Source organism: Mesocricetus auratus, unplaced genomic scaffold (genome assembly GCF_017639785.1).
Source record: "Mesocricetus auratus isolate SY011 unplaced genomic scaffold, BCM_Maur_2.0 Super-Scaffold_100025, whole genome shotgun sequence".
Classification (NCBI taxonomy): domain Eukaryota; kingdom Metazoa; phylum Chordata; class Mammalia; order Rodentia; family Cricetidae; genus Mesocricetus; species Mesocricetus auratus.
The window spans coordinates 23,957,530-24,029,618 of record NW_024429206.1 but is presented as its reverse complement, the minus strand read 5'-3'; the positions used below and the strand labels follow the sequence as shown (position 1 = coordinate 24,029,618).

Here is a 72,089-nt window from a genome sequence, read left to right as displayed (position 1 = left end):
GAGCCACCTGAGATCTGGGGACTGCACATTGGGAACCCACCCCGGTGATACAGCCCACCCAGAGACTGCCATGGCCCCAGTACTAGTCCCAACTCCACCCATGGGAAGAGGAGACCCATTGGAGTATTGGACCTGCTTGTACCTCCAGAAGGGAATCTTGGACCCATACCACCAGGAGAGGAAGAGACTCCTTCTGTACCCACCTGAAGAAGGGATGGGAAGAAGACAATATAAAAATAATCTACACCAGCAAGACCTGAACATCAACGCAGATGAAGCAGAAGAGAATGACCTTAAGAACAACTTCATGAAAATGATAGAGGCCCTCAAAGAGGAGATGAAAAAATCCTTTAAAGAGATGGAAGAAAAAAACAAACAAAAAGTACAAGAAATCAACAAATCTCTTAAAGAAAGCCAAGAACAAACAATCAAACTGACGAAGGAAACAGTTTAAGACCTGAAAACTGAAATAGAGACATTAAAGAAGACACAAACTGGGGGAACGCTGGAAATAGAAAGCTGGGTAAATGATCAGGAACTACAGATGCAAGCATAACCAGCAGAATAAAAGAGATGGAAGAGAGAATCTCGGGCATTGAAGGTAACACTAGGAGAAACAGGTTCATCGACCAAAGAAAATCTCAAGTCCACCAAATCCCTAACACAAAATATACAGGAAATATGGGTCACCGTGAAAAGACCAAACCTAAGAATAATAGGTATAGAAGAAGGTGAAGAAACCCACCTCAAAGGTGTAGAAAACATATTCAACAAAATCATAGAAGAAAACTTTCCCAACCTAAAGAAAGACATGCCAATGAAAGTACAAGCAGCTTTCAGGATACCAAATAGAGTGGACCACAAAAAAGTCCCCTTGCCACATAATAATCAAAACACAAAACATACAGAATAAAGAATATTAAGAGCAGCTAAGGGAAAATGTCAAGTAACATATAAAGGCAAACCTGTTAGAATTACATCTGACTTCTCCATGGAAACTCTGAAAGCCAGAAGGTCATGGACAGATATTCTAACAACACTAAGAGACCACAGATGCCAACCCAGACTACTATACCCAGCAAAGCTTTCAATCACTATAGATGGAGAAAACAAGATATTCCATGACAAAATCAGATTTAAACAATACATATCCACTAATCCATCCCTACAGAAAGTTCTGGAAGGAAAACTCAAACCTAAGGAAGTTAACTACAACCAGAAAAACATAGGTAATATGTAATCCCACTTTACCAATAGCCAAAAGAAAAAAAAGTGGAAATCCACACACAATTCCACCACAAAATCAAAAACAAACAAGAATGAACAATCATTGGTCATTAATATCCCTCAATATTAATGGCCTTAACTCACACATAAAAAGACACAGGCTAACAGAATGAATAAGAAGATAGAACCCATCCTTCTCCTGCATACAAGAAACACCTCAACTTCAAAGACAGACGATACCTCAGAGTTAAGGGTTGGGAAAAGATTTTTCAATTAAATGGACCCAGGAAACAAGTTGGGGTAGCAATCCTAATGTATAACAAATTAGATTTTAAACTAAAATCAATCAAAAGAGATGAAGGATGTCATTTCATATTCATCACAGGAGAAATCCATCGGGATGAAGTTTCAGTTCTGAACATCTATGCTTCAAATACAAAGGTACACATATTCATGAAAGAATCATTACTAAAGCTCAAATCATAATAAGACCTCACACACTTATAGTGGGAGAATTCAACACCCCACTCTCACCACTAGACAGGACCACCAGACAGAACCTTAACAAAGAAACAAAGGAACTAATAGAAGTTATGACCCAATTGGGTTTAACAAACATCTATAGAACATTCCATCCAAACGCAAAAGAATATACCTTCTTAGAGCCACATGGAACCTTCTCTAAAACAGACCATATACTTGGCAACATAGCAAACCTCAACAGGTACAAAAAATTGGAATAACCCCCTGTATCCTATCAGACTACCATGCTTTAAAGTTAGAATTCAAAACAACACAAATTGCAGAAACCCTACAAACTTATGGAAATTGAACAATGTGCAAATGCATCATTCCTGGGTCAAGGAAGAAATAAAAAAAATTAAAGACTTCCTCAAATTCAATGAGAATGAAGACACAACATACCCAACTTATGAGACACTTTGAAAGCAGTGCTAAGAGGAAAGTTCATAGCACTAAGTGCTCATATGAAGAAACTAGAGAAGAGTTTCACTAGATAATTAACAGCACACCTGAAAGCTCTAGAACACAAAGAAGCAAACTCCCCCAGGAAGAGTAGATGCCAGAAAATAATCAAATTGAGTGCTGAAATCAATAAAGTAGAAACTAGGAAAACAATACAAAGAATCAATGTAACAAAGAGTTGGGTCTTCGAGAAAAATCAACAAAATAGACAACTTTTATCCAAGGTTACCAAACTGCAGAGAGTGGGCATGCAAATTAACAAAATCAGAAATAAAAACGGACACTGAGGAAGTGCAGAGAATCATCAGGTCATACATTGAAAACCTGTACTCCACAAAATTAGAAAATCTAAAGGAAACGGACAATTTTCTGGACATATATCACTTGCCAAAATTAAATCAAGAACAGATAAGCAGTTTAAATAGACCTATAATCCCTATGGAAATAGCAGTCATCAAAAGTCTCCCAACAACAACAACAAAAGTTCAGGGCCAGATGGTTTTAGATGGTCAGAGACGGGGGGGAGGGAACTGGGAGTGACATGTAAAAGAAGCTCGTTTCTAATTTAAATTTTATTTTTATTTATGTATTTATTTATTTATTTATTTATTTTACTTTTTGTTTTTACGAGACAGGGTTTCTCTGTATTGTTTTGGAGGCTATCGGTCCAGCCCGGCCTCGAACTCACAGAGATCCGCCTGCCTCTGCCTCCCGAGTGCTGGGATTAAAGGCGTGTGCCACCACCGCCCGGCTCTAATTTAAATTTTAAAAAAGGAAAAAATAAAACCACATGCACACTCACACCGGCACACAGACATACTGCTACTACTACTGCTGCTCAGTTATCAGTATTGTTGAAACACTGTGAATACTTCCTAAACACTTTATTACTGCTATTTCCAATTTTCTTGATGGCCAGAGGCAAACGAAGAAGGGATTTCTCCAAGAATAAGCTTTCCTGATGAGGACTGGCAGAAACACTAATACATACCTATACCAGTAAGTCATCAGGAGTTGGTTTTGTACTATAGTCATTTAGCAGAATCATTTTGTGGTAGATTCTTCCTTAGGGTCTATACGTATCTGGGCGTAGTTTTTTTTGGCCCCATTAACGATGCCAGGTGTGGGTTCCATGTTATGGAGCAGTCTTCACATCCAATCGGAAAGTGTGCAGTTACTCCCACAGCATGTGTGCTGATCTTGTCCCAGCGGCCCTCGCTTACCAGGTCAGTTATTACTGTAGTTCATAGGATTCACACTGAGTGAGAACGATGATTGCCTTCCTCCCCTGGTAGTGTGCACAGCACCATCTAGCACTATGAAGGATGGCCGGTACGGATCAAGCTTCCAGGACAGCACTAGCTTTAGGTCTTCACGCTCTATGATTCAAGAATGTGGCATCTTCAGCAATAGGGTCTTAATGTAATTTTTCTGGAGGGCAGCCAATACCATCAACAATAGCCTGTTTGGGAATCCTACGGCCAACAAGCCTAATAGAGGTAACCCACTCACAGTCCTGGGCTTTTTATTCGTTTACCTGTGATGTCTAGTAGAGGGATTGTTGCTCTATTCTAAGGTAATTCAGTTTAAACTCTTTTACACAAGTATGCATATAATTTAAGAGACTTGTGTAGTAAGTAGTTGTCCCCATATGAGTTTTTCAAAAGGTCTTTAGTGCTAGGTACTATGTTCCATGTATTCCTTCCTCTAGTGTTTCCCCACCCCATTTAAACTACCCGGTTCCAGGAGTCCCTCTTCCCTGTCTATATCACTGTGGATTCTACCTTCTTCCTGTTGAAAGCCCCCACCTTCCGATCTCAGGTCCTTTGCTAGTTTCTTGACTTTCTTATAGCCCAGATTAGTTGTTTCTCAACTGATATTGATTGAGATTAATGATCCTGTAAATAGGTGTTTAAAATAAATAAAAAAGATGAAAACATGGATGAGGGAGAGACTGCAGTGGGTTAATAAATGAGGTGTTCGGAGGCAAGTGCCTCCAAGATTATTTTAGCAATTAGCGGGAAGCGTTTTGTCACAAACAAAATAAATCTGTAATCAGAAAATAATTTGTAATCAGCTTTGCAAGTCAAATGGCTTTCCCATCAATCGAAGGCAGTCTGAGAATTAAATGATCCAGTCAAGAACGATACTTTCAGGGGATAAATGCTCAGGACAGATTGTCTGGGCAATTTGTCAATAGTTAGGTTCTGGGCTGTGTAAGAAAGCTATCTATGCCTGAGCATGCTTGCATTGCCAGGTAGCAACATTCCACCAGGGGGGACATTACAGGAAGTGTCCCCCACAACCCCGGAAGCTGTTCAAGTACACCAGGAACAGAAAACCCACTGTGATGAATGCTTCTTGGAATCCAGTAAATGTTCAAAAGAAAAACTTTGCAAGCCGGCTGTAAGGGGTTGGGGTTATGGCTCGGTGGTAGGATGTTTGCCTAGTATCCCCCAATGAGGGGTTAAGGTGTGACTCAGTTCTAGAGCACTTACCTAGAACCTTGTTTCTTGACATCACACTAGCTGATTTACCTGGAAGATGTTTTTCAAAGCCCCCTTTAATGACATTGACAGAATGATACAAAGAGTGGGAAATAAGACCTGACCCAGGGAAGACACTTCTCCAGAAGCTGAGCCCTAAGTGACCAAGACCTCAGTGGACACAGAAGTGCTATTCCCTCAAAAGTACACATGATTTTGACACATCATATGGATTACATTCCTATTCAAACCACCACAGTGTGTCAGTCACTTTCCCCTTTTCCATTTGCATATAAAATGGAAAATGCAAATCAAAGAGGACATCTGGGCTGGCGAGATGCTCAGTTGGTAAAGAACTGGCTGTGCAGACTTGGGAACCTGAGTCTGAGCTCCCAAACCCCTGTATAAGGCTGGGCATAGTGGTGTGTCTTTGTAACCCTACCCCTGGAAAGGTGGAGACAGGAGAGTTCCTAAGGATTTGTTGTCACCCAACCTAGCATAATAGACAAGCCCCAAATCGCAGTGAGAGACCCTGTCTCAAAATTCAAGATGGATGACACCTGAGGAATGATGGCTGAGGTGCTGACCTCTGACTGCTGATCTCTAGAAACAGGTACCACACTTGCATACACATATGTCACCCCACACAGACACAGACAGACTTTGACAGACTTAGACAGACAGACAGACAGACAGACACACACACACACACACACAGTGTGTAGGCTAAATCCAAGATGATTCTTTAAAAATATTTTAGATTTATTTATTTTATTTTACGTGGACGAGTGCTTTACCTGCATGTAAGTATGTATACTGTGTGGGTGCTTGGGGCCCACCAGGTCAGTAAAGGACTTTGGATCCCCTGGAATTGAAGCTCTGGATGGCTGTGAACCACTATGTGGATGCTGAGAACTGAACCCAGGTCGTCTGCAGGAGCAGCAAGTCCCCTTAACTGCTGAGCCATCTTCTCAGTCCTCCAGGCAAGAAGACTCCGGAGCCAGCTCTCCGTGGAGGCAGATGCAGGCAGCAGGCTGCTAGTCACACCTTCACTAGCACTTTCTCCCCCAGTGTCTTCAATATTTAGAATGCTTGCTTAGGCTGCACAGATCCAGGAAATAAAATAGAATTATTTTAATAAAGGAGATGCTGGGACGTGCCCCTGTGATTTAGAAAGCCCATTTCATGGTGTGTGTCGGAGCAAGAAATTATGAATTTGGAAAGTCTTTGCTCTCCAGCTGAGGCTGCTTTAATGACATTAGAATATTAAATATAATGGTCTTCCACATTCGTTATCCTCGTGTTCGTTCGGAGCCCTTGTCTTCAGCGGAAGAACCACGTCCAAGGCCGTAAATGATTAAGGCACACCAGACTGAAGACGAGGCATGGTCTTGCAGCTGGCTGTTTGTTTTGGATCTTAGTCAGTGCTCGGATCTTCCTTGCTTCCCTCATTTCATTTCCAAAGGGTTTGACTAATTCCTCCCCATCATTCACTAACTTTATTACCTCGACAGGTCTGAATTTATGTTCTACTCCAAGTCAATAAAAGGAAACTCGTTCTCTGGTGCATTAGACCCAATTCCTCTCATCTAACTCCATTTTGGTATCCACAGCCCATAACCATTCATTACAGATTTCAAAAGGAGAAGAGTTTAGAGTTTCATGTCACGGAGAAACATATGGCCCCAGTTTGACCATAACCCGCTGTAGGTGTGTATCAAGTGCTCTTACTTCACTCCACATATAAGAACAAGTACGTGCCTGTAAAGAACAAAAGCAAGAGAGGCTTGAGGGTGCAGGTGTGCAGTCCAAGAATTTTGAATGTAGAGGCAGGAGGATCAGGAACTTAAGGTTATTTGTGACTACCCACCAAGCTTCAGGTTAGCCTGGGCTACATGAAACCCTATCTTAAAAATAGCAAAAGTACCACTACCGTTAACCATCACCACCATCAACCATCACCACCATTAACCACCACCATTACTATATCACCACCACCACCAAAAACAAATATGATGAGCATAGCAACGCACACCTATCATCCAAGAACTAAGGAGGCTGAGGCAGGAGGATCATGCATTTGAGTCAACTTGGGTACATAGTGATACCTTGTCTCAAATAAACCAACCCCCCAAAAAAACCAAAAAACCCACAACCACCACTGTCACAACAGTAACAAGAAACACACGCCCCTCCAAAAGTGCCATGGTTGAATTTTGTCAACTTGACAGGAGCCTAGACATATCTGGGAAGAGGGAATCCTAATTGAGAAAACACCTCTGTAAGATTGGCTGGATGGGAAAGTGATGGGGGATGTTCTTCTATATATATATTGATGAGTAAAACACTGATTGTCCAGAAGAGGAAGGAGGAGACAAGAAGAATGCTGGGGAGAGGAAGGAAAAGAGAGGCAGACACACACACACACACACACACACACACACACACACAGAGAGAGAGAGAGAGTGAGTGAGAGAGAGAGAGAGTGAGGCCATGTAACGGAGGAAGAAGGAAGGCGTAACAGGTCCGGACTCTTCTCTGGTAAGATAAGACCACATGGAAATAATTAATAGAAATGGGTCGGTAAGAAGCCCTAGCCATCAGCCAACAGCTTATAAATCAATATAAGTCGTTGTGTATTTATTTGGGGCTAATCAGTTGAGGGACCAGGCTGGAAAGAAACTCCAGCAACAGGCAGGCCTGTGGGGCATTTTCTTATTTAGTGATTGGTACAGGAGAGTCCAGCCCACTGTGGGAGGGGCCAAACCCAGGTCCAGGATGGTGTAATAAAGCAGGATGAGGCTATGAGGAGCAAGCCAGCAAGCAGTACTCATCCATGGATTCTGTGTGCCTCACCTTGACTTCCTGTGATGGTGGACCATGATGTGGAACTGTGAGTTGAAGCCAAAATTTTCCCCCTCATGTTGCTTTTGGTCCTGGTGATTATCACAGCAGTGGAAACTCTAAGACACAAAGGTACACAAAAAAGACAAGTTTGATAACATTTCTGTAAACTGCTGGTGGGCTTAAAGATACGTCTTTATTTATTACATTTTAATAATTAATTGTTTGTGTGTGTGTGTGTGTGTGTGTGTGTTGGGTCCCAGCCCCCACGGGGGCTCTGTGAGTCACTGGTCAGTCAACAAGTCCGTCCTGTTTTCCAGTCTAAGTACATCCTGTTTTCTAGTCCTGGCTTCCTGCCCTGGCCTTGATCCTCTGACATCAACACCAGCAGGAGGAAAACAAGCTCTCTTCCACTTGGGGTTTTTCCACTGTGATGTAAACCTGTATATAAGGCTCCTCTCTCCCTACAAGAGAGAGACCTCTTAGCACTTGCAATGAAGACACACACACACACACACACACACACACACACACACACACACACTCCTGGCAATAAAGGCAGCACATGCATTCTCTTGGTACAAACAGCTGGATGTCTTGTCTTTTTTTTTCCTGATACCTTGGACTTGCTTGTGGCATGGGCACCCCATGTGTGCACACACATGTGTGCTCCTGCCTTGGCATGTGTGTAGAAATCAGAGGACAGCTCTTAGGAGCTGGTTCTCTCCGTTCACCACATGGGTCCCAGGGACTGAACTCAGGTTGTCAGACTTGGTGGCAAGCACCTTACTCTGTGAACCATTTTTCTGACTATGTTTACCACCTCCCAGAGTCTCCAGTGGCTCAGGCTGTCTACAGGCCGTGAAAGGGGCTCCAGGGATGCATCTTTCATGATTCCTCACCCAGGCTGCGGGGGTCTTTTCAGGGATGCAGCTGCTTTTGAGGCATTTCTGTTCTTGGAAGTGATCCCTCAGTCGTAGGTAACCCCACTAAGGTGGACTTGGCTGTAATCTTTTATTTGGTCTCTTGCTGGTGTGACTAGACATTTGCTTATTCCCCCCAAGAAAAGTCATGCACAGGTATGAGCAGAGGGAATCATAATGCATAATCCAGGGATGACATCCTCCAGAAGTCCCTGTCTCAAGGAGCCAAGGCCACATTTCACAAAGTGGCTGCAGAAGCTCCACCTCTTGGTGAACACTCCCTTTACACACTGGAGATGGAATGCTTAGCCACCTCATGGTCACTTTCCCCTGGAAACCCCTGTCTGCTACCTGATTGTGGTCTGAAAATCCGTTTTACCCTGTGGCCTTGTCATAAGCATCTATGTTGAAACGATGGTATCTTTGTCTACTTCTATTTTCATAAGCACTGTACTTGGGTAGTATCTGTGTTATTCTGCAGATTCCCTCACAGCTCAAGGTTCACTCTCCAAGATGATGCCACTGGTAGTTGCTATGGAACCTGTGAGGTGGAATCTAGTGGGAGGTGTCACAAAATTCCACAGGAAGTTTGCTTTTTGTGTGAGACCGGGTTTCTCTGTGTAGCCCTGGCTGTCCTGGAACTCACTCAGTAGACCAGGCTGGCCTTGAACTCATAGAGATCCTCCTGCCTCTGCCTCCTGAGTGCTGGGGCTAAAGGTGTGCGCCACCACTGCTTGGCAGAAGATTGCTTTCGAAAGTCTCTTATTCTCTGTTCCTAACTCAAGGTAAAATCACTTTTGTGTGACTGTTCAATGCTTGACCCTAAACGGGACATCCACATCCCCCGCTATAAGGCCCGAGGCACATTGCAGAAATCAGGGGCCGGGTGCAAAAAAAATGCAAGAGCTGGATAACGAGATAGGGTGCTGTAGAGAGCCAACTTAGCCATAAGCTCACAGCAGCTACCTGCCCAAGACTTCCACAAGACTGGGCCTCTGAGCGGTCTCTCACGGGTCGGGGAAGGGCTCACAAGCCTCCCTCAAGGAGCTATATGCAGTTAACAGTTGCTGGGAAAGGGAGAGATGTTTTCTTTAGTCACGTAGCCACGGGTGAGGTGTCCATGTTCCTGTGTACAACTCCTTCAAGCAATCGTAACGGAACTCACTGAGTCACCAAAGAAAAGAAGAAGACCAGTTGCGAAGAGGAGGGGGACAAGAGAGGGGCGATGGTGGTGAATCTGGCTAAAATGCGATAGGTACATATATGAAAACGTGAGACCCATTTTATGTATAAACAAGATGAGCTGACAGAAGAAAAGGCAGAGGAAGCACTTGCTGGCTTCTGGTACACACCGCCATTGACCGTTGACATTTGGTCCTTCAGTACCATGGTCAGAGAAGGACACTGGCTGTCTCTGCCTGTGTAAAGATGGCTGGGTGGTGGAGGCGCGGACTTTTAGTCCCAGCACTTGAGAGGCAGAGGCAGGTGGATCTCTGTGAGTTCGAGGCCAGCCTGGTCTACAGAGTGAATTCCAGGACAGCCTCCAAAGCTGAAACCCTGTCTGGAAAAACCAAGAGAGAGAGAGAGAGAGAGAGAGAGAGAGAGAGAGAGAGAGAGAGAGAGAGAGAGAGAGAGAGAGAGAGAGAGAGAGAGAGAGAGAGAATAGAATCTACCACTAGGTAGAGACACTCTCCTGTCTCTCCCTAAGGGTTAATCCAGTGGCACAGGTCAGGGAACCTCTCTCAGGGACCACCCCTAGAAAGGAGGGTTCACCTTAAGATAATGCACTTTCCTTCCTGGAATTCCTGCCTCCTTGGAGGTGACATCCTTAGGAGGAGAGCCACGGTGAGGTTCAGCTGGATCTGTTCACTCATCTGAGGCTCAAAGGTGTAGTATTTCTTTTTTCTTTTTTCTGTTTTTTTTCTTTTTCTGTTAAATGTTGGCAGAGCCTGCTGTGGACTTCTAATTAATGCGGGCCGCTTAGCTCTTTTTCTAAAGCCGTGCTTCTGATCATGTGGCTGCCTACTGAGGTGCCTGGTCACCAGGCCACCTAAGCTGAAGCAGTTTCTGTGTTTCTCTTCTCCAGTCTCCTCCTCCACTCCAAGCAGCTTGTTGGCCCTTGGCTCTCCCTTTTAAACTTGAATCAGTTGTCTTCAAACTTCCGTCTGTATCTGTCCTTATGCTCTTTTGTTAATGAAGCTAAGAACCCCACAAAGGGACCGCAGTTCTCTAGGCATCCTTGGTAATGTCTCTTTCTCAACTTTTAACTCTTTAATTGATAGAGAAAGGGAGCCTGTTCATGCACTTCTAGGTGACATCACTTGGATCTTGAGCCTCCAGAACTCTGAGTTGAATAGACACTGTTTTCATCATAAGTAGCCTGTCTTAGTTAGGGTTTAAAAAAAAAATTATTTATTGTGTATACAGTCTACTGCCTGCATGCAGCGGAGGGCACCAGATCTCATTCAAGGTGGTTGTGAGCCACCATGTGGTTGCTGGGAATTGAACTCAGGACCTCCGGAAGAACAGTCAGTGCTCTTAACCGCTGAGCTATCTCTCCAGCCGTTAGTTAGGGTTTTTATTGCTGTGAAGAGACACCATGACCATGGCAACTCTTATAAAGGGAAACCATTTAATGGGGCTAGCTTACATTTTCAGAGGTTCAGTCCATTATCACCACGGCAGGACATGGTGGTGTCCAGGCAGACGTGGTACTGGAGAAGTAGCTGAGAGTCCTACACCTTTCAGGCAATAGGACTTGGTCTGTGATACGGGGAGGTGTCATGAGCATATATGAGACCTCAAATCCAGCCTCCACAGTGACACACTCCCTCTAACAAGACCACATCTCCTTTAACAAAGCTATACTTCCCAATAGTGCCACTCCCTGTGAGATTATGGGGGTCAATTACATTCAAACTACCACATAGCCTATCTCAGGTATTTCATTATAGTGATGAAAAACTGAAAAAACCCCCCACAAGTTATGACCAAATCTATCTAGCTAACTAACAGTCTTACTCACGAACACTTGGTGGTTTTCCATGACTGGTGAGTGAAGTTCAGGTGTTTTGTTATAGTAATGTGAAGTTCATGTAGACTATTTAAGAAGCACATTGTATAATCCCCATGCCAACCAGGGAGCAGAAACACGACAGGAAGTGTCAGGGGGCATGGCATAGTTTTCAGAGGTCCACCCCTTGTGACTTACTTTCTCTGATCAAATCCCAAATGTGGAATCCATGGATAAAACCACTGATCAGATCAGAATTCTCATGATCTGTCTGTGGAAATTCTGTCACAGCTACATGCAGAGACAGGTGTTGCCAGCATCCCAGGCACATCTGTCTATCATCATCTGTTTGTCTGTCTGTCTATTATCTATCATCTATCTATATATCTATCTGTGTCTATCAAATCTATCTATCCATCCATCCATCTACTACCTACTTGTCTATAATCTACCTACTATTATCTACATCTCAGAGTCATCTATCTATCCATCTACTTATCTATCATCTATAATTTATCTGTCTATCATCTATCTCCTATTTATCATCTACATCTCTGGGTCTGTCTATCTATCTATCTATCTATCTCATCTATCTATCTGCCTATCATGTCTATTATCTATCATCTATCTGTATATCCGTGTCTATCATCTATCCATTCATCCATCTATCCACTACCTATTCATCATCTACATATCTACTTATCTGCCTATCATCTGTCTATTCTCTCTATCACTTATCTATGTATATACTTGTCTATCATGTATCTATTATCTATTATGTATCTATGTATCTGTCTATCCTCTAATATCATCTATGTGCATATATTTGCATCTGCCATCATTTATTTATCTGCCTAACATCTGTCTATTATCTATCATCTGTCTATGTATCTATTTGCCTATCATCTATCTAGTATCTGTGTGTCTGTCTTGTTTATCACCTAAGGATCATGTGTCTATCATGTGTCTATTGTCTCTATCATCTCTCCATCAATCATCTCTCATTATCTATCTATCTTATAAACATATGCATGTATCCATCATTTATCTACCTGTCCACACATTCGTCTTACTAATGTCCACATATACACGCTACTGAGCAGGGCAGGGTTCATACTGAGGTCTGTCTTATCACCAGCGAGTGCTTTTGCTATAACCCAGGGTTAGCAGCATTTGTCTGTAAAGGGCCCTAAAGTGAATACTTTGGTTGCTATGGTCTCAATAGCTCCGGCTCTGTGCTGCCCTAGCAGTGCCAAAACAGCTGTTCACAATACATAAGCAAACATGTATGGACATCTTCTCATAAAATATTATTTGCCCCCAAAGGCAGGAAACTATAGTCAGAAGCTGAGGATTTGACAGTCTACTTTGTCCTGTTGCCCATTTCTGGGAATGATTCTGGGCAGAAGAAAGTGTAGGGAGAGATGGAGATGCACTATGCTTTGAGAGATGAAAGGTAATTTCAAGAGACAGGAACAGATGGCGTTCATGTGAGGTATGGGGATTGAAGAATAGGTAAATGTTGAAACGTGATGGGGGATCACGTGTTATACATATAGTTGTTAAGCAAAGTTCTACCATGTGGTCCAGCCTTTTCTAGACTTTGGGAACATTCAATGGAGGAGTAAATAAAAGCACTTTTGAGATTGGGAGTTTGGGTCAGTGACAGAGTGCTTGCCTCCCAGGCACAAGGCCCTAGTTTCAACCCCAGCACTGATAAATGAACAAACCAATAAAACATTTAAAAAACCAGCCCCTCTCTTCAACACAGGTGGCAATATGGAAGAGAGAGCTCTGGAAGAAAATGGTACAAAGGGAAGATGGAATTTTTTTAAGGCTTTATTATTTATATCTGGGTTTCTGGAAGCTTCCATCCCCTCTTAGAAAAAGCTTGTCTTTCCCCTCAGTTAATCTTTGGAAACTCCCTTTCAGACCCTCCTGGAGGCACAGCACCTAGATCATTCCAGATCCAATTAAGTCAACAAGATTAATCATCACAGATGGTATTGGGAGGTTTTAGAATTTGAAGTTTGATCCTACAGGGGTGTGCCTTTAAGGGGGATGTTGGCTTTCCTCTATCTCTGTCTTGCTCTCTGGCTTCCATGAGTACCTTTCTTTGCTGTGTTTTCCTATGATGATGTTCTGCTTTGCCACAGGCTTAAGAGCATTGGGGTCCACATGACCATGGACTGAAACCTCTGTAGCTGTGAGCTAAAATAAACCCCTTCATTCCTGCTTTTTCAGTTTCAAGTGTGTGTGTGTGTGTGTGTGTGTGTGTGTGTGTGTGTGTGCGCGCGCGTGTGGAGGTCCAAGGTTGATACTGGGAATCATCCTCAGTCATTTTCGCACCTTATTCAATGAGAACATCTCTCCACCAAAGCCAGAATTCACTGATATGTCTAGTCTTGTTAGCTATATTCTTCTGGGGATGCCCTATCTCTACTTTCTAAGGCTATGACCACCCAGCATTCACTTGGATGTTGGTCATCTAAACTCTGGTCTTCATGCTTGCTCAGCAAGTGCTTTACCATTGAGCAATCTCTCCCACAACCCTTTTTCTTTTTAAGGGAATTGGAAAAGTTCCCCCTTTTTGTGTGGTATGTGTGTTTATTGGATAAACTTAAAAATCAAATAAAATCACACCATTTTTCTACATTCCCTTTATTACCTCTAACTCTTCTTATGACATAGCTACCCACTCCTCAGATTACTGGCCTCATGTGTGTATGTGTGTGTGTTGTGTTGTGTTGTGTTGTGTCTGAACATACACATACACACATGCATTTTACTGAGTCTGCTCTGTGTTTCATGTACACGATTTCAGAGCTGACCACTTGGTATTAGATAACCAATTAGGGGGGTCCTTCCTGGAAGAAGACTACCTCTCCTACTCTAAGCATCCCTTAGTTACCTGCAGTTCTTTGTCTAGGGATGGGACCCTGTGAGGTTTATCCCTTCCAAGCTCACTTGTCTATTGCTGTGGTTCTTGCTCAGGTCTTGGTTACACAGCCATATTGTTGAAGTATCATGACTGAAGCTTCTCCATCATTTCTGGAAGATGTAATCTCACACATTTGCTTGTCCTCTGGATCTTACAGCCTGAGGAGCAGGAGTCGTGCTGTAGATGTATTCTCTAGTGGTAAGGACCCCAAGATCAGTCGCTCTCCACATTTTGACCAGTTGTGGTGAAACGATCCTTGTGAGAAAGTTATCGACAAACATGTTGATCAAATCAGATCTAAAATAAACGTTGGGACAAGATGGTGTCACCTTAGTCATCTCAGTGGCTTTCTGTCATGGTCTCTGTGGCAAAGAGAAGTGATGGTTATTCTTGATTGTCAACTCAATTGCCCATGGGACACAAGCTGCTTTGTTTTACCATGTCTTTCATGCCATAATAGGTGTAACTCTGAAACCAGGAGCCAAACAAACCTTCCTTCTTTTTAAAATAATTGTCTCATGCATTGTCTCGCAGCAATGAATAGATGACTAATGGACTCCCATGCTAAAACATTAAGTTGGAGAGTATTATCCAAGGTCTTCCCTTCCCAGAGCTCCAAGGAGAGATAAGACTGATGATTGTTTATTTTATTTTATTTTTTTTTTTGGTTTTTCGAGACAGGGTTTCTCTGTGGCTTTGGAGGCTGTCCTGGAACTCGCTTGGTAGTCCAGGCTGGTCTCGAACTTACACAGATCCGCCTGCCTCTGCCTCCCGAGTGCTGGGATTAAAGGCGTGCGCCACCAACGCCCGGCGATGATTGTTTATTGAGCAAAGAATTAGTACCAAACAAATTATCTCCCATCCTACCCTACTATAGCTATTCTGTTGTGTATTCTGTTGTATTTCCTTCTGATTGAAACTCATCCTCGGGAAGGAAGATGGAAGCTCATTAAACCGAGCAAGTTTACATGTGTGGGAAAGCTGAAACTAGTAAGACACACAAGACCCATCCCCAAGTTTGTGGAAGTAGCAAACAACTGCTTGGGGTCGGCATTCTACCACATAGCTAGCTGCCTGGAAATCACACAAGGAGCCCTAGCTGTCATGAGTTGTGACACATTCTAGGGTGGGTTTCTGCTGATGTAGCGGTCTTTGAGTCATCCCTGCTCCTCTAAGTAACTCTTCACCCATGCCCCTGTTAGAAACTCCAAGACATTTATTGGTTTGTCAGGTTGGACTTTGGCAAATTCATTAACTTTGGTTTGTTGTGGGTTCTGTATCTGTGATGAATGGATGTTCTCATATTTCTGGGGAAAGTCTCACACAGTGTGTGTGTGTGTGTGTGTGTGTGTGTGTGTGTGTGTGTATCTGAGTGGGGAAGCAAGAGACCAATGTTGGGTGCCATTCCTCAGACACTGCCTGCTTTTTTTTTGAGACAGCGTCTCTCAATGAACCTGGGACATCCTAGCAAACACTGTGGATCTTCCTCTATGTCCTCCAAGTGCTAGGATTACAAACTTGGGAGGCAGAGGCAAGCAGATCTCTGTGAGCTCGAGGCCAGCCTTGTCTGCAAAGCAAGTTTCAGGCCAGCTAGGGCTGTTACACAGAGAAACCCTGTCTCAAAAACAACTTAAAAATGAACTCAGATCCTTGTGCATACAGAATATCCTAGTTAGTGCTAACCATCGGCTTGACACAACCTAGAGTCACCAGATCAGATGGGCCTGGGGGGGTGTCTTTTGAGGTTTGCCTTGATTGTTATTTGGTGTGGGAAGGTCCAGTCCATTGTGGATGGCGCCATTCCCTAGGCAAGTGGTCCTGGCTATGGAGAAATATAACTAAGCATAAGCCTGTGAGCATTCCTTTGTGGTTTCGGCTTTAGGTCCCTGCTTGAGTTCCTGTCCTGACTTCGTCAATGATGGAGTGTGACCTGGAATTTTAAGCTGAATGAGTCCTGCCCTCCATTAAGTTGCCATCATCCAGTGTTTTAGCACAGCAGTGGGAAAGAAACTAGAACACAAGGAGAGCACTTTGCCAACTCAACCATCTCTCTGGTCCCCCAGCCTCTTTCTTAAGAATTTCCTTATTGTGGACCTGGTTTTTGAGAGGCTAAATCCAGTACCTGTTCGAAAGAGTTAACACATTCCATTTGGAAAAAAGAAAGGAAGAAAGAAAAAAAAACCCTAACCATGTGGTGACAGAGAATTTGTTCTCTCCTTTGGGCATCAACTATGGGATTCCTCGCCAATTAGAAGCATCTGGTCCTCATAGGAGCTGCATCCCTGGTTGAGCTGGCAGGTACCTATGGATGTGACACTCTGTGAAGTTCTTGATAGCCCATCTGTGATGTCTCCCCTTCCTGAGACTGGGGCCCTCCCTCCTCCTTTCCAACTAGTCAGCTTTTCATTTGAAATATTTTTAAACACTTAGAACTGTGAAAGCAAGACCACCTCTAGTATCTCCTCTCCTCCCCCTTCCTGGTTCTGTCTCCTCCGGTCCCTCCTCCTCCTTCTTTTAAAATAGAGATGAGAGTGATACTCCAATTTGCTTTTTCAAATTCATCTCATCTTAATTATTTTTACATTTGTTTAGTTTTCCAGTGGGGTGTGTGTGTGTGTGTGTGTTATGCACACCACATCTATGAGGGTGCCTTCAGATGGGAGATGAAGGCACCAGACTCCCTGGAGGTGAAATTTACAGGAGGTTGTGACCTTCTTGAGGTGGGCGCTGAGATCCAAATGGGTCCTCTGCAAGAGCAGGCAGTGTTCTCAACCGCTGAGCCATCACTCCAGCCCCTAGTTTTTCCAAATTTAATCAAAAGAGGCATCCACAGCAGGCAGTAATCCATGATGGCCGTCTATTTATTGTGTCTGAGTGTACGTGTGTGCAGCAGGGCACTTGTGCCCAACGAAGAACGACTTGCAGGGATTGCTCCTTTCCTCTCTCTCTCTCTCTCTCTCTCTCTCTCTCTCTCTCTCTCTCTCTCTCTCCCTCTCCCCCCTCTGTGGCAAGCATCCTTTCTTTTGCTGAGCCAGCTGGCTGGCTGGCCTGCTGCCCATGATTTATTGAGCAGTTATACACACCGGGATCTGTGCCCAACATTTTACATGCATCACCTCACTTAACTACCAAAACAACTGTGTGAGTGTGTCAGTGCCATTAGCAGCCCATTTGCAAAGAAGGAATGCTGATTTCCAAAAGCATAGCTTCCCTAGTCCAATGTCACATGGTGTCTAAGGGGTTCAGCCAGGATCCCAACACCATTGCTGTCAGGGTTCACCACTCATACTGGCAGATCTAAAGTCTTCATTGTATATATATTATAATACATAATTATAATATATAATTACATGACATATAATTATATAATGCATTTACATAAATAAAAGAATAAATTACATGTATTTGTAAAATTTATAATATAAAGTATATGTGTATATAAAACATTATATAATATATGTATATTATATATAATATATATATATATTTGTGATCTATTCCTGCCTCTCTCTCCTACTAAGAGTCAAGTCTCTGCCCCTTGATCCCTGAATCTAGCACTTTCCTTAACTCCCAGAATACCCATTGCGCCTTTATTTTCAGGCGGGCGGGGCTGGGCTCTCTCCTGGAATTCTTCTATACCTGCTGCCCTAGTTTCTTTTCTGTTGCTGTGATAAAATGCCCTGACCAAAAGCAGAGTAAGGGAGGCAGGGTTTGCTTGGCTTCTACTTCTAGGTCACAGGCCATTATTTCAGGGAAGCCATGGCAGGAACTCAAGCAGCCAGTCACAGCCCAGCCACAGTCAAGAGCAGAGAGAAAGGATGTGCCCACACTGCCCGCTTCCTCTTGTTAGCTAGCTTTCCTCCAGCCTTCTCCTATCTCGTACAGATCAGGGGCTTCTGTCTCCACAGTGGTGCCACTTACAATGGACTGGGTCCTCCCCCGCCAATTAACCATCTAGACAACCCCCCACATGCCCAGAGGCCAACCTGGGCTAGGCAGTTCCTCAATTAAGGCTCCTTTCTCAGTTTTTCTAGGCTGTAAGTTGACATTTAAAAGTAACCATCATGCTCGTTGTTCTAGTGAATGCAGCCTTTCATTTCTTTCCAGTCTAAACCTTATTAACCAGCCTGCTTTCCAAATGGACTCTTGAATGAATGAGCAGAAAGAGAATGAGACGCAGCTGTTATTCAGACACACGGTTTTCACTCATTGAGGGAAAGAAAAGGCATGGATCTTAATGGAAAACCAAGAATTCTACAGATGAGCCCTTCAGCCTCCTAGCAAAGGCTCAGAAATTGGGGAACTTTCATGTTGCCCAGCTTGCGGTCTTTTATTTTAAGCCACAGTGGGATTAAACAGGATGGTAGCAATCGAATACATGCATTATTTTCCCTAAATAGAGGATGCATCTGGCTACTTCATCCCCTTTCAATTTCAAATGTGATTTGATCAAATCCCCCAATTTAAAGCAACAGATCCTCTCTAAATAATAGACTACACAACCTCTTAGCTTCCCACGAAAAGACAGAGGTTGTGTGAGTGTGTGCAGGTGTACGTGCATTGCATATGTGTCTGTTTATATGGGCATGCCTGTATTTGTGTATTATGGATGTGTATGGGTGTGGGAACACCAGACCTTGAGCAGAGACCCACTTCCCCTTCTGCCTGGGAGTAGGCAGCTGTAAGACAATGTTTAGTAAAAACATGTTTACTAAAAACGATACAATAAGTTCCTGGCCACTTCCCCTTCTGCCTGGGAGTAGGCAGCTGTAAGGCAATGTTTAGTAAAAACATGTTTACTAAAAATGATACAATAAGTTCCTGGGAAAGGCCTTCCCACAGAAACCGCCCTGACCTCGACCTTGTCCAAAGACTAACCGCACCTTCAAAAACCCACACACATCCACCTCTGGTGTCAGAGCAGAACCAGCCAGGGGAGAGGAGAGAGCAGAGGCTTCTCTGGTGGGAGCCTTTCTTAGGAAGTTTTTCTTGAACCTTTTTGGAGCCTGTTTAAAGTTCTCTTTATATCATTGAACGAGTCTCTGTGTTATCAATACCCGACACCCTCCGCACGTTCTCGGACACAGGCCGCGCAGCAGACGAGACAATTGGAGGTCCCACTGAGATCGTGAAAGCGAGGTAAGTGGACGGGGTTAAGAAACTATGGGGAATAGTTCCGGGAAGCTAGAATCATTGCAGTATCAACTAAAAAGTTACTTAAAGAACATGGGACTGCAGTCAAGTCTAAAACCCTAGAAGGCTTTCTAAAATCGATCGAACGAGCCAGTCCATGGTTCATTACTGGGGGAAGCTTAAATATTCCAGATTGGGAGGAGGTTCGCCGTGATCTTCATAGACTTTTACGAAAAGAGGGATCTGAGTCCTTGCCCCCTACGACATTCTCCTTATGGAGATTAGTGAGGGGAGCACTTTTGACAGATAAGGTTCGTCACCGCCAGGTAGTTCAGGACACAAAAGAGGCTTTTTAGAGTTACAAGAGACTGAGACTCAAGCCTCCTTGAGTTCAGGGGCAGAGAGTGATGATGAAGAGACCGTGATTGAAACTAGAGGCTCCATTGTTAGTGAGGATGAGGAGGAGTCTCTTAGTAACAACAAAAAACGGGTAGACATCTCCGGGCGCGACCCAAAAGAAGGACTCCGGTCAGAATCGGTTATATCCTTCTCTATCAGACCTAGAAAATGGAAGTAGCTCAGACTCAGACTCGTCACAGTCTGAAAAGGAACGGTTACTTGCTGAGATCGCGGCCCTTAAAAAAGAACTAAAAAGATTCTAATTAAGGAAAGACAGGACAGGGAGAGAAACCCTTCCCCATACTCTGAAAAAGGGACTCCTCCTATGAGATAACCCAGTCCTTCTTGGACCTGGAGGGAAGACCCAGAGGAGGGGTCCAATGCTGCCCGGTGGTGGCCCCGGTAATGGAAGTTCCAGACCCGAACAATTCTCGACAGGTCATTCGGCGCCATGACCCTTTAAGTTTCAAAGATATAAAACAACTGAAAGAGGCAACTTTAAATTATGGAGCACAGGCTCCCTTTACACTTTCCTTAATGGAATCTTTTGCGTCTCTTAATTTGACACCTGGCGATTGGCAGCAGCTTTGCAGAGCAGCTCTGTCGGGGGGAGATTATTTGATTTGGAGAGGTGAGTTTCAGGAAAGATGCAGCCAGACAGCCCAAAGAAATGCACAGGCCGGACAGCCCCAGAGAAATGTGGAGATGCTTACAGGAAGTGGTCAATATGCCACCATTCAGCAACAAATGCAATATGACATCGCAGTCTATGCCCAAGTGGCAGCAGCAGCCCAAGGGGCTTGAAAGCATTGCCTTCCAAGGAAGGAGGGGATCATCTGTCCAAAGTCCTTCAAGGACCTTCCGAACCTTTTCAAGACTTCGTAGACCGTCTCAGTCAGGTAGCAGAAAGAATATTTGGGGGCATTGGGCCTGCGATGCCAGTCATAAAGCAGATGGCATTTGAAAATGCAAATAAATATTGTAAGGAAGCCCTTCGCCCCTATCGCAATAAAAGTCTAAATGACTATATCCGGATCTGTAGGGACATTGATGGGAACTTCATCCAGGGCCAAGTGTTAGCTGCTGCTATTCGGCCCCAAGTGGGGAAAGAAAGACCTACTCTGGGAGGGAGAAAAACATGTTTTAGCTGCGGTAGGGAGGGACACTTCCGTAGAGAGTGCCCTCAAAATAGTACTACGGGTCTCAAGAGACCTGGTTTATGCCCCCGTTGCCGAAGGGGATATCATTGGGCCAAAGACTGCTACTCTAAAACTGACTGGGAGGGAAATTTCCTTTCTGCTAATAATAATCAGGGAAACGGGAGGAGGGCCCCGCCCCAGGGCCCCAAAACCAATGTGTACGGGGCAATGACCCCTGCTCTGGGCAGTGGCAGGACTCATTTTCTCCCCAGAGCAACCCCTTCATATCTCAGACCTCCTTAGAGCCACCTCGGGAGTGCAGGATTGGACCTCGCTCCCTCTGCCCGGGCAATCCTAACACCGGAAATGGGGATCCAGGCCCTCCCTACTGGGGTGCATGGGCCATTGCCCCCAGGCACGGTCGGACTACTTTTGGGACGGTCCAGTACTATTCTTCGAGGCATCCAGGTACACCCCGGTGTTATAGACCAGGATAGTGAGGGGAGATTAAAATAATGACATCAGTGGGCAGTGGGGTTGTTGCCATCCCTGCAGGAGAACGGATTGCTCAGATACTCCTTCTCCCTACAGCTCCTTGTGAGGCTAGAAAAATTAAAGAGAAAAGGGGCAACCAAGGTTTTGGAAGTACCGGCCCGGCAGCATTTTGGGTAGCCACTATGGAGAACCGCCCCCAGCTTACATTAAAGATAGAAGGCAAGTCCTTTAGGGGCGTCTTAGATTCTGGGGCAGATTTCTCTGTCCTCTCAGATAAATTCTGGCCCCCCACCTGGCCGAAAGAGGAAGGGACAGTGACCCTCCAGGGAATAGGACAGGCTGTGCCCCAAAAAGCCTCAGAATCTTAAAGTGGCAAGACTCTGAAGGCCACACAGGGCTTTTCCAGCCATATGTTTTGCCTGGCCTCCCTATTAACCTCTGGGGACGGGACCTCATGCAAGAAATGGGAGTGGTCCTCACCACTCAGGCACCCAAGTCCAAAAGCAGGGGCCCCCAGATGATGCAAGGGAGGGGCTGGAGCCCGGGGAGGGAACTAGGTAAACTAGAACAGGGAGAGGTTTGCCCTGTGGCATCCCTCCCTTTGGAGACCAGGGCCCCAGGGGATAGGAAGGGTTTTGGCCATTTTTGATGAGGGTCACTGTTGCGCCGCCAGCCCCCATACCCATCACATGGCTATCAGATGATCCGGTATGGGTGGAACAGTGGCCCTTACCAGCGGAGAAACTAAGGGCGGCTCACCAGCTAGTTCAAGAACAATTGGAGGCAGGTCATTTGGTTTCTTCCACGTCCCCTTGGAATACCCCTATATTTGTAATAAAAAATCTTCAGGGAAATGGAGGTTACTACAAGACTTGAGGGCCGTGAATGCGACCATGCAGCCTATGGGGGCTCTGCAGCCTGGCTTGCCCGTGCCTGTGGCCATTCCTAAAGACTGGCATTTGATTGTCATTGATTTGAAGGATTGCTTCTTTTCTATTCCCTTGCATTCTCAAGATAGTCCTCGGTTTGCGTTTAGCCTTCCTGCGATTAACTTTAGGGAGCCTGCCCTTCGCTTCCAATGGGTGGTGCTCCCCAAGGGATGGCTAATAGTCCAACTATATGCCAGATTTATGTAGCTGCCTGTTTAGATCCCCTCAGACGTAAGTTCCCTGATCTTTACATTATCCACTACATGGATGATATTCTTTTGGCCGCGGCCGAAGAAAGACAATGTTACATAGCCTTTGCAGAGCTACAGGAGCTTCTGGAGGCCTGAGGATTTATTTTGGCTCCTGAAAAGATCCAAAAGAGACCCCCTTATACTTATTTGGGTCATCAAATTCAACAAACTGGCCTCCGGCCACAAAGACTCCAAATCGATTGTTCAAATTTAAAAACACTTCATGATTGGCAGAGATTCTTGGGAGAGGTGCAATGGTTTCGCCCTTCTCTTTCTATTAAAACAGGGGCTCTTAAAGCGCTTTATGATATTCTTCCTGGGGACCCTGCTCCAACTTCCCTAGACAGATTACCCCAGAGGCCAGGGAAGCCCTACAATTGTTGTTAAGAAGTATAGAGCAAGCCCACCTTTGGCGTATAGATTATGGGCAGCCCCTTGTTCTGGTTGTACTTTCATCTAGCTTTTCGCCCACTGCCGTGTTTTGGCAGACTGGTCCTATTTATTGGGTACATTTGTCAGCCTCCCTAAGAAGGTAGTGACCCCTTACTATGATCTCATTTTACAATTGTTGTGGAAGGCACACAAGTTTAGCATTCAAACCTTTGGAAAGAGTCCTGATAAAATTATCCTTCCTTATGGTAAGGAGGAGGTGGAACATCTACAGATCTTCCATGATGGGTGGACCCTGTTTATTACATCTACAGGCGCACAGTTTGATAACCAATATCCCAACAGCCCCTTGATGTCTTTTTTCAAACAACACCCTGTGATCTTTCCCAAGATTTTAAAGGAGAACCCTCTAGTGGGAGCTCGCTCAGTCTTTACAGACGGCTCCTCCAAGGGTTTCGCGGTGGTGGTTTCTTCTCAGGTGCAGAAGAGGGTACCCATAGGGCAGATGTCAGCACAAGCCGCCGAGTTGTTTGCTTGCTTGATGGCTTTCCAAATGTTTGAGGGAGAGCCCTTTAATTTATATACTGATAGTGTTTATGTTGCCAACATTGTTAGACCTTTAGAAACTTCTCCATATGTTCTTCCAACCTCCCAGGTTCATTCCTTATTAGTTCAGCTCCAACATCTTATTTGGCAGCGCATCCACCCTGCTTATGTGGGATTTATTCGTGCACATACTAACCTTCCAGGACCCCTTGCCCAGGGCAATGAAATTGCTGACTCCTTGACCCGCCCTAGGGTCTTATTTACTCAGGAGCAGCTGGCCCACCAGCTCCATGAGAGGTATCATCTAAATGCCCGCTCCATTAAATTTCACACTGGGTGCCCCTTATCCATAGCTACACAGATTACCTCTCAGTGCCCTGATTGTGCCCCTTATCATAATTCTCCCAATGAGGGGTAAATCCCGGGGCCTCAGGGCCAACCATCTCTGGCAAATGGATGTCACTCACCTGCCGCAGGCAGGGAAATTAAAATATATGCATGTCTCTGTGGATACGTATTCTAAACTGATTTTTGCCTCTCTCCACTCAGGAGAGAAGATTAAAGATGTTATTTCTCATTGCCTGCAGGCCTTTGCCTACATGGGCGTACCCGATGCCCTGAAAACGGACAATGGCCCTGCCTATGCCAGCAATCGCTTTGCTGCCTTTTGCAGGGAACATCACATTGTCCATTCTTTTGGTATTCCTCACAACCCCACGGGACAGGCTATTGTGGAGCGCACCCATGCCACTCTCAAACAGTATTTTAAGAAAATAAAAAAGGGGGAGTATGTTACCTCCCCAATATTCAGTTATCCACCATACTTTACATTTTAAATTTTTTGACCGTAGACCGTAATAATTTGTCTGCTATGGAGAGACATTGGAACAAACCCTCCCAGTCCTTGGGATGGGTCAGATGGAAGGATTTGATTACAGGAAAATGGCAGCCACCCACTCCCCTACTAGCTAGGGTCCGAGGGGCTGTTTGTGTTTTCCCTCCAGGAAGTGAGAAGCCCATTTGGGTCCCCGAACGGTGCATCAGGCATGTCGACCCCAATACTACTCCGGATACTAGTAATGCTCACCATGCTAAAGATGATCCAACCATTGCTGAACACTCAGGTAAGGGAAATATGGGCGTTGGTGAGGATTCCCCCATGTTGATGCCAGTTAGTCATTCCAGCTCCCTGTTCATCAATTTTTATAACACCAATAATACATTGGAAGCGGCTGCTGCCAATGAGATTAAAAAGTCAGAAACTAGACATTCTGAGTTTCCCCTCCTAAGCCTGATACCAGGGTCAGGAAGTAGGGGAATCCAAGAGATTCCCAGCGGCATACGCTTTTAATCCCAACACACCTTTATGCAAGTCCCAGGACAGCCTCCAAACAATACAGAGAAACCCTGACTCAAAAAAAAAAATTGGTACTGATATTAATTAAAGAAAAAGACAAAGACAAAGGTATATGGAATGGAAAATTTTGTTTACATTTAAGTTCTATTTTGTGAGTCATCTCTAAAAACTTTTGGCCAAAAGCCTGGCCTCTCTACCTTGCATCTACAGAGTTACAAGGAGTAGGTACGGCTGTACCCCATGACTGTAGCTCAAATGGAGGAATGATAAAAACATATAGGACTTTTTAACCCTTTTAGTTCAAGGATTGGCTGGAGTTGTTCTTTTACATAGATTTCAATTAAGGAAGCTTCATTGCAACAGACTAATCATGACCTAGGGAAAAAGGATGACTGAAAGATGCATGTATGTTCTGAATGTATGGTGTGGCCACACCGGTATGTATGAAATGTGATTGTGAATGTGTGAGTGTGAACTGCTAATATGATTAAAAGGATACTTAAATCCCTTCAAAAATAGTTAAGAAGCTACCTAGATTGCTTTAAATATAGCCAAAAGGAACATCCAGCCAGTCTGTTAATGTTTTAACAGAAAAATTTAAGATGCAAACGAGGCCTTGTCAGCTAGTGAGAGCTCTACAGGTTAGATTGGGAAAGACTGCTCACAGACTTCAAATAATTTTCAAAAGTTATTTGGACACAGTATAGTTTACAATCTTTGAGTGATTTTCAGAAGTTTTTGGGAAATATCCAAAGGATATGTCCTTTTTAATGGGCATCTACAAATAATCTAAATAGTAATCCCAATTTACCTAGATAGTCAACCAAAGAGGGTAAACAAATCCTTCTACTGTTATGGTCCAGCTTCAACAGTTCAAAAAAACTTTTTTTAGAAAATAAAAAAGGGGAATAATGTTCCCAGTCCCCACATGACTCATCAAATAATACACTCCTCATTTTAAAATTTTATAATGTGAATGCCAGTGAGCTTCAGACAGATTCTGGCATGATGGAACTTGAGCAACCATTGCTCAGGTCAAATGGAGACATCCATACACTAGACAGTGGAGAAGACCCTAATTTGGGGTCGAGGGCATGTTTGTGTTTTCTTGCAGGAAAAGAATAAAGCTTTAGCAGCTGTCAGACCATTTAGTGAGATACATGGAGCAGAGAAAAACTGGACCTGATACCATGGGAGCCTACCTAAGCCAGTTTGAGTGAGATCTCCTAAATCAGTGTTCCTGACCCTTGATGTCATCGAATCTACAGCCCAAGAAAGAAAGAAAATAGTTGGTTCGAGATTTCCAGTTTCTCAACAGACCTGCTGCATCAACCTTCCAGACCCATGAGTTTTCATCGTGAAGCCAACAGAGAAAAAAGGACCCATTTAAAGCATTTGGACATTGGTATGGACTATGAGTGGCAAAAGCCTCTTTTCAGTATTTGAACAGGACATGGTCACTTGAAATATCAAACTTGGTGGTTCCTGTTTCTGAAATCGCGCCTAGGCCAGTGTATTTTTCTGGAGAAATGCAACTTGTCCTAATGTGACAACTATTGTTCATATTTTTCATAATGCTACATGTGTAACGTCAATGATTGTGCCCAATGTATCTGTGCAAGTGCACTCTCTAAATGCTTTCCTGAGCAGATCTTAAAACGATTGGAAACTTTATCAAATTGTAAATGTAAATCACATGCGGGTTACCCTTGTAACAGACGAAGGCTGGTAGAATGTTATGGCCCAGATCTGGTGATGGGTATGGTAATGGAGAGGCGCTATGTCAATGGGGGTCCTGGAAATGGTGGCAGTGGCGGTAGGCATTCTGGCTTTATGCCGAGCTCAAACGTGCCTTGTTCCAGAGGCAAGAGATCCGTAACCAAGTATTGCTTAGCTTAGCCCATGGCAATCCCGATAGCCATGAAGGTTGGTTACAGATGATTTAAGGTTGGGGTATCTCCGATGACGGGCAACCTGTGGGGAAGACCCCTCCCACCTAAAACAGGGGTTCAAGGTCCCCCAAAGACGGGAAAGGGAGGATGACCCTACTTGACCTAAGCCAGGAGTGCCTCATTTGAAAATAAAAAGGGGTGAATTGTGGGAACACCAGACCTTGAGCAGAGACCCACTTCCCCTTCTGCCTGGGAGTAGGCAGCTGTAAGACAATGTTTAGTAAAAACATGTTTACTAAAAACGATACAATAAGTTCCTGGCCACTTCCCCTTCTGCCTGGGAGTAGGCAGCTGTAAGGCAATGTTTAGTAAAAACATGTTTACTAAAAATGATACAATAAGTTCCTGGGAAAGGCCTTCCCACAGAAACCGCCCTGACCTCGACCTTGTCCAAAGACTAACCGCACCTTCAAAAACCCACACACATCCACCTCTGGTGTCAGAGCAGAACCAGCCAGGGGAGAGGAGAGAGCAGAGGCTTCTCTGGTGGGAGCCTTTCTTAGGAAGTTTTTCTTGAACCTTTTTGGAGCCTGTTTAAAGTTCTCTTTATATCATTGAACGAGTCTCTGTGTTATCAATACCCGACACCCTCCGCACGTTCTCGGACACAGGCCGCGCAGCAGACGTGACATATGGGTTTGTGTGCATGTGTCTATTTTATCTGTTTATATGTGTATGCTTGTATGTACATATGTGTTTGTTTTTGTATATGTGTATGAGTTTGTGTACAGGTATGTATATCTGTTTATATGTGCATGTGTGTTTGTGTGTGTACATGCATGTGCAAATGGAATAGCATGCATATGTAGGTGTGTATGCTCATGCCTATGTGCATATGTCTTTATGTGCACATAACCATATGTGTACGCATACATAATTACTTATTTATGTGTTACTGTGTCCAAAACACCTGACAGAAGCATCCTTGGGGGTAGGCTTATTTTGGCACAGGAGACATAGTCCATCATGGAGTGTGTGCTGGTTAGTTCTGTTAACCTGACACAACCTAGAATCACTTGGAAGAGTTTTTTGACCAATATTTTACATCAGGTTGGCTCATGAACACATCTATGAGAGATTGTCTTGATTGCTAACTGGCAGGGCCCACTGTAGGCAGCACCCCGTGGTTCTGGGCTGTATAAGACTGGAGGGTAATGACTGAAAGCAAGCAGACGTCATAAGGGCATTCGTTTTTCTCTGCTCTTGATTATAGCTATTTTGAGTTCTCTACTCGATTTCTCCTCCCCCTTTATCCAAAAGTTATGGTTCATCACCAAGGGGAAGTCCAGGCAGGACCTCGAGGCATCGTCTTCACAGATCAAGTACAGAGAGGGACAAATGCATCCATGCTGCCTGCTTGCCTGTTACTTCTCTCTGTTGGCAGTCAGGGACCAGCCCATGAAATGGCGCCACCCACATTCAGGGTGGGCTTCCCCACCTCAGCTAACAGTCAAGACAATCCCTCACAGGCATGCTAGTAGACCAACCTGGATAATTCCCCGAGACTCTCTTCCTGAGCCATACATTTATGTATATCGTACATTAAATTATTTCCCCCTAGCATATAAGCACGTCCTATTTAATTAATGTTTCTAAGACATATTATGATTAATCAACATTACTTACACTAAACCATGTCTATTATAGTATTATTATATATGAATGATCTTTAAACATACCTGTGTTATCTTACATACCACATCCAGTCATAACCCTGCTTGTCCATATGACCATGACAATCAATCAACACATCACCTCAATTAACCTAGATAACTCCTAACAGGAATTAGCCCAGAACTTTGTTGCCTAGTGATTCTAGATCCTGTCAAATTGATAATACAGGTTAAACATCATGACCTCTGTCTATCCAGTTCCAACTGCTGAGATGACATTCCTTCCACTATGTTTGAAGGAAGCATCCGTCTTTTCAGATTGGTGGAGCACAGAATTTTCTAATGCGTTGGAAGGATTCTTTGAAGTTGGAAGACCTGCTTTGTGTCGAAACACTTTCTTACTGCTGCGTTCCCATGCATGGCCTTTCCCGGAAGTTGCTACCTCCTCTGGAAAGTGGAGGTGCCTAATAAATGTGCAGCAAACTAACACAGGAGTAAAAGTATGCAGGGAAGGGTGGTGCTGATTAGTCTCAATTATCAACTTGATAGGATCTAGAATTCCCTAAGAGAGAGAAACCTCTGGGTATGTCTGTCAGGGACTTCTAGCTTGAGTTATCTGAGATGGGAGGATCCACTCTAAATGGGAGTGGCTTCATACCATAGCCTGGGATCCTGGGTGGGATGAGAAGAAAAAGTACATTAACACTCACATTCATCTCTGCTTTCTGCTATGCTCTCTGAGCATGAAGGATGTATTCGTTGGCTCCTTCTGCTATAACAAAACTAACAGAAATGAACTTTTTTCTGGAGGTTGGAAGTTCAAGAGGATAGACAGTTCTCTTGAAGACTATCACCTTCTATGGCTCATAGTGGTCTTTTTTGTGCGTGCATATATGTGCATTTTTGTATGTATGTGGGTATATATGTGTATATAGAGGTGTGTGTGTGTATGTGTGTGTGTGTGATGTAGAGACTAGAGAACACCTGACTTTGTTATTCGGGGATGCTATTCACTTTGTTCTTTAGAGAGGGCTCTCACTGGCCTGGGACTGGCCAAATAGGCTATGTTGGACGGCCAGGGAACCCCGAGGATATACCTCGCTGTTTCCCTAGCATGCCACCATGCTTAGATTTTTATCTTTAACATGGACTCCCAGGATTGAACTCAGGTCCTAGGTACAGTAAACCCTGCCTGCTCACCTGTCACCCAGCCCCCAGGTGGCTACTCTCTATGTCCCATCTGTCCCTTTCTCCATGTGTAGCTGTGTACTGATTTCCTAAAGGACACCAGTAAGGTTGGACTGGATCTCACCCATATGACCTCATTTTACTTAAATTACCTCTTTAATGACCTTTAAAGTTCTGTATATTCAATATGCCCAAATCTGGGGGTTATCACTTCAGCATGCGAATTTGGGGGTGCTTACGGCTCCCTCTGGGGGCACAAATGCTGATTTCTCTTTCCCTTTCCTTTTTTTTTTAATGTTTTATGAGCTGCTTGGAACACTTTGCCACTCTCATTTTCTTGGCCTGTAATGTGTTCTTAATGGCATTAATTCTTCCTCCGAAGGGCCTCTAAATATAGATGCCATCTGCTGCCAGGCAGTATGTTATCACTGATCACCCACTTACCAATTGCCTCCTTATACACACAGAGGAGGAAAAGCTCGGAGAACTTGGGGAAGGCGTGCCCGCTGTGAGGTCCACAGAAAAGCTTGGAGTCAAGTGAGACTCCAGTGCCTCCAAGAAGATGGACGGATGCCTAGACTCCAACACTCTGCCATTTGTGGGCTGGAGAGCTGGATCAGCAGTTAAGAGCTTATATTTTTTTTTGCTGGGGACCTGAGTTCAGTTCCCAGTATCCACGTTAGAGGGCACACAACAGTGGGTACCTACTGTTCTAGGGGACCCGATGCCTATGGTCTCAGTTGTACTGCATTTGCGTACATTCACATTGATGTACATACCGATATCCACAAATAAAAAGAAAACAAATCTCAGAAAAGATCCTGCTATTATTGACTCTCTGGTATTTGCATCTTACTCACTGACTTGGAGACTGGGGCTCTGTGGTAGTTAATTTTATGTCAACTAGACTCAGGCTAGAGTCATCTGAGAGGAGGGAACCCCATGAGAAAATGCTTCCATAAGTCTGGGCTTTAGGCAAGTCTGTAGAGCATTGTCTTAAGTAGTGATTGATCTGGGAGGATCCAGGGCATTGTGGGCAGTGTCATCCCTGGGCTGGTGGTCCTGGGTTCTATAAGAAAGCAGGCTGAGCAAGCCATGGGGAGCAAGCCAGCAAGCAGCACCCCTCCATGGCCTCTGCACCAGCTCCTGCCCTGTTTGAGTTCCTGTCCTGACTTCCTTTGATAAGGAACAGTGCTACGGAAGCAGAAACCAAATAAACCCTCTCCTCCCCAAGTAGCTTTGTGTTTCATCACAGCCACAGTAACCCAAGCTGACTGGCTCCTTTCATGTCCCCTAGGGCTGTGCATTTTCGAAACAGTGGTGGAGATTTCTGCTCATAAAAGCAAACAAGCAGACGGGGCCACAGACACAGCTCAGTGTGCAAAGCACTTGCTGTGCAAGCATGAGGACCCGAGTCCCAGCCCTGGAATGCAAATAAAAAATTCAGGTGTGGTGGTGGTGTACATTGTCCTCTCAGCACTGGGAAGGCAGGAGAAGGGGGATCCCTGGGGCTTGGCCATTGAGTCTTAGCAAGTTCCAGGCCAGTGAGAGACCCTGCCTCAAACATAAAACAATTCAAGAAAAACAAAAATATCCAAGGTGGATGATGTCTGAGGAATGCTGCTCAAGTTTGGCCTCTGATCTCCACAAACGTGTATGCGTGCATATCCCATTTGCAACACACACACACACACACACACACACACACACACACACACACACACACTCCCCTACCTTTCTCCTGCCAGCATTGATTGGCACCTCCACAGCATTTAAGGAGACCGCTCACCACACAGACATGAGCTAGCCCCATCAGTGTGATCTGTTTATATGACAACGTCCTCAGCTCCTTTCACTGGCCAACCTGCTGCCTGTTGACTTATCCTAGAAACCCTTGCGGAGAAGTATGATTTGGCTCTGCCGTTAACTCTTGTAAACTTCTGGATTTCAATTACGGAGTTAATTACTTTTTGCCATATTGCCCCCATTAAAGACATTTTCATTATTAAATCAGTTTGTTAGAACCAAAGAACTGTGCAAGATGGAAGGATGATTGTCCAAGGAGCTCCCTGCTGCCAGTGTAGTCTCTTTCTGCATTTAGGTGACAGGCTCAAAGCTTTGTTTTGGATTCCAACCCCTTATTCACTTAGCGATCACCCGTGAATCCCTTGCTTTATGCTCAGTGTTAGCTTACAGAGGTCACAAAAGTATGTAGAGTTTTTTGTTGTTGTGACAAACTTCTGGGAAAAAATGAAGTACAGATGTATTTGGACCATAGTTTCAGGGGTTCCCTCCTTCTTGGACAAAGCTCTATTGTTTTGAGCCCGAGGTGAGGCTGACTGTCATGGCAGTGGGAGTGTCTGGTAGGGACTGCTCATATCATGGCAGACAGGAAGTAGGAGAGACAGGAAGTGGTCAGGGGTAAGCTAGCCTTCACTGAAGCTCTGCCTTCTAAGACCCTTTCTCCTCCCGCATGGCCTTAAATATTGCCTTCATTAATGGACTCATCCACAGAAGAAGGGAAGCCCCTTCACGAGCCAATCACCTCCCAACAGCAGCATCAGCTGCAGACTAAGACTTCAGCCTGTGAGCCTTTTGTGGAGATACCAGGCTGTTTTGTGGAGACAACGAGAGGCAGGTCAGATGCAGTTTCTCTCTTTAGGAGTCACAATTTGAAAACTAGGAGATGAACGAGTTATCTCAGAAGGGTGAGCTCTGCAGCTGAGTGTGCCCCAAATGCTACTAGAGCATAGAGGAGGAAGAGGTGATTAACTGGGAACTTTTTACAGATGATGTGAAAATCTAAATAGATCTTCTAGGACTCGTAGGTATTCACTAGCTGGAGGGTGTATTAGCTGGTGTTCTGGTACTGCGACAAAATACCTCAGACGGTGCTGCTTAAAGAAAGATGTACTTTGGCTGATGGTTTCAGAGATTTTGGTTCATGGTTGCTTGACCCCACTGCTTTGGGTCTGGGATGAGGCAGAGCATTGGGGCAGCCAGCACAAGGTGGAGGGAAATTGCTTATTTCATAGAAGCCAGGAAGAAGAGGGGCGAAGGAGGAGAGGGAACGAGAGAGAGGAAGTGAGAAAGGGCAGGGAGAAAGAGAGAGGGAGCATTGTGTGTGTGGTTTTTTAAAATTTGTTTATTTTATGTGTATGTGCATGTGTCTGTGTGTGGTGGTGCCCATGGTGGCCAGAAGAGGGTGTCAGTTGTCAGGAAATGAGTTACAGGCTGTTGGGAGCTGCCTGATGTGGGTGCTGGGAACAGAACTCAGGACCTCTGGAGGAACAGCCAAGTGCTCTTAACCACTGAGCCATCTCTCCAGCTCCTAGAGAGCATTGTTTTGCGTGTGTGTGTGTGTGTGTGTGTGTGTGTGTGCGTGCACATGTGTGAGTGTCCATGTGGATACCCGAGGTTGGCATTTTCAGGCAACACTCCCCACTTTGTATATTGAGCCAGAGTGTCTCTCTGAAGCTGGAGCTCACTATTTTGCCTAGCCCTGTTACCCAGCTTTCCCCGGGAATGCTCATCTCCATTTGTTATGTTGAGATCATAGATGGGTCACTATGCCCACTTGGCATGTATTTACACGTGTTCTGAACCCTGTTTGTCATTCTTGCATGTTTCCTGCATTCCTGACAGAAGCCATCTCTAGGGAGAGCCCTCTTACTGAGTGATGTAGTTTAGCGGTGGTGAGAACGAACCATAACGTGTGGCAAAACCCATGTTGGCAGTTTATTGACAGGGTGTGTAAAGAAGGAGGTCGTGGAAGCCTGGCTGGGAAAGGGAAGTGGGGGCGGGGGACAAAGAGCCAGGAATGGGGCAGAGCTCACTTTTAAAAGGCCTTTGTGCGAGCAGAGAGGCTGATTCAGTCACACAGCGCATGCGCATAGATTACGTGGTGATCTACAATGGTAGGCCCCTGGGCTGACTACATATTTGCCTGAATACTGACAATGCATGCATGGCCATAGGACCCTGGGGCTGGCTAGGTGATGCTGGGAATGCTAACACTGAGGATAATATTGGTCCTAGGGAGGCTAAGGAAACTACTTAACTGTTCAATTAATTGTCTGTGACTGTCTGGATGTTGATTTTATTTGAATCTATATACAGATGCTCAGAGCATATGTAAAGCTTAACGTATTTTTGTGTGCATGTGTGTACGTGCATGTGTGTGTGTGTGTGTGTGTGTGTGTGTGTGTGTATGTATGTGTGTAGGTCAGAGGACGACTTGCAGGAGTCTGTTCTCTCCTTCTGCTGTGTGCATCCTAGAGATGGGACTCAGGTCATCAGGCCTTCACCTACCGAGCGATCTCTCTGGCCCTGACCTTCTCTTTTTAATGGCCGTGGACTCTCTCCACGGTGTGGGTGGACCATTAAGTATTTGGCTACTTCTTCAGCTATTGATTCGGTGTCCAGATTTTTGCCACAGGGCGAATACTGCTGTCCACAGATGGCAGCTTTCATTTCTATGCCATCCCTTTGTAGGGTAGAAATCTGGGTCACAGAAGATCCGGTTTTAATTTTGTGATCAATGCTACCAGCTTGATTTTCCCAAAGGCAGAAACACCTGATATTGGATTCCCGTCCTTCCCAGGAGCTCATAACAGGTGTGAGTAGTGCCTGCAGGTTTAATTTGCATCTCTTTGATTAGAAGCCTGTGTGAGCATCTTTTCATACAATGAGCAGTCATGTGGCTTTGCTCTTGACCTGTATCGTTGACTCCATTTCACTGCCGAGTTTATCATCTCCTGTTAATTCTCAAGGGCTCTTTGCCTATTGTAGATAGTTGCCTTTAAACTTACACCTGTACTATAACTACTATTCTAGTTTCATTCTGTTGTTGTAATAATACCATGACCAATCACAGCACCGTGGGAGAGGGAAGTGTTTATTTGGTTTACACACCGGGTCACAGGCCATTGTTGACAGAAGTCAGGGCAGAAACTCAAGCAGGAACTTGAAGCAGAAATCATGGAGGAAGGCTGCTTCCTGGATCACTCACAGGCTCATGCACAGCTCTTTTTCTTATATAGCTCAGGACCATCTGCCTAGGGAATGGTGCTGCCCGAAGTGGCCTGGGCCCTTCTGCATCTAATTAACAACCAAGGTGACCCCCTGTGTCTAGTTGACAAATCTAATTTGCACCAGTACCTCATCTTTCCAGCCTATGTCTTCATTTGCAATTCTTATTGTTTAAAATATACATAATCCTTGTGTTTAGCTTAGTTTTGGGCTTTTAGCCTAGGATAGGAGAATTGCTTTAATGTGGAAACTTTTGTTTTCATTTTCATGTTTTTTTTTTTGATTCACAAGTTGGATGGTTGGGGAAACGGCTCAGTTGGTAAGGAGCTTCTAGCTGAAGCCTGAGTGGGATCCCCAGACCCATATAAAAAGGCAGCCTAGCAGCAGCAGCAGGTGTTGTAATGGCAGTGCTGGGAGCATTTGGAGCCATGGGTACTGCTAACCAGCCAGCCCCGTTTAATTGGTGAACCCTAGGTCCCAGTAAGGTGGGTCATATCTGAGAGCATCATCCCTTAATGTCTCTGAGCTCAGTTTCATCTTTAAAAACAAGGGAGGAAATAAACTCAACCCAAACCAATCCAAAACCTCCACAGGTACAATCATTGTGAGAAAGAAGTGGTATGTTTGGAGTGGTGAAGGAGTAGATTCTTCGTGAATGACGTCTCTCTGTTCCTTTCTTTGGAGTGTTGGGATTCATATTCCTTGAAATTTTTCTCACCGAGCGATGAGAACTGTGACATGTCTTCTTGTATCAAGAGGGTGCAGTGCTTGATGGAGCAATGGAAATACAGAAAGCTTAAATGTACCTGGGCTCAGATCTTAAGAGAACTGTAGTTTTCACCTCTTGCCAGCAAGGTACTTGGGATGCCCTCAGCCTCCAGGCTTGTGAAGAAGCCCAAGCAGCCTCCAGGAGAGGCCCATGTGCAAGGAAGTCAAGGCCCCATTAGATAAAAGCTCTGTCTGGACTTCAATCTAACAATAACAGCATTTAAAATACTTTTATTTAGCCGGGCATCGGTGGCACACACCTTTTTTAAATATTTTTTTTCTTTTTTTTAATTTTAAATAGCTTGTTTTACATGTCAATCCCAGTTCCCTCTCCCTCCCCTCCTCCCTCACTCCCCTTCCCCCCCCCCCACCCTCCCACCCTATTGCCAAATCCTTCCACATAGGGGATATCAGAGTCTGTCATTTTACTCTGGGTAGGGTCCAGGCACTCCCCTAAGAGTCCAGGCTGAGAGAGCATCCCTCTTTGTGCTATAGGCACACGAAGATTGTTTGTATATCAGGGATAGACACTGATCCACAGCTCAGGGCCCCATAGGTTGCCCAGGCCTTCTCGCTGACACTCACATTTGGGGGGTCCAGATCAGTCCCATGCTGGCCTCCCCACTGTCAGTCTGGGGTCCAAGAGCTCTCCCCTGTTCAGATCAGCTGTCTCTGCTGGTTTTGCCAGCCCATTCTTTGCCAATTTGCTCATCACTCCTCTCTCTCTGTCACTGGGTTCCTTGGGTTCAGTTCAGTGATTAATTGTGTGTTTGCCTCTGCTTCCATCAGTCACAGGATGAAGGCTCCCGGATCGTTATAGACATCAAGTTCATTATCAGGAATGGGCATTCGAGATGGTCTCTCCACTATTGCTTAGCTTGCCAATTGGTGTTATCCCTTTAGATCACTCGAGGTCGTTCTGGTGCCTGATCTGTATTCGATCCTATGATTCCCTCTTCCCCCTATTCTACCCCCACCCCCTCAACTTCCTGTTCCCCCATGACCAACTCTCTTCCTCTTCACCCCCTCTCTTCTTCCCAGGTCCCACTCCCCCCCACCCCTCGCTGTGTTCCCCATCCATTCAGGGGATCTTGTCTCCATCCTCTTCTCTTGGGTACTATGCATATATGCATATCTTTTAGGTTCTTTCCTGTTTCCCAGACTCTCTATCAGTGGAAGTGCAAACTGGCACTATCCTGATCCATGTCTAAAACCCATATATGAGTGAGTACATACCATGTTTGTCTTTTTGCGACTGGGTTACCTCACTCAGGATGGTTTCTTCCAGTGCTATCCATTTCCCTGCGAATTTCAAGATTCCATTGTTTTTTTTCTGCTGAGTAATACTCCATTGTGTAAATGTACCACATTTTCTCTATCCACTCTTCAGTTGAGGGGCATCTAGGTGGAGCACGCCTTTAATCCCAGCACTCAGGAGGCAGAGGCAGGCGGATCTCTGTGAGTTTCGAGGCCAGCCTGGTCTATAGAGCTAGTTCCAGGACAGCTTCCAAAGCTACATAGAGAAACCCTGTCTCAAAAAACCAAAAAAATTTTATTTGTTTAATTAGTTTCATTAATTGTTTCTGCATATGTGTGTGCGGGTCTTGTAAGTGCCATAGCACACGTGTGGGAGTGAGAGGGTAACTCGTGGGAGTGAGCTGAGCAATCGCTCTGTCTCTTCTTTTTATTTTGTCTTTTAAGATAAAATCTCTCTGTGTAGCCCAGGTTGGCATGGAACTTGTTCCATAGCCCAGGCTATCTTCAAACACTTGGAGTTTTTAATCTTCCTCCTCAGATTTCCAGATACTGTGCTGTGGGATAATCCTTTTGTACACTATAAAGATTTATCAATCCAAGTTATTTAATAAAAAGCTGACTTGACAGTAGCCAGGAAGGAAATAGAGGCGGAAATAACCAAACTAAGGATGCTGGGATGAAGGAGGGTGGAGTCAGAGGAGATGCCAGCAGATGCAGAGGAAGCAGGAGGTGTACAAATGAGGTAAATAAGCCACGAACCACGGGGCAAAGCACAGACGAGGAGTATGGGTTAATTTAAATGTAAGAGTAAGCTAATAACAAGCCTGAGCTATTGGTGGAGCATTTATAGTTAAAGCTAAGCCTCTGTGTGTTCATTTGGGGGCTGCTGGCAAGACAGAAATTAAACCATAGCAAGCCTTCATGTCTTGAGACATCTGTCACTGAGCAGTGGTTAACAGGAACATGCATATCATGTGGCCTCAATGTAAGGAAGGACACAGAAGTAAACAGAAGCTACAATAGGTGTCAGTCTCTAGTGTTGTACGTCTGGTCCTGGGTGCAACCCTTCTACTGTTTCTAGTCCCCTTGCTCTGATTGGTCAGGGTGTGTGTGTGTGTGTTCCGGGTTGTATGTTTCCAAGGAATTGAGATAAAGGCTCCCACAGATTTGCCAAGGCAGCAGAGCAGGAGCTGGAGAGATCCAATTCCCAGCATCCACATGGCAGCTCAACCATCTCTAACTTCAGTCTCAGGGGATGTGATGCCCCCTTTAACCTTTGTGGGCATAGCAGACACGCGGTACACACGTGCAGGTAAAACACCCATGTATATAAAAAATATAGTCGAGTAACGACATTAAAAAATGGTAGAATAGGGCAGATATGCGGTCAAGACTGACTGTGAGACTTATAAGTCAGGGTACTCAAGGGCCCCGATTAGAGTTTGGGGGCTTTAAAAGACAATTCTCCCCCCCTCAGCAGCTACCAATTCCCAGTAGTTCATCAGAAAGGGGGGAGCCCAGAGACCACCTCCCCATCTATGCCAGAATTTTGGCTGGCCTGATTTGTACCGGTAAGAGAAGCTGCTGTGAGTTGGGGCAGCTGGGTCGTGTTCTGAAGAGCAATTCACAGCTCTCTTCCCCACGGTCTGGCTCTTATATTCATCCTCAGGTTTCTTCCACGATGTTCCCCGAGGTTTGGTGGGGTGTATGTATGGGTGATATAGATATCCCATTCAGGGCTGACACCTAGTCTTTTATTGCCAGCGCTCCGATGATGTAAGAAGAAGCTCCTTGGGCCAAGGTTAGAGCAGGCAAGGTCTACGGTATATTTAGAAAGCACTTTGACAGCATGGCCATTTAGCAAAATAACCAGAGCAGGATCTACCTTAGTCCTGTTTTGATTGACAGGCTTGACTTACCTAAGTCACTACCTACTGTGCACATGTACACGCTTTCCCATGATGCATCTGCTTTTAACACATGTGTGCCCCGTTATGAATACTCATAAAATGGCAAATAGGAGGCTCTCTCTAAACGTTCACTTAGAGGACACGCTTTGCCTTACTGCACATGCACCCTCAAACCAGTCTAGGCTGGATCAGCCGTCCCCAGCTCCCATACCTGAGACACAACTAAATAGAATATGTTGAAGTGTGATGGCTTCTAAGGGGAAGAGAGACTTGTTTCACTGACCCAAGAGGGCTGTGCATGGGGCCTTATGTGAGTGGACATCCTAGGTTGCTAACAGGTTGCCTGGTACATCGTTCGGAAACAGGTATGTTTGCATAGTATGCACAGATAAAGGTCTCAGGCTCCCAGATGCATTAATAGATGCAAGGTTTGTGCATGGCTCACGCCAAGCACAGTCTCAGCTTCCTGAACTATTTCTTGTGCTTGCCTGCCTCAAACTGCCCATGAATATCTCTTTATTCATTGGTGATAAGGCATATTGGCACTCATTAAAAAGATTTATTTATTATTTAACAAATATTAATTTTTATTATTTTAGGATCATGTATGTGTGTTCAAGGGTGGGTATGTGCACACGTATGTGTGCAGGTGCCCTTGGAGACCGGAGCTGGAGTTACAAGCAGCTGTGAGATACCCAGTATGGAGGCTGGGTACCGAACTTAGGCACTTTGAGCCTCTAAGGCTTTCTCCAGACCCTAACTAATTAATTAGTTTGTTAAACATTACATATATTTGAAATTGGCTATATGCCTGTGTGAATGCTGGTGCCTTCAGAGTCCAGAAGAGGGCATCAGATTCCTGGGATCTGGAGCTACAGGTGGCTGTGAGCCACCTTGTAGTTGTTGGGAACCCGATTCAGGTGTAAGCTTTTAACTGCTGAGCCATCTCTCCAGCCCACAAATCGGTGCTTTGAAGGCATTTCTTTATCCCTGGCAGGACTCCTGGGCTCACCATAGGCCAGAGAAGAGGTATCTCAGGGACCAGGATAGGAAGCAGCCCCTGGTATTTTCCTCATCCCTCCCCTCTTTCCTGGGACCAGGTGGAAATCACACTCTCTTCATAATTAGAGGCCCTCAGACAGGACACCCTTGGGCTTTGGCATCTCCATAAAGAGCTCTTCAGCACAGAGGAGCTGTTGACAATGACAAAAGAGGTGATGTGACAGAGACCGGAGGGGTCATATTACCTCTAAGAAGAAAGGCTGTAAACAATTCAGTGTCACTTCCCACCTACCAAATTAGCTGGAAAAATAAAAGAGAATTGAGCAGTTGCTGTTAGTATCCTGCTCTTGAGGAGATTGGCTTTGGTGATCTGTCACTAGCAGCCTCTCCTTCCCATCTCAGGGAGCCCTGGCTGATGAGAGGCTCGGGACATTATTAACGCCACTTTGCGGAAGAGGCTGCACACTCAGACTAATGCCTTATGGCATTCGTTGCCTTCCTGGGGCTCCAAGGATGGAGAGAATGTCCTGAAATAGCAACTCTGAGCTGGTTGTCAAGGCAACAGGATCCATCAGGAGGTACTGTCAGGTGCTGTACTTAGCGTTGTGGAGGGATGGGCTGAAAGAAATTGCAAATGTAGACTTTACCCTCCATGAGCCTACATTCTGGGGAAGACAAGGGTTTGCCTGTGACTCTATTATGACCACATTTCCTTACCCAGGGAGCATCAGGGCACAGGTGTAGGCAGATATTAACTAGTGTTAATTAGATGCAGTCAGGTGCATAAGGACAGATAATTTCGCAAAGCACACTGGGTAAAGCAAAGTTAAACATTGCTGGACGGCTCTGTGTCTTTAATGAGTTTCTCTAAATGGTGAGAGTCAACACTACATTTCCCTGAATTATTTGATCGTAGAATGATTGTGAGGCTGGCCAAATAGCTCTGTCGTTAAAGCACTTGCTTTGCAAGTGTGAGGAGCTGAGTTCGATCCCCAAGGCCTATGTAAAAGAACAACAAACGAACAAACAAATCAAAAACAAACAAACCAAAAAACCCCAAACCAAACAGCCAACAAACAAACAAAAACAGGTATGGCGGTGCACACTTGCATTAGGAAGGCAGAGAAAGGCAAATCCCTGGGGCTTATTGTCAGTCAGTTCTGCTTACTTAGCAAGTCTTGGGCCATTGAGAGAACTTGCTTCAAAACAAACAAGCAAACAAAGCGGATGGCACTGAGGAAAGACACTTGAGGCTGTCCTCTGGCCTCCGTGTGCGTTGGCACGTACGTATTCGCATGCCCTCACAATCATGCACACACATATGCACTCACACAAAACTTGTGCACAGCGTATTTCAGAGGATTAAGGGGACTACAGAATGATTTGGGGATCCTAAATTGGGGCATTTTTTCAAAGCAGTGAAGAGCTGAGTTCTTACTAGAATTGTGGGAGAGCCAGGAGCACCACGGGATCCAGTTGTCAAGGTTAGTGTTGACTCAGAAAAGTGCGGGCCTTCTGGGAGAGGGAGCCAAGCCTTGCCTTCCAAACTTTGACTAGGTGGTGAGAATGGAAAAGTCACTCTTTGTAGGTTGTGGTTGGTTCTTCCTCTGAGAGGGAGGGAGCAGGAAAGAAGGGGGAAGGAATTCCATACTGGACACTAAAAGGACGCTTATGGTTCAATATTTTATATCTGTATTAGTGGTTCCGGTTCTTCCAGAGGACCCGAGTTCATTTACCCAGCCCCATCATGGTGGGCAGAGTATATAATTCCTGGCAGAGGGCTTGCATGCCATGAACACTCACTCATCACACGGTGATAGACTAGGACACAGAGTTGGCATGGAACCAGAGCTGGTGTAACCTTCACTGCTCTTGGGGACCAACTTCCACTAGGCAGGCCCCACTCTCTAAAGGCTCCCCAGCCTCCAAAGCAGTGCTACAAGAGGGAGACTCAGTGTACAGGGTAGGAAGCTCCTGGGGGACAGTATCTCATTGGATTCTGCCAAGAATCAGAGAAGGGAAACCTGTTCTGTGATGTTCTTGCTTCAGAGTGAAAGACCCCAGGCGGGGGACTTTCACGGGAGGGAGACCCGAACCCAAGGAACACCGAGGCCACGAGCTTGGATGCAAACAGCAAGAGGCTTTATTGATAATACACGGGTACCCGGGGCGTCTCAGTCTCGGGAACTGAGAGCCCCGAGCTGGGGACTCAGGGGTTCTTTTATAGCAAAAAGCGCAGTACAGAAGCGAGAAGCCTAGTTACGGGACCCTGATTGGGCAATTTAAATGAGGCGGGGGCTCAGAACGAGATTTCTCTCATCTGGACAGAGAGGCAATTAAGGTTTCTCTCATCTGGACAGAGAGGCAATTAAGGTTTCTCTCAGAACTCAATTCTCGGCCTTGGCCCTATCTGAAGAACAAAGGTTTCTGTGCCTGCCCAATCTTTCTGGGCTGGCTGTGCAGACCATAGACACCTGGGCCCCTATCTGGACAGAGATAGTAGTGACTATGCAGCTGTAAAGACCTTGAGCTGAGCTTCCTTCTGATCAAAAAAATGACTATTCGGCTGAGCTGTGGGGGAAAGGAATTTTCCATAGGCCTCAGCCACCTGTGCTGGGCCGGGGTCTTTCATTCCCCCATTGCTCTTGTAACTGAATGAAATCTTTCATTCAGAGGTTTCTGCCATCTCGAAATCCCTTTGCTTTAGCTGCTGGTATTGCTGAGTCAAAACCAGTGATTGTACAATTGATAACCTTTCCTTTATAAACTGGATTAATCTGTTTAAGATGCATGGCCCGAACATCAGAATCAGCAATATAATGATCAGGGGTCCCATAATGGTGGATATGAGAGTCGAATACCAAGGGGACCTGTTATACCAATTCTGAAACCATCCCTGTTGGGACTCAATTAATTGGTGGTACTTTTGGTGTCTTTCTTTTATTTTAGCCAGGTTATCTCTTACCACTCCGGTATGGTCTGCGTAAAAGCAGCATTCTTCTTTAAGGGCCGCACAAATTCCCCCTTGCTGTAAAAATAAGAGGTCTAGTCCCCTTCTGTTTTGGAGGGCTACTTCTGCCAGGGAGGACAGAGACTTCTCCAGGGCAGCGACAGATTCCTCTAAAGACCGAATATCTGCACGCATTACTTGTTGTAGGAGTTGGAACTGTTTAGTTTCCTGCAGTGCGGCAGTTCCGGTTCCTATTCCTGCTGCTATGCCTCCCATGGTTAGTCCTCCTAGTAGGATGGCAGTAGTGATGGAGATAGGTTCCCTCTTAATGCGGCCAGTACTTATCATGTCATAGTCAGAGGGGTGGTAAATTACCTTAGGCCATAATTCAATCAGAACACAATAGTCAACGGTGGCACCTAGTACCGTGGTGGAGACACAAGGGGTTAATCCAGTGTTGCATGCCCAATATGTCCCATTGGGGGCTATCAAGTAGCGGCCACTTTGGGGCAAAGGCTCAGTGGCATTGCATAGTCCTTGATGCGTGGTGGGGACATTACCTATACATAGCCCCTTTCCAGACACTTCTGAGATGGTCAATTTATGTTGCATGGCTGTCCCACAAAGAGCCTCGGCTGTGGCCTGATTTGTATATTCGCCCATAACCGCTAAGCCTTCATAATAGGGAGGTTGCGGAGTCAGACAAAGCCAGCATTCCTTAGTCTTATCTGGGCGAGTTAAATTCAGAGTGGCATATGTCCCTTGGATCAGGGCTAATATTCTATTTCCCGTGCCTTTAAGGGGGGGGGGACCTGAGGTGGGTTTGGGAGTGCTTCCTAGGGAGAAGTGCTGGAGCGGCTGTGGTTCTGGGCAGGGTCATGGGCCTGGTATCAGCCTTGGGCAGAGTAGGCTAGGCTGCTTTTGATCAGCAAGGACCTGATTAGGGCCTATGGCCTGTGGATTAACCGGAGCCACCTTACATCTGATTGTAAAGATTACCCCTTGTCTGGCCCGTACAGATACCAACGCAAACCCCAAGTATACCCAGTCTGCCAGTCCGGGGCTTGCTTTCCCTGCGCAGTGAAGGAAATGGCAAGAGGCCTACCTATCATTCCAGATTGTCCTTTGTCCCAGCCTCTGCGTACCTGTATTTTATCCCAGGATGAGGATGGCCTCCAATATGCGTCCCCTGTAGTCTCGCACTCCCAAGCTGCACAGAAAAAGTAGTCATATCCCCACATTTCTGGGCCTGTTGCCAGGCATGCCCATCTCGGGGGTGGACATAGAAGTCCTTTGAACTTAGCTGCTCTCTGGCTCTTTGATCAACACACCCGGGGGTGGTTTCTCTGGAGTCCATGAGTGCACGTCGACGTCTGTAAAAGTGGGAACCACTGGCGCATGCCTTTGGGTGGCAATGGGGAATGTCCTAAGTGTCCAACCCTGCTACCAAATCACAAAATTCAGGCCATAGAGTAGGCCACCATGTCCCAAGTGCATGTGGTTCCGTGACAGCATAAATGACCTCCCCCACTTGGGAGAGAACCTCCCAGGTTAATTTATAAACGGTATGGGGACTGGAGGCCACACCAGTGTCTGATTTTATGAGGAGGGCTATTAGCAGGAGGGAGAGGAGCGGGTAAGTTTTATTTTTAGAGGATTTTGAGTGCGCTGAGCCTTTCATCCTGGGTCCGGATCCTCAGGGAAGGCAGCTTTTACGTGCCAGGCATGTATCCAAGCAGCAATCCCGTCCACCTTGAGAGCAGTAGGGATGGTCAACAGGACCGTGTATGGTCCCTTCCAGCGAGGTTCAAGGTTCTTAGCCTGGTGGCGCCGGACCCAAACGCTGTCTCCCACGTAATAGGAGTGGGGGGACAATAGGGTGTCTCCTCTGGTCTGGGTAGGCTTGGGCCAGAGGCTTCCAGACTTCCTGCTGAACCAGCTGGAGTGCCTGCAGGTGAGCTTGAAGAGAGGGGGAATTGGCATAGTCAGAAATATCTTGGTCAAAGAACTGAACAAAGGGAATGGTGGTTCCATGTAAAATCTCAAAAGGGGTGAGGCCATGGGGGCCCGGTGTATTCTGGGCACAATAGAGGGCAAGGGGGAGCAAGAGGACCCAGTCTTTAGTGCCAGCTGCCAGCGATAATTTAGTTATAGTCTCCTTAATGGTTCTATTTATTTGTTCTACCTGTCCTGAGCTTTGGGGTCAGTAAGCACAATGTAATCTCCAATTAATCCCCAACAAGGTGGCCACAGACTGACTTACCTGAGAAACAAAGGCAGGCCCGTTGTCTGTCCCCAATACCTGTGGCATTCCGTAACGGGGGAAGATTTCTTCAAGAAGTTTCTTGGTGACCACCTTTGCCGTCTCGTGCTTGGTGGGGTAGGCTTCAGTCCATCCCGAGAAGGTGTTAGCAAAAACCAGGAGATCTGTGAAATCTATTTCCCAGTGCACCCCAGGCCGGTGCCCCCGAGCTCGGGTCCCCATGGATAGCTTTAGCCTGGTCGCATTTACGTGGGCGCAGGCGTCACATCGCTCAGTCACTTGCTTTAGTATTTTCCCAACAGGTGGCGGGTATTTTCTTCCCGGGCTAATAGTTCTCGCATTTTCCTGGAGCTCAAATGAGTGAGTTTGTGTAGGCTGTTAACCAGATATCTAGTCATTAGGCGGGGAAGGACAGTTTTCCCTTGATAGGTCCAGAGACCATCATGTACTCGGGTCGCCCCCAGTCTTTTCATGGCCTTGATGTCTTTTATCTTATAGTCCCAAGACGGGGAGGTCTTCTCGGAAGCCTCATTAGTTACAGGGACTACAGCTGCCTGGAGGAGGTGACTGCTGCTTTTCATGGCCAGGGCAGCCTCCCGGGCGGCCAGGTCTGCCCTCCGGTTTCCCCGGGCGACTGGACTGTCACCTTTCTGATGCCCTGGGCAATGTATAATACTGAGGGCGGTTGGCAAGTGCAGAGCCTCTAAGAGGGCCAGGATTTCCTTTTGTTTTTAATGTCTTTGCCCTCTGAGGTCAATAGCCCCCTTCGCCTATAAATTTCACCATGGATGTGAGCGGTGGCAAAAGCATAGCGGCTGTCTGTGTAGACAGTGAGTTTCTTACCTTCTGCCAGTCTCAGGGCCTGTGTCAAGGCAATCAGTTCTGCTCGTTGGGCTGATGTTCCTGGCGGCAAGGCCTCGGCCCAAATTGTTTCTGACTCAGTTGTCAATGCAGCACCGGCTTTCTGCTCTCCTTGATGTACAAAGCTGCTTCCGTCCGTGAACCAGACAAGGTCAGGGTTGGGAAGGGGTTGATCCGTGAGGTCAGCTCTCGTCCCATGGACCTCAGCCAGGACCTGCAAGCAGTTATGAGTCTCTGCTTCCCCGGGAGGGGGAGTAGCGAGGCGGGGTCTAGGGTCACCGGAGCCCCGGAGTGAATTCGGTCCTTGTCCAGCAACAGAGTCTGGTAATGGGTCATCCTGGCATTGGTGAGCCAGCGGCCTGGTGGCTGCCTGAGCATAGATAGTCAAAGGCTGCCCCAACGTCAATTTGTCAAAGGGTTCAGTCAGATCAGGTAACCCCAGAGCTGGGGAGCTGAGCAGAGCCTTCTTGATGTCCATGAAGGCTTTCTCCTGGCTCTCCCCTCAGTCAAAGTTGTCCCATGATTCCCAGGTCTGCATCCTGCCATTCAAAGGCAAACAGTGGCTGGCTGTCTTTGTGTAACCGCAAGCAGAAGAAGGCATCCTTTAAATCCAGGACTGAGTATCAAACATAGTCAGGTGGCAGTCCACCCAGGAGGTTATAGGGATTGGGGACCATGGGGTGTATGTCCTCAACCCGCTTATTGACTTCCCGGAGGTCCTGGCTTCTTGACTGGCAACAGGGGAGTGTTCCAGGGGGACCGGCAGGGGGTTTGGGTCTCTGAAAGGTCCTTCTTTCTAAGTGAGGCCCCCTTTGTCCCTCTCTCTACCTATCCTGTCTCTGCGACTACTGTGGCCAACAGTTTAGTCATTTCTCTGTTACGCTTCTTGTCCCTTGCTATCCTGTCTCTCTCATTTCCTGTCTCTGACATTCTGTTTACCTCTTTTCTCTCTCTCTCTCTGAGCTTCTCTTTTATTAAAAAATGCGTTCTGTCTCCCTCAATACATCTGGTAGTGTATACCCCTGTCATATGGGTTATACATTCTGTAAGCTTCCTTAAGTCTTTCAAAAAAATGCGGCTGGCGATTCCTCTGCCTTCTGAACTATCTGTCTTACCTGGGCCAAATTTATAGATTGCTTATCCGTCTTTCGGAGACTCGCTACAAGCAACTGGCATTAAAGACATTAGATGGGTCCTACCTGCCTCAGTGGTGAAGTCCCAGTCTGGGCAGCATCAATTTCATTTGGAAGCTGCGTAGGTTGCCCATTTGCCCCAGGAACAATTTTTTCCGGGCTTCAAGAAGGACCCGCTGTCTCTCCTCCGAAGTTAGGAGGACTTGCAAAAAGCTGTTGGGCAGTGAGAACTGATTCTAATAGATCAGTCAGTCTCACGGGGTCTGCTGAAAAGGAGGGGTTATTATTTTTCCAGTTATAAAGATCAGAGGCAGAAAACGGCCAGTACTGTAATTGGCCATCATGGCCCGTCCGGAGGCAGGGCGGTTTAATCCGGAGCGGGCTGAGGCCGCGGCGCCACCCGGAAGGGCCGGAGCGTCTGCCGGGGAGCGGGGGGGGCGAGGGGCGTGGCCGCTCTCTGACCCGGTCCATCGCGGGCCGCAGGGAGGCAGACCCAGCTCCCCTCGCATTGTCGCCGGTCACATTCAGGGCGCCCTTCGCGCAGCGGCCGGGACGCTGAACGCGAACCGGAAATGGGCCGCAGCCCGAGCGGTGCCGCAGCGGCGGCGGCGGGGGTTAGGGAAGAGGAGGGGGAGGGAGGGTCATAGACCGGCACTTCCCAGGTAACTATATAGGGTACTTGGTCCGGGTGGCCCTGGGGTCCAGGATCCATGACTTTCTCTTTCACCTGGAAAATAATTTGAGAGTTAAAGATGCCATCTCGTGGCCAGCCAACATCAAAAGTTGGCCATTCAGAAGAGCAAAATGTGATCTTTGCTTCTTGCGCTCGACAGTCCGGTTACGAGCATCTCGAGAGCGATGACAAACGACATTCAGACGGACGAACAGATAAGAAACAAAAACAAACAGATTTTCGCTGCGCGGCTTTGACGAAAGTCAAAAGCAAATTCAGATCGGGGACGGGGGCCTTGTGCTCCCGTCCTTGTCCCCTATCAGGATGGAAACTCCCTCGGCCAGCGGGACTTCCCCAAACAGACGGGGCAGATTCCTAGGCATCTACCCCAAACAACCGAGTCCCTAGGAACTCCAGCTCCAGATACAGACCTGCCCCAAACAGACGAGTTCCCTAAGAACTCCAGACGGGGCAGATGGACATCTGCCCCAAACAGACGGGGCCCCAAACAGACGAGTTCCCTAAGAACTCCAGACGGGGCAGATGGACATCTGCCCCAAACAGACGGGGCCCCAAACAGACGAGTTCCCTAAGAACTCCAGACGGGGCAGATGGACATCTGCCCCAAACAGACGGGGCCCCAAACAGACGAGTTCCCTAAGAACTCCAGACGGGGCAGATGGACATCTGCCCCAAACAGACGGGGCCCCAAACAGACGAGGCAGATCGTGTCCTAGAGCTGCGGTCGGTGCCACCAGATACAGATGTATACAGCTGTATATTACAGACGCAGGCGCAATAAAACAACAGGCATAGACAGACAGACAGCAGACAACAGAAACAACAGAAATTTAGTCCGGACAATTCTTACCTCCCAGAAGTGGGTCGGTGGTCCCTGGGCGGGGTCTCAATTCCCGGCCAACGCACCAAATGAAAGACCCCAGGCGGGGGACTTTCACGGGAGGGAGACCCGAACCCAAGGAACACCGAGGCCACGAGCTTGGATGCAAACAGCAAGAGGCTTTATTGATAATACACGGGTACCCGGGGCGTCTCAGTCTCGGGAACTGAGAGCCCCGAGCTGGGGACTCAGGGGTTCTTTTATAGCAAAAAGCGCAGTACAGAAGCGAGAAGCCTAGTTACGGGACCCTGATTGGGTAATTTAAATGAGGCGGGGGCTCAGAACGAGATTTCTCTCATCTGGACAGAGAGGCAATTAAGGTTTCTCTCATCTGGACAGAGAGGCAATTAAGGTTTCTCTCAGAACTCAATTCTCGGCCTTGGCCCTATCTGAAGAACAAAGGTTTCTGTGCCTGCCCAATCTTTCTGGGCTGGCTGTGCAGACCATAGACACCTGGGCCCCTATCTGGACAGAGATAGTAGTGACTATGCAGCTGTAAAGACCTTGAGCTGAGCTTCCTTCTGATCAAAAAATGACTATTCGGCTGAGCTGTGGGGAAAGGAATTTTCCATAGGCCTCAGCCACCTGTGCTGGGCCGGGGTCTTTCATTCCCCCATTGCTCTTGTAACTGAATGAAATCTTTCATTCAGAGGTTTCTGCCATCTCGAAATCCCTTTGCTTTAGCTGCTGGTATTGCTGAGTCAAAACCAGTGATTGTACAATTGATAACCTTTCCTTTATAAACTGGATTAATCTGTTTAAGATGCATGGCCCGAACATCAGAATCAGCAATATAATGATCAGGGGTCCCATAATGGTGGATATGAGAGTCGAATACCAAGGGGACCTGTTATACCAATTCTGAAACCATCCCTGTTGGGACTCAATTAATTGGTGGTACTTTTGGTGTCTTTCTTTTATTTTAGCCAGGTTATCTCTTACCACTCCGGTATGGTCTGCGTAAAAGCAGCATTCTTCAAGAGTTACCTTCTCCTGTTTGTATAAATTAGCATCTCTAACAGCACATCCAGCTACCACTTCCTTCCAGAAGCCCTTCTTAGCTTCGTGTGTGCATGCGTGCGTGCATGTGTGCGTGTGTGTGCGCGCACCACAAATAAAATGTTATTTTTTTTTAACAGTCTTACTATGCAGCCTTGACTGCCCTTGAGTTCACATACTTCCACCAGAGGTCTGCCTTCCAAAGGCTGGGATTAAAGGTGTGGACCACCATGTCCTGATAAGCTCTTTTAAAAGAGATTTAATTTTATTTTTTTGTTTATGTACCTGTGTGGGTGACACATACATATAGGGTACCTGAGGAGGTTAGAAGAAGGCATTGATTGGGTCTCTGGGATCTAGAGATATAGGTGATTGTGAACCACTCAGTATGGGTGCTGGGAACCAAACTCAGGTCCTCTGGAAGAGCAACAAGTGCTCTGAGCCATCTATCTATCTATCTATCTATCTATCTATCTATCTATCTATCTATCTATCTATCTACCTTGAGGCAGGATCATCATATCTGTGTATACAAGTATGTATATATTATTTAATGTATTTGTATAATATAATGTGTATAATTGTATATACATTGTATGTGTTGTAATTTAAGGCAACTGGCACATGAGAGAAAGATGCCATGTGACAGGGTTCAACCAGAGGGTTTTGTTTTTGTTAGGGAAAGGAATCATAAGGGGAAAGTGAAGGGGGGAGACCAGCCTCCGGAGACAGGAGCAGCAGGAGAGAGGAGAAAGGAAAGAGGGGGGAGAGAGGGAGAGGGAGTAGGGGACAGACAGAGAGAGGGAGAGAGAGAGAGGGGGAGAGAGAGAGAGAGAGAGAGAGAGAGAGAGAGAGAGAGAGAGAGAGAGAGAGAGAGAGAGAGAGAGAGAGAGAGAGAGAGAGAGAGAGAGAGAGAGAGAGAGAGAGAGAGAGAGAGAGAGAAGGATGGGAGGTGGGCAGGGCCCTTTTAAAAGGGGACACAGTGAATATGCACAGGTGGTGCTCTTAGTGGCTGCAGCTGAGGGTGTATCCTGTCAGAACCCCAAGGACAGGCCCATATGGATGCCTGAATACTAGCAGTATGTACCTTCAGGTTGTGAACCATGATAGAGTCTTTCCTCCATAAGCTGTCTTGTGTCATGAATTTTGCCACAGCAATGAGAAAAGAAACAAATAAAGCCACTGTCCATCCATCTCTGAACCCTTTTTTTCCCTGGCTTTTTTGTTTTTATTGTGGTAAAATATAGATAGCATTTGTCAAATACACCATTTTAAAATATGGTTCCACTGATATTTAATACACGTGCAACGTTGTCCAACTACAATCTTTATCCACTTCCAAATTTCGTCACCCCAAACACACACTTGGCAATGCCTTCCAGTTCTCCCAAGGCCCCTGGGAATGGCAGCTTTCGTTCTGTACGGATTTGATTTTCTAGATGGCTCACATAAATAGAATTATGAGATGGTTCTTTTGTGACTGACTTGTTTCATTGAGCGCCTGTGCAAGCCTTGCCCATGCTGCACAGTACATCAGAATTTCATTCATTTGTGAAAGTGAATGCTATGCCTCTTGCATACGTATTCATCCATTCATCCATTCATCCACATGTGGCACTTGGCTTGCTGCCATATTTTGGCTTTTGTGTATAATGCTGCTGTGAATTTGGGTGTAAAAATATTGGATAGGGCCTTTTTTTCTTTTTCTTTTTGTTGTTGCAGTTCTGAGAATTGAATCTAGGGCCTGGGCAAGTGCTTTAATGTTGAACCATGCCCCTAGCTCCTTACTAGAGGATTCTAGGCAGGGGCTCTACCACTGAGCCACACCCCTGCCCCTCACTGGGAGATTCTAGGCAAGAGTTCTATTACTGAACTGTAGGTAAGTGCTCTACCACCAAGTTATACTCTCAGCCCTTCTTTAGCTTTTATTTTATTTTGAGGTACAATATATTCAAGTTTCAGCTTGCAATTCTCCTTCTCTAGTCTCTGATCGAGAAAAGCCTGTGCCACAATGCATGACTCATGTGGACATTTGTATTGTTCCTGTCACAGCAGTGATGATGCTGTCACAAAACCTGTCTCTTTGTCTCTCCTTTTCCAGTCGGGAATAATAACAAGTGTTCAGTACCCCATAATTCAGACCACAAAGATTCTAACAAGTGTTCATGAAGGAGCTGGATTAATTGAGAGAATCTGCACGGAATGCTTCAAGATCTCAGACTAGGGCAGACTTCTGAGATGTATACACACTCACACACACACTCACACACACACTTGCACACACATATTTGTCTGTGATGTATATATTTGTTCACGTGTAAGCACATGCACGTGTGTGGGTGCTTATGCTCATCTTACATTACGAGAAAGAATTTCTCCCTGAAACCAGAGTTCACTAATTTGGCAAGAGCAGCTGACCAGCAAAGCCCAAGCCTCCTTTTATCTGTACCTCTCCAGTGCTGGGATGACAGACGGGTCAGCACACCTGGCTCCTTATGTGGGTGCTGAGGATCTGAGCCCAGGTCTTTGTGTCCACACAACAATCTCTTTTTGCACCTGGACCATCTGTCCCCACACTGTATTACTCTCTTCATCTCGTTTATGTTGGGAATACAGGACATGTGGCACCACAGAGCTTGGTGGATCAACTTTGTTCTTACAGTTCATCAAATGGCTATTCCCCATAAGGCTAAAGCTACTATTAATGGATGGGACTTACAGAGGCGGAGGGGCTATGATAGTGTAGTTCACTCCCTTGTAAACTTTGTAAGCGCATCCCAGGACCTAGTCACTCTGCTTATTATTTTATCCAGACAGTCTAGGTATTTCCAGAGGTCTAGGTGATTGGCTTGTGGTACTTGAGTTATATCTGCAGCTTCTCTCCCTACCAGGGCATAACACACACACACACACACACACACACACACACACACACACACACACAAAGACTGATGTCTTCTCCTGACCTCACGTCTGACGATGCATGTGTGTGTGTGTGTGTGTGTGTGTGTGTGTCTGTCACACCTGTTCTATGCTTGTGTTTCTTGGAACAAATCACAGTTTCCTTAGCTTGTGGATGAAAGGCTCATCACCTTGTTGGTTAGGGGAACATGGTATACAGCAAGTTAAAATTAGCCCAGACTGCCCTTTACCCACCTCTCCAGTCTTTTCTCACACAGAAACACCTTTCACACCAACCCTGTGGATAACTGAAGGGTTATCAGCAGCCATTCTTCCATAATGTTGCACATGTCAATGCCTTTGCTTCCCATGACCGCTTCAGAAATATCCACTCAACTTAAGGGAGTCCCTTCTGAGGAGTAACTCCCGAGCTTCTCCTACTAGGTAAGATTGACCATTACCTTGCTAGGCTCATACTTGGTTCTTGCCAGGTGTGTGCATCTATGGTGTTTTATTTCTTTGATAATGCTTTCAGGTCTGTCTCCTTGCCAAATTGAGTAACATTGTGTGGCTACTTCCTCTGAATGGAAGCATTCCTTCCTGTAGGGAGGAGGGAAGCTTGTGTAACTTACTAGATTCAGGAAATGCATGAAATTTATAGCCCCAGGAAGCTCAAGAAACTCACACAACTTACAAAGTTCAGGAAGTTCAGGAAGCCTACAAGGCTCAGGAAGCTACCAGATTCACAATGCCTCTCCCCAAGGTTGCATTAGCGGTATCAATTGCTGATAGAGAGGTGACTCTTTTCCACGGAGTGTCCTGAAAATTGTGCAAGGAACTGCAAGGATGCAGTTTTTGTCAGTTGTTAAACACCTATGTGGGGATCAGCTTTTTTTGGTGTTCTATGCTCTTGCAAGCAAATAAGCACTCATCATTGGTCACAACTCAAAACAAATTCATTATTTGCTCTGTTATGACATGCCCATGTTAAGTAGATTCTTGTTCACATTTCCCCCGGAAGAATCATGCAACAAAACACCTGGATAGCAGTGACTTTGCTTTATATGTCAGTTATGTAGATGTTTCCTGTGGACTCAAACATTCTTGGGGGGGGGTCTCCCGAAACAACCAAGCAAGCAACGTACAAGAACCAGAGGCTCAGGAAACTTGCAAGTGTTGTTAGGCTTTTTCACAAAGTTACATAAGAAACAAATAATTGGTAGGTAAAAGGAGACTCTTTAGTGGTGTGGCTGCCTGCATGTTGTGCAGGGAGCTCCAATGTGGTAAATTTCCAGTAATCACCCAGGCTGACATGTGTGTAGCTTTTTGGTAGCGAAGGTGCTCGACTTATCTGTGCTCTTTTAAGTAACTCCTGGAAAGCCACTGGTTCACCAAGCTGCACTTTGTGAGTGAAGTCCTGAATGATTGTATGCTGGTGACACGGGCATGGACATGCCAAGGACCCCAAAGCCCCAGACCTGTGGGGAAATGGCAAAGCCTTCCTTAGGCTAGTATCAAGGAAGTGATGGTCTCCCTTCCTGGTCTGAGTGTGAATGCTGACAGTGTGTGTAGAAAATGTCCATGGAGTTTTCTTCCTCTGGATGGTTACGTCCTGAAGACTGCCCCCCAACAGAGACTATTCCTCCTGAAATTAGCTAACCCTGCCTCCTGATCCAGCTACTTACTATAGAGCCTGCTTCCTTATTTACTGCAATAACCTCAGTTCCTGTCCAGCTGTATGCAGTAACCCACATCTCTGTTCAATGCTAAATAATAAACACTGAGATTTGGGGGTGCTCTGGTTTGCCCATCAGAGAGCCAAGTCCACCCACCCAGCGTTTCTGTGTGCCCATGTGTCAGTCTATTATTTTTTCAGTATCTCCCTGTCCCCAGACAGCCCATCTAAGGAGCCTTGAAAGGACTCGGCAGTCTGTCAGTAGCCTCTCTTCCTAGTGTGAATTAATGTATTCCACCTAGGCAAAGACTCATAACAGTGTTTTATGTTCCAATTATTCCCAAATGTTCCTAGCATCATGCCTGGGACCAAGCTCTTTGCAAATGTTCTCTTTCTAAAGATCAAGTGAAGAAAATGAATTATGGATGTTGAGTGGCATGCTGTGTCTTGTATTTGTCAACCCTATTCGACTCTGCTGCTGAGGCCCTGGGCCCCTAGGATGAAAGGGAATAGCCTCATTCTGCCTTTCTTTCTTCAGCAGTAGGCTGACATTTCTTTGCCTCACTACAACACAAAGTAAAGAGAGGGTTTTACCCCAACCAAGCAACAGCTTTTTCTATACCAGTGTACCACGGTAGGAGGTTCTGTTGTGATTACGCCTATGTTTGTGGACAGAAACATGGGCCCTACATTGTAATAGCAGTGATGAGTGGACACCGGAAGACTGAAACTTGAAGAGGAGGAGCTACCAGGAGTGGGGTACCCGGATCCCAGAGTGGCTCCCAGCTCTAGTGTTCCTTTCTGTTCAGAGAGACATCCACTCTTCTCTGAGCTGCTTGCCACTCTTCTAATTAATCAATGGAGAGAATGAACCCACCAGCCTAGAGTGATGTCCATTCTTGCTTTGTGATGCAGAAGGTAAGCTGATGCCCTGAGAGACAACAGACACAGAGGCAAAATGCCCCAGTGGGATGCATTGCCTTCACTCGCCTGGATCTGACTTTGCTTCAGAGTGGATGGGCTGTGGTTCCTGTGCCAGCGAGAGAACTCACTTCCTGGGCAATGAAGCTCCTCCACCAGCCATGCTGGAGAGTCCTTACATGCTTGCCTGCCCAATGGGTTTTTGCCTATTGAAAGTTTTCACATGTCCTCAGTGCAGTTCTGCCTGGCATTTGGAATCCACATGATAAACAACAGTTGGCTTTGAGTTACTGAAGCCTATTGGCTAATTATGGAACAGAATACTTGCCAAAGGAGGCTTTTTATTGGGCATGGGCCAGTCAGGGAAAAGTGGGCAAGTTAGATGCTGTCTTGTCTCCAACTTGGCTCTGAGGTTGGGAGAGCCATCTTAGGCAAGCCTGCAGTGTGGAGGAGAGGCAGCCATGATTCTGCTCAGTGAGCTTCTTTCAGTTTCTGATTCCCCAGTGATGCTCACACGGCTCCTGGGAGGGAGGTACCATCCTGTGTCCTATTTTTTCAGACTCTTCCATGAAGCCTATGACAGACAGGGAGACTGACTCCTATTTTACAGCTTAAAAAGATCAAATTTGAAATGGGAGATGATAGAATTGAACCTGAAATTGGATCTTTGTCATTCAAATTCCGGAACAAATAATGCCAACACTCTCCTTCCCTCCCTCCCTCCCTCCCTCCCTCCCTCCCTCCCTCCCTCCCTCCCTCCCTCCCTTCCTTTCTTGTTCCATTCCTCCCACCTTCCCTCTCTCTCCCTCTCCCCCTCCCACTCCCTCTCCCTCATCTGTCTTATCTCTCCTTTTCTTCCCAAAGGTCAGGTAGATATTAGAGTTATCCAAGCAGGGAAGACCTCATGTCCCAACCACCAGCATCATCTTTATCCTTTTCCCTTTTATAGTTTTGTAGTGCTGGGGTTGGAATCCAGGGCCTTGAACATGCTGTGTAAGTGCTCCATCACTGAACCACAACCCTCACTGGAGGATTCTAGGAAGGTGATTCACCACTGAGCCACTCTCCCAGAATCCCATTGGACAGTCTGAGGCAGGAACTCTACCTCTGAGCTATCTTTGGCTCTGACATTACAGACATGCATGGTTGTGTCTGCTTTGTCTTATGTGGGTTCTGGCGATCCGAACTCAGGTTCTCACGTGTGCAAGACAAACATGTTACTGACTGAGCTAATCGTTCAATCCTTCTTTTGCTGTTGAGAGTCAAAAGTGGGCATCTCATGAGATTAATGGCATCATGTCACTCGTTTGAAGTTGGAGACATTCAATTTTAAAAGACTTTATTTTAAATTATGTTTATATATAATGTGTCTGTGGATGAGTATGTGCACATGTGGGTGTAGGTACCCAAGCATCTCATTACCCAGAGTCAGAGTTAGTTGTCTGCCACCTGATGTGCATGCTGGGATCTGAACTTGTATCTGCCATAAGAGCAGTGCATACTTTTAACTACTGAACCATCCCCCTAGTCTTGGTCATATTCAATTTTAATTGGAAATTGTACACCATGGAAATATCCAGGATCTCTCATTTTCTTCCCCTTTAGTTGTTTGCATATGAGTAATGCCTCTAGACAGTACTGCTGGCTCTGCATCTGCTCTGTAGAGCTACTGGGTGCTATTGGATGTTTTAGGTAAAGAGTGAGACAACTACCCATTGTGCATGTTGGGTCATATTAGACTCACTGTGTGCCATTCAGTGTGCTACTCAAGGATGAACCAATTGACCCACTGTGTGCTCCAGTTGTGCATTTGGGTAATGATAGTCAACTAGGTCACTCATGAATGTAATTCTAGGATGCCAAGCCAAGCCCTGGGATACACACACATTCCATTACACTTGGCTTTTTATTTTTATATAGATTCTGGAGATGAATGGGTCCTCATACTTGCAAGGTAAGGACTTTATCAATTGAGCCTCTTCTAACTCCTGGCTCTACCTTTCCTTAATGCTTCATATGCCAGGATGTGGTCATGTGGTCACCCCACAAAGCTCCTATGCAACATTTAGAAGGAAGAAGTTTCTGAATGGTTGTGTCTCTGCCATGCTGGGGAAGCCCTGTTTCCTCTGGGTATCAGGTCTATAGCTGAAACACAGAAGTTCTGATCTATGAGATCTACAAGGATGTCTGTCTGCTCTAAGAGCCTGTTAGTGTCTTCCTTCAACATTATTGAACTAAACAAGGGTACTGTTCAAAGCTGATCGGGTTCATCTCTTGTTCTTGGCCTGGCTCCCCAGTGTCTTTCATTGTGGGGATAGAGTCATCCCTTCACATTTTAGTCTGCTCAACATGCTAACAAGAGCATTAGCACCTCCTCACCTCTCTGGAAACACTGTCCAGACCTACCCCTCCCCTGCAGTCTTCAGAGAGGCCAAATCTGAACTTGTTTCATCAAGGCCAAATGTCAATCATAAGAAGAAATCTATATGAAATTTAATTGCAGGATGTACTGAGTAAATTTAATGAGAGAAATAAGAGATGGGAGAATTCCCCTGTTCTCAGTGCATGCATAATGCTGACTTAAATGGACTCTCTGGGGGTGCAAGGGAATCGCAGTCCTGAAATTTACACACTGAGAGAGCACATCGAGTGGACCCCGGAAGGTGAAGGTCATAAATCAGAATCGTTTAACCGGCTTTGAATGATTGCTCCAACTTGAATGGAGAGGAGAGCTGGCTGCGGCCCCAGCCGTCACTGTGACTCCAATTGCCGAAATGCCACTCAGTATTCATAAATCAGCGGTCATTAGCCCTCTGAATACTACCTGTCGGCTTCCTAAACACATTTCCAACCTGCTAATGGAGATTTGATGGGCAGCCGCTCTCAAGGAAAACAAATGGCAGCATCACTCTGACAGACCTGGAAATGTGTCTTTTTGGAACCCCGAGTCACTCTGGGGTGAAGCTGCCTCTGCAGAAATCAGTCTTTGCATGAAAAGATTATTATTACTCCCTCCCGACACTTGTCATTCCCATAGACGGCAGCTTTGATGTTTCTGTCTCAATTGTGGGAATTCCGCAGAAGATCAGACCCAAAGAGTCGAAAGCTTCGATGCAATTGCCAGTTCATCCCTGTTTACCCATGGTAATTGGAAAATAAGTGCATGGCCCAGCAAAAGGCCACAGCATTTACTGGATTGCAGGGGAGAAAGTCAGGAGCATGGAGTCGAGGGAAAGACATTGTAATGGGAGCGTCTGTCACTTTGGTAACAAATTTGGGGACGAAATGGAGAAATGGAAATGAGAGCATGAACTCAGAGGGACATGAAACCAGAAAGCGATTTCATTACTGTAGATCCTGGAGTCTGTGTTCATTTTCTCTGTATCTTGTCTCTGGGCCGGATTCATAAATTATATATAATGGTGACCAGGCTTGTGGGGAAGAGCGTCACATTGTCTCGAGTAATAGGTACCACTCCACAGCACTGCATTTTAAATCTGTCTTAAGTGAGATTGGTTATGTGGATGTTGGGAGATGGGCTGGGACATTTATCTCATGCTTGCTTCTGCCTTGAAAAAAAAAAGGACCAAAGGAAGGAAAAGCCAAAGGAACACTGTTTCCACATCTAATCTTTCACCTCAAATTGATTAGTCAATGAGAATAGAAAGCGTTTTACTTTGTTTTTAAAATATTTATCCTATTGATTAAAAAAATTGTGTATTTGTGTGGGTGTGTGCACATATGTGTGGGTGCCTGGGGAGGTCAGAAGAGGGTGTAGGATTCCGGAGAGCTAGAGTTACAAGTGGTTATGTGTCGCCTGATGTGGGTGCTAGGAACTGAACTCAGAACTGAGAAGAAGGTGCTTTTAACTGCTGAGATATCTCCCCAGGCCCTTCAAAACACTTTAGATGCAAAATCCTCCTGTGTTCTACACAGACGAGGAAGCAGGGACAGAGAGGGGGAAGGGTTTACCTTGGATGCTCAGAACTCTTGATCTGGAATCCGGATGAATTTCCATGCAAAGGAGTAACAGATGAACAATCAATCAAACAACACAAACGTACATACATTCTGGAACTGGGGATGTGGCTCAGTGGGTAGAGTGTCTAGCACACAAGAGTCGGTGGGTTTGACCCCCCCCCAGCACTGCATAAACTGGGCTTAGTGATGTGTGTCTTCCATCCCAGCATGACATTCTGTCTCCAAAACAAAGAAAGACAGTGAGCTGGCAAGATGGGTGAGTAAAAGCTCTTGTTGCCAAGCTGATGACCTGGGTTTGATCCACCCAAAACCATGTGCACGGGTGGAGTGTGAGCACTCACTCACATGAGCATGCAGACATGCACATATGTGCACATAGACACACACACACACACACACACACACACACACACACCATAATAAATAAATGAAAAAAACTTTTCTACCCGGTTTTGTTTGTCACATCACACTATTAGATCTCAAAGCTTCAGCCTTGGCTCTACGCAGCTGATTCTAGAACACTCTTCCCTGCCCTTGTTCCCAGTGAGCTTCCTCTGCCTTCCCTGTGGCGGAGCCATGGACTGACTGGCTGATGCTCCCCATAGCCTTCTGCAGAAATGCGCTAGCACATGTATTTGCATTTATTTATTGCACAATGCTCATGAGCACACATCTCAAATTCTCGAGGCAGGCTTGACTGACATCTGTGATTTCCCAACTTCACAGCAGCCCTGAGAGATTGGGACGCTTCATTTCATGTCCTCAGTGGGAATCATGGTGTGGCTAAGATCTGGTGACTGAGCACACTTTCCTTTAGCAGAAGCTGAGAAAATGAGAAAAACCAAAGGAGTCCTTTGTTGCTGCTGTGGAATGGCAGCGGGAAAGGGCACCATTATTAGTTCCGTAAGAAACCTGTTGAACTGTACAGGAGCAACAGAAATGAGCTTGAGAAGTGATGAACGAAGAGAGAGAGTGTCATGGTTTGAATGTTAGATGTAACCCATAGGCTCATGTGTTCGAATACTTGGTCCCCAGCAGGTGATAGTGGTATGTGTGTGTGTGTGCCTGTGAGTACAGGTGTGTGCATATGCATGCATGTTATGACACTTTTTCTGGGGGAGAGACAGCACACACACACACACACACACACTCATACACACACATACACACACATACACACTCACACACGGACTTGTCTTCTACTCATCCCAGACAGGCAACCCAAGACAGACCAAAGTAACACCCTCGAGAAAGTCTGATATGTATTTATGTATTGGGGTTGCTAACAGAAGTGTGTATGAGGGGTTACTTACAGGAGAAGGGATGGCTTAGAGGCAGCATCATCATCGAAAACCTTACTCCACCCGGCATGAATGGGAACTCATGAAAGCTGTGTCCCTTGAGCTCTCTTCATGGTTTGACAGGCTTGAGATTTCTCTTGACATTCCATTCCTATTCATCACAACTGGGATTACAAGCTCCTGCTATCACCCCCAGCTTCCTACATGTGTTCTGTGATTCTAAACTCAGAACTCTACAAACCAAGTCGTCTTTCCTGCAGGTAGCATAGTTTGGAGCAAGTTATAGAATCTTGAGAGGTGGTGCCTTACTGGAGAAAGCGGTTACTAGGGGTCTGTTGCTGGATTTTCTTGTCCCTCCAGGCCCCTGCCGCCCTTCTCAGCCCCAAATAAACCCACAGACGCTATATTAATCATGAAACTGTTGGCCAATGGCTAGGGCTTCTTATTGGCTCGCTCTGTCTTAACTATTAACCCATTTCTATCAAGCTATGTATTCCTCTGAGGCTGTGGCTTACCTGGTAACGGCCCGGCATGCTGTTACTCCTTTGACAGCATGGCGGCTCTGTGCTGGGCTTCCTTTCCCAGAATTCTCCTTGTTTCCTAGTCCCGCCTAACTTCCTGCCTCATATTCGCCAAACAGTGTTTTATTCATCAACCGATAAGAGAAACACATATACAGAAGGACGTCCCCCATCAGGGGTGAGATTTAGTAACAGCTCATCTCTAGTTTCACTTGGCTTCTTTGCTTTCTGACTAAGGATACCGTGTGGCCAGCTGGCTCATGCCATTTCCACCACCCACCATGATGGATTGAACCCGCCAAACTGTGAGCCAGAACACCCCTTCCTGAAGCTGTTTCTTGTCAGGTACTTGGTCACAACAGCCAGGAAAGTGATGGACACAGAGCATGCGTGACACGTAGTAGACAGTGGGTCATCTCAGAGGTGCCAGGACTGGCTCTGAGTGGGATAAAGGGTCGTATCTGTGACGTTCTTGCTCATTTGTAAAAGGGAGATTCCTCAGGCTTCACACGTGAGGGTCAAGCTGACATTGACTTTCTTTTATTTATTTATTTATTTATTTATTTATTTTTGGTTTTTACGAGACAGGGTTTCTCTGTATTGTTTTGGAGGCTGTCGGTCCAGCCCAGCCTCGAACTCACAGAGATCCGCCTACCTCTGCCTCCCGAGTGCTGGGATTAAAGGTGTGCGCCACCACCGCCCGGCTGACATTGACTTTCTTGTTTTCAGCTCTGTTTCATGAAACCTGTGTTGAGTTGATGCTGTTGCCTCTCCGGTGATGACATTGTCTGAGTAAAGCAGAGGAATACTGGAGAGAGGTTGGGTCCTTTGGAAGGTGGGTTCTGAGACCCTGGGAGGCAATAGTTTTTTTCAGGAAGAAGTAGAAAAATTACAGAGGGTGTTTCTTTTAGCTGTTTTGTCACAGAAATGAGAAAAGGTGAATAATACTGGGTCTGAGGCATAACCACACTTCTCGACTGCTTTTAAATTTATGTATGTCATGTATGAAAGACTGGGTTTCATTTTGACATTTCTATAGTGGATATAATGTATTTTGATGATTGTCACTCTATTATTATTGTTGTTGCTATTATTTTGAAACAGAGCCTCACTGTGTAACCTTGATTAGCCAATTCACTACGAAGTTCTGTCTGGTCTGGAACTCACTGTGTAGACCAGGCTAGCCTTAAACTGTCTCTTCCTCCCAAGTGCAGGGATTAGAGGTATGTGACATATTTTTATAATTAGTTAATTGTTATTATTTGAGTGTGTGTGCGTGTGTTTGTGTGTGTGTGTGTGCGTGCACGTGCCCTTATGTGAGCATGTTGAGGCCAGAAGAGGGCACTGAGTCCCCTGGAACTGGAGGTGCAGGCAGTGAGATGTGGGAGCTGGGAACCAAACTTGGGTCCTTTGTAAGAGCCACAAGTGCTCTTCACTGCTGAGCCAGCTCTCCAGGCTCCACAGCTCACTGTCTCCTATCCCCCTTGAGGTGAGAGCTGTTTTCACTAACCAGACATTCTCACCCATCCTTCTTACAAATCATTCATTAATTCTATTAGTGTTTACTAATCTCTTACTGTATAGACTATATACCATGGGGCATGAAGACTACAGCAGTGAGTAAGAAGATGAAAGACCAGATACAGAGACCCACAGCCAAACATTAAGCTGAGCTCAGGGAACCCTGCTGAAGAGAGGGAGGAAGGATTGTAGGAGCCAGAGTGGTCAAGGACACCACAAGAAAACCATGAGGAACTCAGTGTCTGAACTAACAACCAGGGACCAACCTAGGCCCTCTCTCTATATGTGATAGTTATGTAGGGTGGTATACTTGTGGGACTCTTAACATTGGGAGCAAGGACTGTTCCTAATGCTTTGGCTGGCTCTTGGGACCCTACTCCTCATACTGGATTGCCTTGGCCACCCTAATTACAAACAGAGGTGCTTAGCCTTATTGCAATTTGATGTGCCATGTTTTGTTGATATCCATGATATCCATCCTGCCTGTTTCTGAACAAAAACAGAAGAGGAGAGGATTGGGGGTGTGTGTGGGAGGGGAGTCAAGGGGAAGGAAAGGGAAGAGAGGAGGGAGGGGAAACTGCTGATAGGATGTAAAATAAATAAATAAATAAACAAGAAGCTGTTGGCCATAGAGAGAGGGAGTGAAAAAAATAGGCGCTGGCTTCTGTACGCGTAATTAATTGGTTGGCTCATAAAGGGTTAAGGGAGAAGGGAGTGCTCAGAAGGCTGGGCAGGGAGATTCTTATGGGATGTTCTGTGGCTTCTCTGAAACCTTCTGTCTCCAGCACTGGCACTGCAAGTGTAGACACCATGCCTGCCTTTCAAGAGTGTGTTCTGCAGACTGATCTCAGTGACCATGCTTGCACGGCTTGTGCTTGCCCTACAAGCAGTCTCTCAGACCTGTCAGAGAGAAATTACAAGTGTGTGTGTGTGGTATGTATGTGTGTGTGGTATGTATGTGCATATGTGTGTGTGTGTGTGTGGTATGTATGTGTGTGTGCTATATATGTATGTGTATGTGTGTGTGGTATGTGTGTGTGTGGTGTGTGTGTATGTGTGTGTCTGGTATGTATGTATGTGTGTGTGGTATGCATGTGTGTACATGTGTGTGTGGTATGTATGTGCGTATGTGTGTGTGATGTGTATGTGTGTGGTGTGTGTATGTATGTGTGCATGGTGTGTGTATGGGTGTGGTATGTATGTGTGTGTGCTATATATGTATGTGTATGTGTGTGTGGTATGTGTGTATGTGTGTGTATATGTGTATGTGTGTGGTGTGTGTGTGTGCATGCATGTGTGTGTGTGTGTGTGCGTGCATGTGTGTGTGGTGTGTCTGTGTGAGGTACCCAGGTGCATGGCCTTTGGAGGCCAGAAGAGGATGTCAGATCCCCTGAAGCTGAAGTTAGGGATAGTTGTGAATTAATGTGGGTGCTGCGATCTGAACAGCAATCTCCAGAAAGAGCAGTAAACACTCTTAACCACTGAACTCTCTCTGCAGCTCCTGTGATTAAGGGGGAAAATATCAATGAAATGGGGAACCATGAGCTGAGCTGATTCCTGCCTCCGTCTATACTTCCTGGTCCACTGTGGCGCGAACAAGCTCTGCCACGCACTCACACTGCCTCGGCCGAAGCTGCCTTTACCTCTCCTCTAAAATTCTCTGAAGCCATGAGCCCAGTGAATCCTTCCTTAGCCGGCTCCTGCCAGGTGTTTGGTCGCAGCCTCGAGCTTCTTGTCTGAGCGATGAACTGCATTTCTTTACACTGCATTGGAAAGCGTGCACCTGCTTCTCTTATTTAAAGGGAAATGGAATCCTGGAAGATGAACCCGCTCGTCTCCTTGGAAACCAAAAGAAGATGAAACTTTGGATTTTTCTTTTTCTCCTGCTTTGAGATAATACATAAATGTGGGTAACCTCTTCTAAATTTCAACACCCTTTCCTTACTTCTCGCGATGGCAAAAGGCAAAGATCTATGCCCCAAACTCTTGTATCTATAATATGAAAAATGCTCTAGTATATTTGCTTCCGCCAGAAACATATTACCACATTTATTTTCAATTTCAAAGAGTGACTGGAGTTGGGACTTTCTGAGAGTCACTAACACAATTTGGTTAGAATGAGGTGCAGGTGTGTGCCTGTGTGTGTGCGTGCACGGGCCTGTGCAGAATTCAGGCTCGGATGCATTTTTTCTCTCTTTGGCCCCGACGAAGGCTGTACTAACTTGTACTACACAGCTCACTCTGGGGATCTGACTCCCTGTAAAGCTGCCGTGTCTTGGCTCCAGAGCCCCTGAACGTTCCGGCACACCTTTCTGTGGCCCAAGCGACAGTGCCCACCACTCTGTCTCCTTTCGTCATTTCCTGTCACCCTAGGTCTGCTCTTACACGTCTCTCAGCCCCCGTCGGACCATTTCAGGTCCTCACTCTGAATCCTCAAATCTCCAACATATTCTGCTTCCCAACGAGGGCCAGGGGTCCTTCTTTTTCTGTTGCTGTGATAAAACACCCCAACAAAAGCAACGCAAGGGAGAAATGGTTTATTTTGGCTCACAGTTCAAGGGTATGCTTCATCCTGGCCAAAAAAAAAAAAAAAAAAAAAGTCCAGGCAGCCGGACCTTGAAGCAGCTGTTCATGTCACATCCATAATCAGGATGCAGAGGGGGGGGGTGCATGCTGCTCTTTTGTTCTCTGTCTGTCTGTCTGTCTGTCTGTCTGTCTGCCTGTCTGCCTGTCTGTCTGTCTGTCTGTGTCTCTCTGTCTCTGTCTGTGTCTCACTTCCATAGTCCAGCCAGGGAATGGTGTCACTAACGCACAGTTTGAAGGTCGTCCCACTTCAGTTAATGTGCTGAAGATAACCCCTAAGGTGCATGCCCAGGGGTTTGTCTCCCAGATGGTTCTAGACCCTGTCAAGTTGATGGTTCACACCAAGAATCACAGCCCTCTTCCCACATCTGCTTGTGGAATCTTTGCCTGGTTTATATTGCTGTCTCACTAACACTGGGGCTGGATTAGACAATTAGGACTATGCGTGTTGTATAGCTCTCTCCTCCCAATTGAAACGTTCCTGCCTGGATTGAGGGACCTTAAGGCTCAGAAATAAGATGCAACTTACAAGTCTCAAAAAGCACTGGAAACTTGCAGGCTTTTCAAGGTTTCTCCCTGAGGTCGTATAACCAGTTACAATTGCTAGCGAGCTGCTCTCATCATCAGAACTGCCTGAAAGTCATTTGGGGAGCTCCAGGGATGTGGTTTTTGTGCTTTGATGAACTTTTCAGAGATACAGCTTTCTTTAAGTAACTAAGCCCAAAAAACTCATGGGTTCTCCTAGCTCGAGTTCTGTGGAATAGTCCTTTGGCTGGTCACTGGTGTTGTAACTAGAGTGAGTGGATGCTTGCTTATATTGCTGCGGGAAAAGCTACACAATAATAGGACATTGGCTTCTAGAGCAACAGAGACCAGAGGTCAAGTAAATGGCCTGTGGTCAAACTGGGCTTGAAAGTGAAGTCCTGAGTGGAGAGCATTTATAAGTGGAGAAGGGCTGACATGCTGCCTGGTGGGCAAGATTTCGTATTTATTCCTCTTGCTGCACGGTGCATATGACCCTCAGGCAGGATGGTCCCTGAGGACTAATTAAAGTGTTAATCCCCAGAATGGCATTGGAAGGATGTATTCCAGGATTATAAGGAAAATAGATACTGAGGATCAGGCTATGTCTCCTGAAGAATTTGACAGCAGAATTCCTGCAAGACTCAGCAACTCAGCTCCTAAGTGTATTCCCCAAGTAGCTGAAGACAGATTTTCAAAGCTTTGTCTGTGAAAACTCATTCACAGTGGCATTCATAATGCCAAAGACAAGCCACGGAAACTCCCATCGTCAGTGGAATACAGTGTGGAAATCCTTGCAATAGAATATTACTTCTCAATGAAAAGGAATGAAATACTAACACTTGGCATAATGCGGCTGGACCTTGACATGTTATCTTAAGTTAGAGACACCATATTAAAGAGTCACCTAATAAACTGTTTCTCTATTATGTTGCTTTTGTCAGAGTATTTTTATCATAGTAATAGGAAAAGATAGTTATTAAATATACTATGTCCAATATTTATTTCCTTCTTACTGATTCCCACTATATCTAATGTAAAGCACTCGGTGAAACATCACTTTCATATATTTGTATTATCACACATTATATTGCTTTATTTTATTAGTCTCCTTTCTGCTTTATCATACAAGCGAGTTTCCTATTACACAAATAAGCAAGATTAGAAAATAATAAGCTCTCAGAATTATTTACTAGCTACTTTAAAAAATGTACTCATTTATTTGTTAAATTTTATTTTATAATAAAGTGTGTGTGTATGTGTGTGTGTGTGCATGTGCACACTGAGTGCAGTGCCCACAGTGATCAAGAGAGGGCAGCAGATTCTCTAGAGCTGGAGTTATAGGTGGTTGTGAGCTGCGGGACATGGGCGCTCAGAACTGAACTCAAGTCCTCTGTAAGAACAGTAAGGGCTGTTAAGTGCTGAGCCATCTTTCCAGCCCTGTTAGCTGTTTTGTCTTAGGCAGGTCATTTAAATTCTGAGTCTTACTTTTCACGTCTATAAAATTTGCATAATAATATCTACCTTTGAATTGCGATGTGAAGGAAATCTGAGAATATCTACCAAGCTCTGGATCATATTAGTCATTGGGTAAATGTAGCACCCCCCTTTTTTCCTGGCTCATTCTCTCCCCATCAGGAAATATTCTCATAGCAGACATTCTCTCATTACGCTGTTATATATTACAGCGAACTTAAAGCAATGTCTTTCCCCACCCCCAGATGGATTTGATTTGATTCTCAGTCTGTGGAGTTTCTGTTATAAAAATGAGAGATGTGTTTCTAGAACTTTCCATTTAAGGGATAATTGCAATCTTTTGTCAGTTTGTTGAAACACTGAAGTCAATGGCTAGGAATTTTCTCAGCCTTTAATTTTTTTTTCCACCGCAAAATTACATTAGAAACTTGTGGTTAAGTATTTGTCCACTGCTTCCATAATGGTCCTTGTGGAAACTTGGGTGAAATAAAATCTGAATTAGAAAAGTCATGAGTTGTTAAATATAACAGGATTTCTGTGGAGTCCACAAGGACTTTATTGGTTGAGAGTGATTCAGAAACACTTTATTAGAAGTATTCTAGCTGGTAGTGGTGGCACACACCTGTAACCCTAGCAGGGGATTCAGAGCTTGAGGAAATCCTAGGTTACATAGTGAATTTCAGGCCAGCCTTGTCTCAGGAGACCTTGTCTCAAAAATTCAACCCAACCCAAACTAAATCAGAGAAGACCCATAATAACAAAAAAAGAGATGTAGGTCTTGGGGAAATAGCTCAGTCAGTAAATCATTTACTGTATGAATTCTAGAACCCAGTTTCACCCCCAACTCCAATGTAAAACCTTGGGTATAGTGGCCTTGTCGTCTTAGGGCTGGGGATGGGCAAATTGGAGACAGGAGGATCCCTGGGGTTTGCTGGCCATTGTTAATCACCAAGTCTTGGCTCCCAGTGAGAGATACAAGTAAGTAGAGCAGATGGCTCCTGAGGGGTAACACCCAAGGTTGACTTCTGGCCTCATGAATGCACACAGAAACCACACACACACACACACACACACAGTCACATACACACAGAGTCACACACACAGAGTCACACACATAGCCACACACATGCACAAACATAGAGGCATACACACATGCATACAGACACACAGACACACACATGCACATGAACACAGACACAGACACACATACATGCACACACAGAGACACACAGACACAGACGGAAACATATAGACACAGACACACAGACACATTAGCACACAGACACAGACACACAGACACAGGTATACACATAGACACATTCACACGCACACACACGGATACCACAGACAGACAGACACCCCGAATGGAATGTTCTAGTGGACTGAAGGCTGTTCTTCCCAGGTGTGGGAGTGTGGTCACTTCCCAGTTCAGCCCCAGGCTGCTGAGCAGTGGCCTTCACATCCTCCCCCTCCACAGTGGGTAGTGTGGAAGCCATGGAGATGTCTGATTGCATCCTCAGTACAGGTCATGTGATCCAAACTGTGGGTCCAAAATAGCACATGGGGAAACTCAGCGGACTCCCCCTACATCTCAGCAGAACCCCCTCCCCCACATCTCATTAGAACTATCACCTAACCAACAGTTTGACTGGCTAGAAGCCTATGCCACTTTTAAAAAATGTAACTGTCTTATGCACGTGAGGGTTTGCCTGTGCATATGTCTGTATACCACAGGCACGCCTGGTTGTTGTGGGGGTCATAAGAAGGCATTAGATCCCCTGGAGCTGGAGTTACAGAGAACTATGAACAGCTGGTGGACACTGAGACTCAAACCTCGGTCCTCTCTCAAAGAGCAGCAAGTGTTCTTAGCCACCGAACCATTTTTCTAGCACAATTTCTAGCCCAGCACTTTACTGCTCACTTTGACCAAGTATGGGACAAAGCGCCTGGTTTGAAGCCACCACAGTCCCTCATTGGTGGAAAGGTGTGGGGACTGAAGGGTGAGACTGCTTGCTTTCGCGTGGGCAGGTGAGGTACAGAGACAAAATGAAGTAGGGCGAACCCGTCAAGCCTCACAACCTGTCCTTGGTGACTCTTCCTCCAACCAGCTTGTACTTCCAATGATTCTACAGCTTCCCAACGTAGCTCTTAGCAGCTGGGACCAAGCCCTCAAATGTGGGAGACAGTTCGTGGTCAAACCACCACACGATGGTTTTTAGTGGATCCAACTAAGAGGCTGCCTGGGGAGATGGCTAGTGCCGGAAGTGCTTGCTTACAAGCGTGAGGACCTGAGTTCGAATCCCCAGTACTCACACACAAACACGCAAGTGCATGCCTGTAATCCCAGCACAAGGCAGACTGAGATAGCATTCCTGGATCTTGCTGGTCAGACAGTTTAGATCGGTGGTTCTCAACCTTCCTAATGCTGCAACTCTTTAATACAGGTCCTCCTGTTGCCGTGACCCTCCAGCCATAAAATGATTTTTGGTGCTATTGTTATGAGTCATAATGTAAATATCTGTGTTTTCTGGTGGTCTTAGTCAACCCCCTGTGAAAGGGTTGTTTGACCCCAGAGTTGTCACAGCCTTCCAGGTTGAGAACCATTGTTTTAGATGAATGGTGAACTCTGGGTTTAGAGAGAGAGAGAGAGGGAGAGGGAGAGAGAGAGAGAGAGAGAGAGAGAGAGAGAGAGAGAGAGAGAGAGAGAGAGAGAGAGAGAGAGAGAGAAGCTTGGACCTTGTTCAAAAAGCAATGTGGAGAGTGACTGAGGCAAACAGTGGGTATTGACCTCTGGTCTCTACATACACATGTGTATGTGCATAGAAACAAACCTATGACTCACACACACAACGCGCGCGTGCGCGCGCGCGCGCGAGCGCACACACACACACACACACACACACACACACACACACACACACACACAGACTATACTCCAATTCCATTACGGGAGGCAACAAGACATGTTTCTTCCAGACTGTTCTAAATTGCCCATCACCGCTTGTTTTGTCTCTGGATTGGTTAATCACTTCCTCCCGGGTTTGCTCAGGTCTTTGTCTCTCCCTCACTCAGTTCAGCCACAGACCTCATCAGAACCCCACCTGTCATACAGGCAAACAGCTGCATCTTGAGCTTGGAAACTGATGGCGAGGGAAAAAAAGTGTCTCCACAGTTCCTATCAGCCTTGAACAGAAACATCTGTTCCACGGGAGCCTTTTTCTGGCTGGCTTTTTGGGCGAAGCATCCCAGGCAGGCGGAAGCGCTTGGTGACATCAGCCATGAAGTGCTGCCAGGGGCGGGGAGTGCAGGGAATTGCCCATGTGCCAGGAAATGGGATCTCAGGGCGCACACTCAAGACAGCTTTAAAAGTACCAGTCCTTGCTTAAAAGGGTGGGGGGACTGCCAGGGGCTGGGAAGTGCTCCCATTGAAAGAGAAAATAACACGGAAGAGACCTGATGGGTCTAGCCGATCTGGGGTTTTTGCTCTTCTCCAACCACCAACCAGGTAGCAGAGAAAGAGTTCTACTCCGTCCGTGTCTGTAGAGACAAATGCTTTCCTTTCATCTGTTTTTAAGAGACGTCTAAGCGCAATGATCTTCCCAAAGGTATGAGTTAAATTAGAGAATTTAGGTAAGGAGCGTAGCCCAAGAGCCCCCAGTGTGGACACCACTTCTTCATTTGGAAGTTGAATTTTGTACATGCTAGGCAAGTGCCTACTGATGAACTGTGTCTCCTCACTGGGGAATTCTAAGCAGGTGCTCTACCACTGAGCCACACCCCAGCCCCTCACTGGCGGATTCTAAGAAGGGACTCTACCACTGAGACACATCTGTAGCCCCTTATAGAGGAAATCCAGGTAGGCACTCTACCACTGAGCTGTCTTTCTTGATTCTTTTTACTTTTTATTTTGAGACCGATTAATTTCTGGGTTGGCCTTGAACTCACTCTGTAGTTCAGGCTGGCCTATGAACTTGAATCCTTTTGTGTCAGCCTCCTAAGTTTGGAATTAGAAGAATAAGCCACAAGCCCAGGCTATGGATGTAATTTTGGGTGGTACTTTTGATTCAGTGTTGGTTGAATGCACAGATATGGAAACTGGTTGTGTGTGTGTGTGTGTGTGTGTGTGTGTGTGTGCACTGCACAAGTATGGCGGTCAGAGAGGACAAAGTTAGGGCTATCTCACAGGCACCTTCCCCCTTTCATTTGAGACATGGTGATGTAAGCTAGTGTTTCAGTTTTGCTTCTATTGCTGTGAGAAAACAGTCTGACAAAGAAGCAGTTCAGGGGAGAAAGGGTTTATTTTAGCTCACAGTTCCGGATTACAGTCCATCACTGTGGGAAGTCAAGGCAGGAAGCTGAGACAAAACAAGCGGTCACATCACATCCACAGTCAAGAGTGGAGAGAAACAGATGGGCGTATGCCTCGGGTTGGCCTAGTTTCTCTACTCTCAGTGAATGATGACAACCATGCTCAGGCCAGGTCTTCCCACATTGATTAAGGTGATCAGTACAATCCCGTAAACGCAAGCCTACAAGCCAACGTGATGCAGACAGTCCCTCACTAAGACTCTTGTCCCGGGTGACACTAGACTGTCTCAAGTTGACCGTTAGAACTAAACGTCACTGGTAGGTTAGGTTGTCAACAGACCTCTAGGGATCTGCCTGTCTCCTCTTGGCACCATGTAGTACTGAGGTTACAGGCACATGCCATCATAATGAGTTAGTGAGGCAAGGACTTTACTGGGTAAGCAGTCTATCCATCACTTTTGTGTGTGTGTGTGTGTGTGTGTGTGTGTGTGTGTGTGTGTGATGCTGGAATTGAACCTAGGACCTCATGCATGCTAGGCAAGTGCTCTACCACTGAGCTATGTATATTCCCACATCCTAGGGTTGACACTTTCATCCTGAGGTTTCCTTTGAGCTCACCAACCGCTTCATGATCCTACTGATCTGATCCACTGAAATGAGCCCAATCTCATATCTGTGGTGTTCTTGCAAAAACAAACCATCAGACTTAACTTTGAAACACATTTGGGGGTCTTCTGGGAAAAATCGCTGATTGGAATTTAATTCTGGAAAAATGTCAAAATCGTGGATGGACAAAGGCATCTGTCTTCCTTGACTTTTTC

At 45.8% G+C, this 72,089-nt stretch overlaps 1 long non-coding RNA gene across 1 annotated transcript; it reads left to right on the top strand.

The window, feature by feature from the left end:
- The first annotated feature begins 61,588 nt into the window (after positions 1–61,588).
- On the top strand, positions 61,589–64,631 carry LOC110342791. The gene is made up of 3 exons (XR_002384957.2): positions 61,589–61,693; positions 61,963–62,081; positions 63,878–64,631. It is a non-coding gene; the product is annotated as an uncharacterized LOC110342791 (long non-coding RNA).
- The last annotated feature ends 7,458 nt before the right edge of the window (positions 64,632–72,089 follow it).